Source organism: Medicago sativa, chromosome 7 (assembly GCF_051527215.1).
Source record: "Medicago sativa cultivar Bolivia chromosome 7, Bolivia_mono, whole genome shotgun sequence".
Lineage (NCBI taxonomy): Eukaryota > Viridiplantae > Streptophyta > Magnoliopsida > Fabales > Fabaceae > Medicago > Medicago sativa.
Genome location: NC_140755.1, coordinates 56700925 through 56766771, shown reverse-complemented (window position 1 = coordinate 56766771; position 65847 = coordinate 56700925). Strand labels below are relative to the sequence as shown.

At 32.7% G+C, this 65847-nt stretch overlaps 6 protein-coding genes across 8 annotated transcripts; 5 read left to right on the top strand and 1 right to left on the bottom strand.

Annotated features, from left to right (window-relative positions):
• The first annotated feature begins 5253 nt into the window (after window positions 1–5253).
• On the top strand, window positions 5254–10027 carry LOC146906979 (beta-amyrin 24-hydroxylase-like). The gene is made up of 2 exons (XM_085727577.1): window positions 5254–6269; window positions 9190–10027. The coding sequence occupies exons 1-2, from the start codon at window positions 5364–5366 to the stop codon at window positions 9835–9837; spliced, it is 1554 nt and encodes a 517-aa protein (XP_085583703.1). The 5' UTR covers window positions 5254–5363; the 3' UTR covers window positions 9838–10027.
• An 8318-nt stretch (window positions 10028–18345) lies between these two features.
• On the bottom strand, window positions 18346–21887 carry LOC146906978 (putative E3 ubiquitin-protein ligase RING1a). The gene is made up of 6 exons (XM_085729011.1): window positions 21879–21887; window positions 21669–21739; window positions 20030–20090; window positions 19210–19317; window positions 18934–19122; window positions 18346–18396 (listed from the first exon to the last, which is right to left on the bottom strand). Exons 1-6 carry the CDS (start codon window positions 21885–21887, stop codon window positions 18346–18348), a joined length of 489 nt encoding a protein of 162 aa, XP_085585137.1.
• An 8203-nt stretch (window positions 21888–30090) lies between these two features.
• On the top strand, window positions 30091–34326 carry LOC146906977 (xyloglucan endotransglucosylase/hydrolase protein 2-like). The gene is made up of 5 exons (XM_085727576.1): window positions 30091–30160; window positions 30559–30719; window positions 32649–32749; window positions 32995–33200; window positions 33811–34326. Exons 1-5 carry the CDS (start codon window positions 30135–30137, stop codon window positions 34181–34183), a joined length of 867 nt encoding a protein of 288 aa, XP_085583702.1. The 5' UTR covers window positions 30091–30134; the 3' UTR covers window positions 34184–34326.
• Window positions 34327–37741: 3415 nt separating this feature from the next.
• LOC146906976 (acyltransferase GLAUCE-like) lies at window positions 37742–39800 on the top strand. Its single transcript, XM_085725353.1, has 2 exons — window positions 37742–38352; window positions 38788–39800. Exons 1-2 carry the CDS (start codon window positions 37924–37926, stop codon window positions 39673–39675), a joined length of 1317 nt encoding a protein of 438 aa, XP_085581479.1. The 5' UTR covers window positions 37742–37923; the 3' UTR covers window positions 39676–39800.
• A 4296-nt stretch (window positions 39801–44096) lies between these two features.
• LOC146906975 (acyltransferase GLAUCE-like) lies at window positions 44097–44558 on the top strand. Its single transcript, XM_085729010.1, has one exon. It carries the CDS (start codon window positions 44097–44099, stop codon window positions 44556–44558), a length of 462 nt encoding a protein of 153 aa, XP_085585136.1.
• A 1281-nt stretch (window positions 44559–45839) lies between these two features.
• Window positions 45840–52262, top strand: LOC146906974 (basic helix loop helix DNA-binding superfamily protein). Of its 3 annotated transcripts, none has more exons than XM_085724521.1 (4): window positions 45840–47959; window positions 48311–48477; window positions 51428–51568; window positions 52047–52262. In XM_085724521.1, the coding sequence occupies exon 1, from the start codon at window positions 46126–46128 to the stop codon at window positions 47827–47829; it is 1704 nt and encodes a 567-aa protein (XP_085580647.1). In that variant the 5' UTR covers window positions 45840–46125; the 3' UTR covers window positions 47830–47959; window positions 48311–48477; window positions 51428–51568; window positions 52047–52262. The 3 variants fall into 3 exon arrangements, with proteins under 3 accessions (XP_085580647.1, XP_085580648.1, XP_085580649.1); XM_085724523.1 differs by having other exon boundaries at window positions 45909–47959; window positions 48330–48477; XM_085724522.1 differs by lacking the exon at window positions 52047–52262 and having other exon boundaries at window positions 45845–47959; window positions 48330–48477; window positions 51428–51751.
• The last annotated feature ends 13585 nt before the right edge of the window (window positions 52263–65847 follow it).

Sequence of the window (65847 nt, the reverse complement as noted above, 5' to 3'; positions counted from 1 at the left end):
GTAGAAAGGAAACATCAACATATACTTAATGTAGGTAGAGCTCTGTTATTTCAATCAAAACTCCCACCTTCTTTTTGGTCATATGCCATTCTTCATGCTGTGTTTATCATTAATAGAGTCTCTACTTCTGTCCTTAATAATCAATCACCATATTTTGTCTTGCATAGCAAGCTACCTGATCTCAATTTATTCAAAGTTTTTGGTTGCTTGTGTTATGCATCCACTCTTCAATCTCACAGAACTAAATTGCATCCTAGAGCCCGTAAATCCATCTTCTTAGGTTATAAATCAGGCTTTAAGGGTTTTACTCTCTATGATCTTCAATCTAGAGAGATATTTGTCTCTAGACATGTCACATTTCATGAAAATTTTCTCCCTTATCCTCATTCATCTCTTTCTACAACTCCTGATTGGGAATATTTTTCATCTACTACTGATTCTGCCACTCCCAATCAATCTCCTACCATTCGTTCACCTGCCATCATAGATGACATTTTACCTTCTTCACTTCCTACTAACCCTCCTGCTTCACCACCTATACCTAATATTCATCCTGTTTCCAGACATTCCACCAGACCAATCATTACTCCTTCTTACTTACAAGACTATGTTTGCAATAATATTCATACTTCACCTTACCCTATTACTAATTACATTTCACATCACAATTTATCTAACAGTTATTCTTCCTTTGTTATGTCTCTTCACACCAACACTGAGCCCAAATCATATGCTGAAGCAAGCAAGCATGACTGTTGGAAACAAGCCATGCAAGTTGAACTGCAAGCTCTTGAGAAAACTGGTACCTGGCAACTTGTTGATCTACCACCTAATATCAAACCTATTGACTGCAGATGGATTTATAAAGTCAAGCATCATGCTGATGGTTCCATTGAAAGATACAAGGCCAGATTGGTTGCCAAAGGTTACAATCAGATTGAGGGACTTGATTATTTTGATACTTACTCTCCTGTTGCTAAACTCACTACAATCAGGCTTGTCATTGCTCTTTCTTCAATACACAATTGGCATTTACATCAACTTGATGTTAACAATGCCTTTCTTCATGGTGATTTACAAGAAGATGTGTATATGATTCTCCCTCCTGGTGTAAACTCTAACAAGCCTAATCAAGTATGCAAGCTCAAAAAGTCCCTTTATGGTTTGAAACAGGCTGGTAGGAAATGGTATGAAAAACTGACATCTGTGTTGTCCCATCATCATTATATTCAGGCTTCTTCTGACCATTCACTTTTTGTCAAGAAGACATCTTCCTCATTCACTATTTTGTTAGTGTATGTGGATGATATTATTCTAGCTGGTGACTCTCTTAATGAGTTTTCTCACATAAAGTCTGTTCTGGATGATTCATTCAAGATCAAAGATTTGGGCCAGCTCAAATATTTTCTTGGTATTGAGGTTGCACACTCCAAGCTTGGAATCTCTCTTTGTCAGAGAAAGTATTGTCTAGATTTGCTTTAAGATTCAGGAACTATAGACTCCAAACCTGTTTCAACTCCCTCTGATTCCTCCATCAAGCTTCACCATGACTCTAGTCCTTCATATGATGACACCCCTTCTTATAGAAGGCTAGTAGGCAGATTGCTTTATCTCAATACCACTAGACCTGATATCACATTCATCACACAGCAACTTAGTCAGTTTTTGTCTCATCCTACACAAACACATCATGCAGCTGCTTTAAGGGTTCTTAGATATCTCAAAGGGTGTCCAGGTAGAGGTTTGTTCTTTCCTAGAAACTCCTCTATCAATTTACAAGGATTCTCTGATGCAAATTGGGCAGGATGCCTTGACACCAGAAGATCTATTTCTGGTCAGTGCTTTTTCTTGGGCCACTCTCTGATTTCATGGAGGACAAATAAACAAATTACTGTTTCCAGATCTTCTTCAGAGGCAGAATACAGAGCTCTGGCATCTGCCACATGTGAGCTCCAATGGATTCTTTATTTGCTTCAGGACCTACACATTTCATGCCCTAAGCTTCCTGTTCTTTCCTGTGACAATCAGAGTGCCCTTCATATAGCTGCCAATCCTGTTTTCCATGAACGTACGAAACATTTGGAAATCGATTGCCATATTGTCAGAGAGAAGTTACAAGCAGGCACTCTCAAGTTGCTCCCAGTCACTTCTCAGGATCAACTGGCTGACTTTTTCACTAAGGCATTGCTTCCTAAGCCATTCAGTATTCTCTTGTCCAAGATGGGACTGATAAACATTTACCAGTCTCCATCTTGTGGGGGGCTATTGCATCATGAAGAGTGTATAGAAGATCCTACATTGCATACTAAAGAAACTTGTAACTCAAGTAACATGTAGTAGCTAGTTATTCTCTAAGATTCATATACATTAGTTTATCCTGCAGCTTCAATAGATGTATATATAGTTTCTGTAACAACTTTTCTATCAATGAGAATTCAATTTTCACTATTCTAGTGTGTTCCGTAATACTATTAAGTCATCGTGATCTTCTCGAGACACTGCTTTTCGCTTGATTAAGCATTTCCCATTTTCTAAAATCAGAAAATTAGGTAATTAAGTGCTACGAAGTGGAAAATCAAAGATTTGCATTCACATCAGAATATCTGTACTGATGCTTTTGCAATTATGAATTGCGATCATGGTCATACTTTATTACTCTCTCCGTTTTATAATGAGTGTCATTTTAGTTAAAAAGAAATTGTTTCAAAATATATTTTCGATACAACTTTAATTTTTTTTCTTCTAACTCTACCCTCAATACTTCAACTTTTCTCTCACACAATTTTTAATGCAACTTTAAATTTGTATTTTTCTTATAAAGTAAGGACAGTTTAGTAAAAGTGTTGTATCTAATGATTATTTCATTCAATTTCTTAATCTGTGTGTCAAAACATTAAACGACACTCATCGTGAAACGTAGGGAGTATAGTTTTATGATTAATGTCTTGCTCGCATTAATTCTATTCTTATGATATCTGATTTGTTGGAGATTACCATCCCTAGGATGATTATTGTTTAGTTTCTGCTTTTCAGCTTGGGTCATTTTTGTTGAAAAAAAAAGTTTTCGCTCAATATAAGTAGGGATCTGAATCCACATAAAATGCACATTGTTACGTGTATTTAATTTGTCGATCTCAACCATCGTTTTTGTCTCACATTACACCTTCATTGAACCATCCTTATTATATTTCAGATTACACGGTCAATATTAGTAGTAAGTGTAAGGCGCAATTGCTCTTTTTTTTTTTGGTAAAGGATGCAAGTGCATCATTTCATTTCAAAATAAAAAGAGTACAAGAAAGAAGGGGATGAAACCAAAACCTTTTCATCAGGTTGAAAATCTAAAGTTGGACATGACCAACCTATTCCTAATGTACTCTCCCCTAATAAAATCAGGGATATCATTACTCCAAAAAAGATCAAAATTAGACAAGGAAAGACCAAAGTTTGCTAAACCATCGGCACAGACGTTGCCTTCCCTGTAAATATGAGTTACTAAAAATCTAATGTTGTTAGTGAAAGCAATACAGTTCATCCACCTATTCCTTAAGTTCCAAGGCACAATCGAATTTGACTTAAAAGCTTGCAAAACCAGTTGTGAATCATAAGGCGCAATTACTCAAACCACAACTTTTTCGATAGCATGAGGCGTCAATAATTGTTCCAAGCTTGAAGATATTTTTTAGGAAATTTTTTTTCAATTTCTTTTCCAAATAATGTTACAATTATTGACAAAATCGTAATCCCCGCGAGCTTAGCTCAGTTGGTAGGAATAATTAATGCATAATATATGCAAGGTCTGAGGTTTGAATCCCAGACACCACAAAAAAAAATTCATAATGTAACGACCGACCGAGTAACCGAAAGCTAGGAAAATGATATCATTTTTTGTCAGAATTTATCTGAATTTGAACATACATAATTTTCGTATTTATTTTTCTTTTCATTTCTTTATCAGGAATACTAAAGAAAGGATTTAACTACCGTGGTTAATAAAATTTAATTATTTTTCAAGTCTTTTGAAGTTTGAACAACTCAGAATCTGACAGATTAATGAGCATACTAACTGTAAACTGTGCAAATTAATTTTTCATTCATATCTAACTGATTTTTTTTTTTTTATGTCATAATATCAATTTTAAAACATAACTATAAAAGCCAAGTAATACAACAAAATAATATGTCATTGTAGACAAGTTTTCTTTTTTCCAACCCACCATACAACAAAATATCCTACAACTTTAATCATTTAAACTCAGCCATAAAACTAGTCATCGAGTCGACAACGGGACATCAAATTTTTAGATAAATTTTCAATGCAACTTGCAACTTACAAGTCAAATTTATCATAAAACTAGTGGTGAGAAGAAACACACGTTAAATACTCCAGTCGTTTTATAATGAGTGTCACTTTAGCTAGAAAAATTTGTTTTAAAATGAATGTCACTTTACATTTTCAATACAACTTTAATATTTTTTCTTCCAACTTTACCCTCAATAAATACTCCAATTTTTCTCTTACACAATTTTCAATGCAACTTTAAGTTTGTATTTTTCTTATAAAGTAAGGACAGTTTAGTAAAAATGTTATGTCTAATGATTATTTCTTTTCATTTCTTAATTTATGTGGCAAAACCTTAAACGACACTCATTGTGAAACAAAGGGGGTATGAAAAAGTGGAAAATTCTAAATTCGAAGTCGAGATCAAACACTTGCACTTACCATCGCGAGATCATGCTAACAAGTGTCATAAATGCATTGCATAAAGAATACATGGAAAAAAAATTTATCTTAAAAATACAAGTCAAAGATATGTTAAAGTCATAATTATATCATTTTTATGCAAACGTTACTTCTTTTGAATTCTTAAACAATATCCTTAGAAGATTTGTTAGCATTTCTCATATTAAAAATGTATTTTTAAAATAACTAAACAATACCGTGTATTTTGTGAGTGTGTAAATTAACATTGGGGATTATACGTATTCTCAACCATTTATTTATCAAAACAAAACAAAATCTCAACAATTTACCATATATAAACATAAGAAACACGTATCAATCACATACCGTTAGCTGACAAACAACGTCAGCAACCATGAAATTATTTTATGTACCACGAGGGACACATAACAACATTCTTAATAAAATATTCGACCACGAGGATCGCAAAAATTAATAACTTAACTTCACTGAACAGTACAAGTCAACATTGCTCTTCTATATTTATGTTCCATCATAGTTCAAGATTTAGATTCATCTTAAGCATAGAGGTTGAGTTCCATTATATTTGAGTTTGGTATTTCGCATTGACAACATTATCCTTTTTAGTCACACCAATTACCAACTCAAATACTCAACCATGCTTGAAATCCAAGGCTACGTAGTATTATTTCTATTATGGTTCATTTCAACTATTTTCATTAGGTCACTTTTCAAAAAATCCGTGTGTTACAAATTACCACCTGGACCACCAATTTCATTTCCAATCTTAGGACATGCACCATATCTTAGATCACTCCTTCATAAATCACTTTACAAACTTTCAAATCGTTATGGACCTTTAATGCATATTATGCTTGGCTCACAACATGTAGTAGTTGCATCAACTGCTGAAAGTGCTAAGCAAATTTTAAAGACTTGTGAAGAGTCATTTACCAATAGACCTATTATGATTGCAAGTGAGAATTTAACATATGGTGCTGCTGATTATTTTTTCATACCTTATGGAAATTATTGGAGGTTCCTTAAGAAGCTTTGTATGACTGAGCTTCTTAGTGGGAAAACTCTTGAACACTTTGTTCACATACGTGAAGATGAAATTAAGTGTTTTATGGGGACCCTTTTGGAAATATCTAAAAATGGTAAACCAATTGAAATGAGGCATGAACTTATTAGGCATACTAATAACATCATTTCTAGAATGACTATGGGAAAAAAGAGTGGTGGGATGAATGATGAAGTTGGTCAATTGAGAAAAGTTGTTAGGGAAATTGGTGAACTTCTTGGTGCTTTTAATTTAGGTGATATTATTGGGTTTATGAGGCCTTTAGATCTACAAGGATTTGGGAAGAGGAACAAAGATACACATCATAAGATGGATTTAATGATGGAGAAAGTGTTGAAGGAGCATGAAGAAGCTAGAGCTAAAGAAGGTGCTGGTAGTGATAGGAAGAAGGATCTGTTTGATATTTTGTTGAACTTGATTGAAGCTGATGATGGAGCTGAAAGTAAACTCACTAGACAAAGTGCTAAAGCTTTTGCTCTGGTATGAACTTTTTGATCCCTCATTTTTTTTTTTTTTTTATAAATATTTTGTTTGTTATATAATGTTTTTTACTATTTCATTCATTTGGTAAACTTTGTGAACTTATCTAGAGTCTTTCATGTGATCTTATAACATTGTTAAATAAGAAATGATATAGTTAATTTATTGAATATGCCTTTAATTATATGATAGCTTTCAAGGTAGATCTCAATATAAATCTTTTGAAATATGAGGTAGCATGGCCTATATAATTAGTAACAAAACATCAATCATTTTTTTAGGAAAATAACAACTGAGGTTATTATATTGTTTAAAGAATTAAAAAAGGTAACTTTGTATAAAAAATGATATATTTATTACTTTGGAAGTATTTAAGTTTCCTTTCTAAAACAGAATTTCCATTATGGATTTACTAACATGACTTGTAAGTTTTCAAGTTTATCTTGTACAATACTAAATATGGACTTTGGATTGGGATCTAGATCCGCTGCTGTTAAGTGTTTTCATGCGGTTCCATGTTGAAACTGATCTTGACCGTTGATTTAAGATCGAATGGTTCATATTTTAACTCAGTTTTTACCAAAAATATGATCTCGGCTGTCTATTTCTATTTTGATCGGATGGCTGGTAGTTGTAACTAATGCATACAGTTATAATAAGAAATCCAAATTGTTTGTAGATGGTAATATGTGCATTCGCCTACCTAATTGATAAAAGAGAAATGATATTTTGACAACCATTTTTTGACAACTTTTGGACAACTTTCTCTCTCACACTCACATGATATTGTTATTCTCTCTCTTCCTTTTTCTCTCTCCATTGTTTTTGATCAATAAGAAGTGAGAAAAACAAGATTGTCAACAAAGTTGTCACCAAATGGATGTCAAAATATCATTACTCTTGATAAAATTAACACCATTCAGGTGTTTTTTTTTTTTTTTGTGTGGGGACCATACACAAATTTGTATCAACTTGGTATCAATGGTGAATATTACAACTGTGTTCAACGATTAAGAGCGTTAGTTTCTATGAGTTGTTAGATGAAATTCTCTACTCCATCCGTTTCAAAATGAGTGTCGTTTTAGGTGTTTGCACACATATTAAAAAATGCAATGATTAAGAGAAAGAGAATGGTTATTTTACCAAATTATCCTTATTAACTATTGGTTAGTTTTAAAAGTAATACTTTGGAAGTAGTGTGCATGGTATTAATTGGAGGATACAATTGAAAAGAAAAAGTTATTATTGCATTGGAAACTGAAAGCGACACTCATTTTGAAACAAATTTTTTTAGCTAAAGCGACACTCATTTTAAAACGGAGGGAGTATTATATTTAATTGGCTTTGTAGGTATTGGAGCATGTAAGGATCTAGATCCAAAAAAGTAACCAAGCATTTTAGACTAATGTGCAACTCAATTTTTATTAAGGCAAAAATATTTCTCTATATAGGCCTAATATTTTATAGGGTTAATTAAGTAAATGGTCTCTGTAAATATTCAGAATTTTGTTTTTAGTCCTTATAAAATAAAATCACAATTTTTAGTCCCTATAAAATTTTCCATCAGCATTTTTGGTCCCTATAAAATTTTTCCATCAACATTTTTAGTCCCTGTCAAAAATTTCCATCAACATTTTGGTCCCTAAAATGCTTAAGGAAAATGCCACAGAGACTAAAAAGTGTGATTTTATTTTGTAGGGACTAAAAACAAAACTGTGAATATTTATAGGGACTAAAAACTTAATTATCCCTACTTTGTATAATGGTTTTGGTCAAAAAAAAATATATTTTATATAATGGTTCATTATTATAGTAAAGGTTGAAGCAAGGTTTCAAAAAATGGACCGGTACCGGGATTGCGGCCGTTACAAATCGGTATCGGCAGCCACCGTGACCGTTTTTGGACGTTTTTACGTTGAGAATGAAAATCACAGAAAAATTGCCGTTACGGCCGCGAAACTCCATTACAGACTTGAACATACAGAAATTTGAACAGGAGAAGAAGGAATCGAATCTCAGATTAAGAAAAAAAGCACAAGAATACTTCTGGTGTTGTGTGATTCTTTGATCCTTCCTGCTTGCGATTTGCTATTTGCGATTCTTTGTTCATTCTCTTGTTGTTACTCTTCTGGTGTTGTCGTTTCTTGTTTCTCCATACGTGTGCGTTTGCAATTTCTTTAGTTCCTGCTTGCCGTTTTTTCTCCATACGTGTTCAGGTTTGTTGTGTTTTTGTTTTGTTTCAGTGGATAAGGTTTGTGATCACTTGGTTACCAATACACACACGTATGCTTCACTCTTCATTCAATAATAATAATAATAAATTAATAATAATTACTTTTAGTTTAGATGGTTGATTTTGTGTAGATTCAAAGAGAGTTATTTTAAACCATTGATTTTGTTTATTTGTTTTTTCATATATTTATTTATTAAACTCAAAAAAAAAAGTGTACATTCATCTCTTATTTATTAAGTTTAAGGTAATTTTAAATTGACACTCTTAACATTCTATCTTTTCAAAATGTAGTTTATTTTTATATGCTATGAAAGTAGTTATTTATTAGTTAATTTCTTTTTAATCTGTCAAACATTCTATCTTTACTAAATGTAGTCTATTTTTATTATTATATTTACTTTAAACATGTTATAATTATGGGAAAAAGTATTAATCTAAGTTATTATACATATTATATGATAATATAAATAGTTTTAATAAGTTTTGTGAAACGTTTTGATTAATTCACACCGCAACGACCGTTATTTGTATCGCAGCGTCCGTTACAGCCGAAATCGTGACAACCTTAACGCGACCGCGATCGCTACCGCGACCGTTATTTAGAACCTTGGGTTGAAGTAGACATAACAATATGAAGAGATGCAATCAAATCTGAATTTAACATTGCTTAATGTGTTTGTTCAACAGGACATGTTCATTGCAGGAACAAATGGACCAGCAAGTGTGTTAGAATGGGCACTAGCAGAACTAATAAGAAATCCACATGTTTTCAAGAAAGCAAGAGAAGAGATTGACTCTATTGTTGGCAAAGAAAGGCTTTTCAAAGAATCTGATATACCAAATTTACCTTATCTTCAAGCAGTAGTTAAGGAAACTCTAAGAATGCACCCCCCAACTCCAATATTTGCTAGAGAAGCTACAAGAAGTTGTCAAGTTGATGGATATGATGTTCCAGCATTTTCCAAGATTTTCATCAATGCATGGGCTATTGGTAGAGACCCTAACTATTGGGACAATCCATTAGTCTTCAACCCTGAAAGATTCTTACAAAGTGATGATCCTAGCAAGAGTAAAATTGATGTAAGAGGACAATATTATCAACTTTTGCCATTTGGTAGTGGGAGAAGAAGTTGCCCTGGTTCTTCACTTGCTTTGCTTGTTATCCAAGCAACACTTGCAAGTTTGATACAATGCTTTGATTGGGTTGTTAATGATGGTAAGAGTCATGATATTGATATGTCTGAAGTAGGAAGGGTTACTGTGTTTTTGGCTAAACCATTGAAGTGCAAGCCTGTTCCACATTTAAGGAATTTGGATGGAATGGTGGTCCAGTGAAGAAGAATCAAATTCATTTCTCAAGTTATTATTATTATTGTTATCTTATTTTTATTGTGTTTTTATGTTATGGGGAAGTGTATGTGAAAACTTCATGGCAGGATAAAAATAAGTGATTAGGTAATCCAATTCTTCTCTGTCTTTTAATGTTAGCACAAAAAAATTTAATGGAGTTTCTTAATTGTAACAAGTGTTCACTCTTCTCGGAAACTCTTTAACATTACTCCATCCGTTTAAGTGATCTATTTGTAAAAAATATTTGTCCTAAAATGAATGATCCATTTCACTTTTCAAATCAAGATTAATTACCTTTTTCAACTATACACCTTAATTAATATTAATTTCATCATCACTCACAATTCAATATCTTTTTTATATACAAGGTTTTGTTCCTCTAATATTTTTGAGCAATTTTGACCACTCATGCTTTCATATTTTATCACGAAGACTAGGGGTATTTGCGAGGCGATTTGGTTCAATTTTGAGTAAATTTGTTGTTCAATCCGATCAAAGGGGTATTTGCGAGGCGATTTGGTTCAATTTTGAGTAAATTTGTTGTTCAATCCGATCAAAGGGGTATTTGCGAGGCGATTTGGTTCAATTTTGAGTAAATTTGTTGTTCAATCCGATCAAAAGAACACAAATTGGTTTATGTTGGATTTACATGTTTTTGGGATAAAGCCCAAACTGAACCAAAGTGATAAACAAGAGGTTTGTTTGGGTCGGATTGTTCAGATACACTAAAAAATAAAAGTATAAAAATATTTGAGAACTTTGTTAAATATAAAAAGTTAAATTAAATTAAAACATTTCAATAACCAAAGTCTCACATCAAGTTAAAAAATAAAAAGAGAGTGTACAACTAAGTTTCATGCACCCATGATACAAAGAGCCAAAATATTAATACTTCCAAACTAAAACACTTAAAAAGTGTGTTCGTATTTCTCTGTTTCTCAATTTGTGAATTTGCAAACAAAAAACATAGCTTAGCATGTTTCTAATTTGACTTGATTTATATATTTAGGTATAGGTAAGCATTAATACAAAATATAGCATGTTAGTGACCGGGTAGGAATCTTGAAATCTGATGCCTAACAGGCTTGCTATATGTCCCGAAACAAACCTTCCCGAATTTGTCCCGAAACACTAGCACCGTTGGATGTAAAAAAAGCTGCCTTCACACAATACATGGGGTAGGTGAGTAAAAAAAGCTGCCTTCACACAATACATGTCGGGCTGTATCGGGACACCGCTTTTCGATATAAATCGCTTTTTCCGATGCCTAAAGCGAACATGATTGAATTTAAGCGGGTTGGTTCGGTTTGTGCCGGATATAAAAATTGTCCAACCCAAACACTTTGGATTGGTTTGAATTGTGGTTGGGTTTGATTTTACCAAAACTGATGAACACCCCTAATAAATAGATCTCTAATATTTTCTTCCCATGTCTCTCTTTTATCGGGATAATACAACTTTTATCTCCACTTTGATCTCTCGAATAATGTAATTGTGTCCAACTTAAAAATCTATGTGAGAGGAGAATTTGGAAAGTTAGGTTTATATTTTAATATATATTTGAGGTTTTAACAAAATTGAAAGAATAACATGGTATATGAATATGGAGGTAGGATCAATTGACAACACAACGTCAAACTAAATAATATGACATCTTTGACAATTCTTTCCACACAACTGTATTACAAAATCACGGTTGCTTAATTTATAAAAAAGAAAAAAGTAAGTCTTTCCTTTCTCTCTCCTCTAAAACTTCCTCCTAAATAGAACTTATAAGTGGAAGACCAAAGTTGTACAATATAATCATAATACTTGGAGAAATGATACTTGGAGAAATGATATTTGTATAACCATTTTTTGATAACTTTTGTGACAATCTTCTTTCTCATATTCACATTATATTTTTAATTTCTCTCTCAATTGCTTTGATTTTTCTGTCAATACCTCAATTTCTTTGTAAATCAATGGTTGTCCCATAAGTTGTCATTAAAATGGTTATTCAAATAATACAACTCTAATAGTTGAGACACTAAAACGTGGATAGAAATGGGAAAAATATAAGAAACATCTCCATTGTTAAAAATGGTCCAACTTATAAGTTAGATATCCAAATTTTACAATCAAGAAACTTGAAACACTAATAATTTGTTTAAAAGATGAGAAAATGGAAAATAAAAGAAAGAGGCACTAAAGCCCCATATCCATATGCTTTTTACCTTAAATTTAAACCAACCACACATTTTTTTGGGGTAATCTATGTTATCGCTGTAGCATATACTCCCTCCGGTCCTTATTGCTGTAGCATATACTCCCTCCGGTCCTTATTATAAGAAACAATTAAATTTTTTGGTTCATTGTGTAAATGATGTATCTAGCTTGTATTTTCAATAAGATACATTAATTATTTTATGAACCTAAAAAGTCAACTTTTTCTTATAATAAGGACCGGAGGGAGTATTATATATTGTGTTCTGAATTGGACATAAGGTCATGTTGGACACTCACGAGGTCCAATACTTCTTTGGCTCAAGAATCCTCTACATATACCCATTCATTTCACTCCACGCAAAATCCCTTTCACTCTCATTCTCATAAAATCATCGCCATTCATATTTTCTCCTCTCATTCTCTAGCTCAAAAACTGAAAAAACTCTCAATCTCACTCATCTTCACCATCATCAATCATTCTCAATCTCACTTACTTTTGTCACTCGTCTTCACCCAAAAACCCTGTTTACACCTTAAAATAGTTATCCTATTGGGCAAATTCGGTAAATAGGTGATTAAACTATTAGGCGAGGACGCCTCTCAGTCGAGTGAAGGATATGAAATGTTAGAGAAATTGGGAGAGGGAACCGATTCTTTCTAAAGGAAACTAACTAAGAATGTGGGTCATAAAAGGCTCAGAGCTGAGTCAAAGCATAGTGGGACTACACGATGACGTGGCAAATCCACGATCTCTACTCTCAACAACACTAACCTCTTTTGATGAATGAGGAAAAATACATGATTTCTAGTGGCATTACACACCAAGGACGTTGTGCTCGGATCATGTCGAGGAAAAGAGATTGAAGCCTAAAGTGGGGTTGAAAAATACTATTTGAGAATTGAAATCAATGATATTGGTTCTTAACTGTCCATTGAGCTTCTTCTTTAAAGTAAAAATTCGTTTGTTCAAACGTTTTTTCACAACCCACTTGTCTCTTCCAAACCTTTTCAACCTTTAGCTTTTAGGAAAAGGAAAAAACAAATCTCTCATTCTTCAATGAACCTTCATCTTTCTAAACGATCATCATCTTAAATTGTATGTTCATGGAGGCTCCTAGTTTCTTACCAAACATTAGTAATTTCATTGACATGTCTTATGTTCAAAAAAATCTAAACTAGTCACCTTTGGATTCTACAATAAACCAGATAAGTAATACAAGGAGTCTCCATTTTAGTCAAAATGATAAGAATCTCTGGAAGATCATGTCAATATGATAAGAACATCAAGATATTAGTTTGGAAGTGTCTCTCTGAATCAAAGTCATATTTACATGTCATATAGGAAACTTGGTTCGGTTAGAATATATCGAGCTTCCTCTATTCATAAGTTTTCTTTACATATTAACTTACAAAAAAGATCATCACTTAATGTTTCGTGAAGTACCATGAACATTAATGAAGTAAATTAAGGCGAACATAATTTGTCATAACAACTCAAAAAGATAACAAATAAAAACTTGAAATCATCAATTGATAGTAAAAAGTGGGGACATATTCCTTGTTTTTTACACATAGGATATTCATGATAAGTTGAAGTGTTCTCTATAAGACAAGTGAAGTGAAAGAAAAACTAAAACAATCCATTATTGTGGCAGCAAAGTGTAGAGGAAAATCATAAAATCCTTCTTATGTTGATATTTTAATGATGACAAACTTCATTGAAGTAAAGAGATCAATATGTTTCTGATCGGTGTTATGATCTAACAAGTTTCTTTTGAGTATTTTCTAGAACAAGATATTACAAATGCATTGATATCAAAAAAAAATAAATAAATCTTAACAACACCAAGTGCTAAAAAGAACTTCAGAATGGTCAGAAGCACTTTAGAATGAGATCAGAAACATTCCACGGGCACTACAAAATTGTAGAACAAGATTGACAAAGGAAATATGATATTAGAAGTTTATCTATGTCAATATTATGAACCAAATACTTCATTAGAGAAAAACATCAGAATAGTATTAGAGATATATAGTTTAGTTACTAGTATTAGTCCTATTAGTATATATAGTTGTAACCTCCCCATAAGTGGGTTAACTTTCTCATTTTGTAATATTACATTTCACTATCAATAGAATAATTCCATAAGTTTTTCTCTCCTTCATCAATGGATGCCATGTTTACTAACATGGTATCAGAGCAAACTTGGTATCCACCTTGAAGGATATTTTCCGCTGCAATTTCTCGAGAAAATCTAATTTTCTCTCTTTCACTTTCTTTCTCTTGTTTCATTTTCCTTCATTTTCTTTTCTTCTTCGATCGTTTTCATCGATTTCTTCATTTTTCTTCTTGATTCTGTTATAATCTCAACATTGAGATTCAGTTTTCTTTCTTTTCATCTTTGTCCTGTACTCAAAACCAGTTCCTGTTATTGATTTGTTCGATCGATTCTTGTTCGATTCATAATTCCTTCGTGATTCCGATTTGTCTTTAATTGAATTTTCGTTTTCACAATTTTCCCCAAATCCTAGGGTTTCACAATTTCTTGTTCGATCTCTTTTTCCATTTTTTTTTCCTCTGTTCGTTCTACTTTGTTCTGGTAGTTTTGGTTCATTTTCATGCGTGATTCAAAAGTCTTGATCGAATTATTACTCGATCGCAATTTCGAGTTTCGATTCAAATTCATGATTCGAATTCGTTTTGCGACTCATCTTTATCATAATTTTCGATTCAAGTCGGAGTCGTTTTCGCATCGATTCTCTGCATCGTTGATATTCCATCTTCTTCCTGTTTTTTTACTGTTGTGTCGCATTGACTATTCAGTCTTCAGAAACGTGTTGTGTCGATATTGCAGTATGTGCCTTTTGTGCTCACCATGTGTTTGTGGAAAGTCCTCACTTAATACCTGTTGGTTCTTGGTTCATGATTCTGTTATATGGGATTAACTCATGTTTTTTGATGGAGTTTTGAGATATTGTTTATGGTTTCTCAATCTGTATTGTTGCTAGTGAAAATTTTCTGAACTTTGGAGATTATTGTTTTGGTCTGCTTGGAGCATCCTTTGATTGTTGCTGCCCTCATCAGTTGGAACTTGTTATTGGCAGTTTGTGTGTTCGTTGACTTCTTGTTGGTAGTTCATGAAGCTGGGCACACATAGCAACTTCTACTCTCTAGTATTTGGTTTATCTTGGTGGGTTGGTCTTCCTCATGTATAGACTACCTTTTGTTGAGTGCATGATGTTTGGTGCTCTGATATTAGCAACCGGTCCAGTCACTGTTTTGTCCATATTCCAAGAACTGGGCACAGATGTCAATCTATATGCCTTGGTTTTTGGAGAATCTGTTTTGAATGATGCAATGGCAATTTCTTTGTACAGGACAATGTCATTGGTTACAAATAATCCATCTGGACAAAATTTCTACATTGATAGCTTTGTGGCTGCTCAATTGTGAAGCTTCTGGTTTGGTGTTACGAAGTTTCCTTATTGCTACTCAGTTTGGCAGATTAAAGTTTCTACAAATCATGCTCTATGAAGATTTTTTTTGCATTGGGGCTGCAGAACTGTCACGCCCAATATTGATTACTAAGTTTGGTTTAATTGTGAATTGCCTTATGTTTTAATTCCTGGATCGTTTGTGACGTAATTTTGGCAAGGAATCATATATTGTTGGATAGTGTTGGTGTCCCTTGAGCCTAGCTGCTATCTTGTTACCTTCTGCTTTTGGTTCACTTATGTTGGTATTGGAAGTTCTGCATCTGCTGAATGGTTTGTGTACTTTGGGCTGCAGAATTGTTCCGATATTGACTATATGTGAGTTGTCTTGGCTTACGGTACAGATCAGTTTGGTGTTGTTTTTTGTTGTTGAGTAGCCTTCATTATCACCCTGGTTGAAGAGGACTTGCTGATGTGCATATTGGCTTCTGTCAATGGTTGCTAGCGTTGTGTTTGACACTAAGTGGTTATTGAAAGTTTTTTTCTTTGCTTGCTGTTCTGTTTGGAGCATATTCTCTTTGCAGGGATGTATTGGAAGCTAGCATCCAGTCAGTAATTTTCTTCTTTCTCTCTGTTGTTAGCCTATGATGGCTTTGATTCTTGTTTTTGGGCTTCTGTCCATGATGGTTAAGCCTTGTTGTGCTTCTGTCATGGATGGTTAAGCGTTGTTGTTGTGCTTCTGTCCATGATGGTTAAGCTTTGTTGTGCTTCTGTCAAGGATGGTTAAGCGTCGTCGTGCTTCTGTCCAAGGATGGTTAAGCGTCGTTTTCTTCTTCTTGTGCTTCTATCTTGAGTGATTGAACACTCTTGATGGTTAAGCGTTGTGCCTTAATTGGCTTTGTTGACATTGGCTTCTACCGGATGGTGGTTAAGCGTTGCTTTGATGCTCCTTCCTTCAATTGGTTCAACCTTGAGTTGTGGTTGCTTCTTGTTGGATGAGCACTTGTTTGATATTTTTCTTAGCCGATGTATTTCCGGCATCTTTCCTTGTATTTTCTCATTTCAAGTTGGATGTGTTTTTGAACACCTTCCAACTTGAGGGGGACTATTAGAGATATATAGTTTAGTTACTAGTATTAGTCCTATTAGTATATATAGTTGTAACCTCCCCATAAGTGGGTTAACTTTCTCATTTTGTAATATTACATTTCACTATCAATAGAATAATTCCATAAGTTTTTCTCTCCTTCATCAATGGATGCCATGTTTACTAACAAATAGACATCAAAAGCACTTCAGATTGCAGATTAGGCAAATCAGAAAGCACTTTAGATTAGCTAAACAAGAAAATTTAACATTGGTTCTCTTCATTGATTCTCATCTCAAAAGTTAGGATCAAAGTTTTTGAAGAAAGGAATGAAGATCAACTGAACTTGAGGTTGCAGGTCAGGTGGATCAGAATTACAAGTCAAGGGATACATGAGATTGAAACTCCGAAGAACAAAAGCAGACCAGAAAGGGCATCAGAATGAGAAATAAAGAAGACACCAAAAGGAATGATGACAGAAATATATCCGAAGATGCACAAGAAGATCAGAAGCAAAGATGTATTGCACAATGACTAGTTTAAAGTTTTTCTTTGTATACAAGGCAAATGACAAAAGGAAAAATAGTAGTTATGTTTCTAATGTCTAGTTCCATGCTTGCTCTCCAAGAACGAAGCTCTATAAAGAGAAACATTATTCAAATGAGAACACTATTCTCAACAACACAATCTCTCATCAAAAACCTTTTTTGTCAAGAATCACAGGATCTGAAAAAGATCAGAAGTACAAAAGTACATATTACTTGAAAGAGATCAGATTTATCTTTCAACTTGAGATTCATTTCTTAAACATTAGATAGAAATCACAAATACACTCAAGCCTCCATTATATCTTAGTAATATTTTTTATAGTGTATTTGAAAAGATTGGATTCACTTGTGTTTGATTGTATTGAACTTAGAAAAACAAAAGTTCAGATTCACCTTAGTGTGATCAGTTTGAACTTAGAGAGATAGAATTAGAGAAGGATATAAGTCATTGTGAGATCAAATTGATAAATTGCAAGACCAAGATCACAAGATAAATTGATCCATCAGATGTAAAACTTCATTAATCCTCTTTAGGGTATAAATTTGGATGTGTGATAGTTAAAGCTTCATCTTCCTTTCTTACGTAGATTTCATTTTTCAATTTTTTTATATGTGATTATTTATTTTGAATGGCAAATAGATCATAGATAGATATATAAGAAAGAAGGGTCAAATGTACAAAGAGAAAAAGAACACACGAGATACCCAAAAAACACCCCAACCAAAACTCAAGAAAGAACACCTACAACACCACCAAAAAACACAGAGACTAAAAACAACACGAAAACAATGGCAAAAAAACCACCCGCAACCTCCAATGACCAAAATCAAAAGCAGGAAACAAACAAAAAACCCCGCTCAAAAACACCCAAATAGTTTTGGAAGACAATTCTAATATTGAAAAAAGAAAAAATTTATAAGATGAGAAAAATAATACGATTTGATCTTATAACAAAAGAGATAGTTGAATTCTTCATAAAAATCCACATATAATATATTATGAAATATTACAAGAAAGAGAATTCATATGTTGATGAGATGATATGATTAATAAATCAAAATACTTGTCTAACACCCATAATTAATTTTGCGGAAGAATAATGTACAGTTTACCAATTTCCCAATTGTCTTCTTTTTGTTTAACAAAAAGATTAAATAAACATGCAACATAGTTCTCATGATAAAGCCATGTTCAAGTCCCACACCTTCTTGAAGTCAACATAAAGCCACGTTCAAGTCCCACACTTTCTTCTTATAAGCTATGACCTAAAAACAATACACATACATATACAAATATTAGCAAATATAAATGATAGTAGATATACAAGAAGAATTTATCTTTGGAAAATGCTACTTCTCAAGAAAAATAGCTTCAAGAATTTTTCAAGACACAGTTGGCAAATTTTAATTGGATGATTTATTTGTCCACTTCCTATTTTTCAGCCACATCTCCTTGAATTGTGGCAAATAGTGCATTGTGATTGGCTATTCTTTATTCTTGAAGAATTCTTGATGTTATTTTTCTAGAGATATAGCATTGCTCTTTATCTTTTAATTTATAAACCATAGTTCAAAATAGCAATACTCAACAGACTAAATTTCAAATTTTTTTTGAGGTTGCCATATAAAGTTTTTTTTTTTCTTTCTAATTTTTATATATTTTTTTAGTGGTGGCCGGGGTTTGAACCCCGAACCTTGCATATTTTATGCATTGTCCATACTAACTGAGCTATACTCACGAGGACATTTTGTAATTTTTATATAATATATACATGATCAATTTATGAAAATTTAATAAATTACCAAATAGCCACGAATGAGATTATCAGGAATGATTTCAGCGAAAGAAGTTTCTTCCTCTCTTGTCAGGAACTCAAACTTCATGTTACTTGGATCGAGATTGGCATCACCAAATATAATGTTAGGGTTACACTCCTTTACCACGAACAATTCAATCTCTTCAGTTTGCAATGAGGTTTCAAAGGCAATGTACTGTAAATTGAAAAACTATTATTATAATTTAGAAATGACACTAAATTGAAATTTCTTGTATAATGATGTTAGGGAATGAAAAAAAACCTGATACAATTGACTGATTAATGTTGCAGGCTTACAAGTAAGGAATGGCCTCTCCAAATTTGGGACCTTTACCTTTTCCAAAGAGAGAAGCTTGATAAAAATGTCCGACTGAAGAATAATGAAAACAAAATGTTTACTAAACAAAAGTGATAAATAATGAATACTAATGAGAAGAATAAATAATAATTTGAATAATATAAAAAATGGAACACTGTTCTCTTTCAATAAAAAATGTTGGATATACATGTGAGAGGCCCATATACCTAAAACCTTAAGATTTTGGATAAAAATGTGGGGTCAAAGGATCGTGAATGTTTAGCTCATTGCTATTTCTCGGACTCCTAACACCATGTTAGCCTCATATCAAGGCATAAAATTTACCATGGTTTATAGAGATTTCAAGTCTATCTCACTATATCCATTCACAACTCAAGAGTCAAATATGCCTAGTTGCCTACTATATGCCTACTCTTAGAGAATCATGGCCTTGATGTTTTGAGTGACATTAGCTTCCGGTGACATTGATAACATTGCTCTTAGCTTTCTCTTAATCAATCATTCTTTTTAATTTAAATAATATATTTTAATCATTCATCCATCATTTCTCTACTCTAAAATATATTAATGTTACTAATGTCACCAAAAATTATGTCACTCAAGTGAAACCTTTGAAATACATCATACATCCTAAAACTGTAGTTATGTTTTGATCGTGACAACATAAAAAATCATTTTGTTATAGCTTAGATTCCAATCATACATCCTACATAATTAAACCCCAAATATGACAGACATGTTACATTATGAAAAAATAATTTACCTCATTTTCATCTTTTGCAGAGTTTTTGAGATGCTCAATTAGTAGGGAGAGGCGATTATTTCTATCAGCAAGTGTAGAAGATGAGATAATTAATAACAAGATGCATCAAGGTCTCCAGAGAACTAATAGCATGATATATGGGAATACTTTAAATATATACAACTCATTATAAAACAAAACTAAGGAAATACATTTTTTTTTTGTTTTTTTTTTTTTTACCTTTTTACTCATACTTACACATGAACCAAGGAAATACATTATAAACATTTAATATACAAAATCTAATACCCAAATTTTAAAAAATAAATATCAACAATTAATAATATATTATCCATAACATAGCAGAAGAAGATATTATCACATATTATTATGATATATATAAGTTTGGTGCCATCATTGTTCCTTAGGTTTTGTCAAAAAAAAAAAAAAAATCATTAACTGTTCCTTAGGTGTTCGATGACTTCCTCTTGTCGAGTCGCAAAAATTTTTTGGGGTCATTCTACGAATGTTAAAATAGATCTACAAAGATATACATGAACAAAATACAAAAATATGTTCAAAATTCAAAGTAAAATATTGTATTCAAATGTTTGTAAAATATATTTAAATTTCACCAAAAATATATGAAAAACTTATTCATGAAAACCACGTCATTTGTACATAAAGTAACTGTGTATCCATGAGCAAAAGAGAAAAGACTCAACAAGAGAACCTTGTCCATGAAGTCATCACACCATGACATATGAAAGTCATTCCACGAAGACCAGGATAAAATTAACCTACCGCAAAACTCCAAAGATGGTATAACATAGTCGAAAAATACATAGGTTTCAATCCACTTTTGGAGTATCTATTTTTTCTTATTCATGATTTATGTCCCCAATTTGTTAATTCAAAAGTTTAGTCCCCAATTTTAAAAGATTTAGAAATTTTCTTCCCCACTAAGTTTAGAACTTTTGTTTTTATTGATATGTCTAGTTGAATAATAATTTGACAAGGGAGAAGCTAATGTAACAATGCATATGTTGATAAAACCTTCTTAATTCAATTTCAATATCATTATATTATTACTTCAAGTTAAAAATTAAAATAAATAAAAAATGAAAAAACTTAAAAATATCTTATTTGTAAAAAATTATTTAGTTTCACAGCACCCATTTATAAATGGTAAGCTTATTATTCAACATAACACACAAGAATAAGCCATGAATTCAATAGTGGAGAAAATTTCTCAAATTTTAAAAATGGGAAATGCTAACCGGTGCCCTCAGGGCACTGGTTAAGAATATGAAAAAGGAAATTATATAGTAGTTAATGCATTGAAATTGTGTAATTAATTTATAATAAAGTCAAAAACAATTTCCTTTTATGATAATAATTCTCTTTTATGGTATGCTTAACCAGTGCCCCGGAGGCACCGGTTAGCCGGACCCTTTAAAAATTTAGTACTATACAATCAGATCTAAAAATTGAGGACCAATATTATGAAGTTACAAAATAGGGCAACTAAAACTACATTTAAGCATGTTAAATAAATTATTAATAGCAAACTACTAGAGTGAGATTTAATGCATTACTAATGAAGGTGGAATTGAGCAAATGGGGCATAAATAAATAAATGATAGTGTATGTAACATACTTTTTGCTAGATTCATCCATGCCAGATGATTTTTCTCCATCCTCCCTTTGAAGATAGCATAGATGCCTCAGCTAACCATAAGATAGAAAAAAATAACCAAGATCGTTAGTAATATGAAATTTGATATAAGAATGAATGAGAAAAAAAATAACCAACATAGAAGAAACAGATCTCATGGTATTTATGAAAACTGAGAATGATAATACATACCAAAATCATTGTTGTCAACATATTTCTCAATTTCCAAGTTCAAGAGCCTATGTGGTAGCATTTCTCTGATCAACAAGAAAGTAAGATATCTAGGGTTCTCAGAATGAAAAAGTCATCAAGAAAATGTAGAGAACAAAGAAATGTATTGACACATTGAGACTAAAACTCTCTCTATATATCAAATAAATTTTTTGTCAACTCAAGTTTCAATTTCCAATGAAACGTAATCACACAATGTTATAAAGAGTATTTTTTTTAATTACAATCAAAATATGAATTGTTTGATCTTATTCTAACTATTGAAAATTTCCACAATTTAAAAATATCATATTTGACTAATTAATTGTTACTGAGAATGCAAATACTAACATTTGGAGATCACACCTGTTGAATGAAAATTATACAATCTTTCTTGATGGTGTATTAAATCCTACTCCATCCGTTTAAAAATATAAGAAAAAAAAATCTCACTTTCTGTGTCTCAAGCAAAAAAGACAAACTTTTATCTTATTTAATTTTTTTAAAACTATCTTTTCCAAGAAAAACTTTTACTTATTCGCATGAAATTAAATGTAAATTATATTCAATTTTCTTTCTCTTCCATTTTCTCCATAACCAATAGCTAATGAAAATTGTTTCTACATATTCCCATAAAACTTATTCCAAAAAAGAAAAACACAAAAAGTTATACTTCAAATTCTTATATTTTAGTTTTCTTAATAAAGTGTGATTTGAATTTTTTTACTTATAATTTAGGGCGGAGAAAGTCCTACTAAAGTTTAAATATGAACAACTAATCTAAATCCAATGGATGGAACCCATTAATTGCATTGATGGCAATATTTGAATAGTAATTAAGAGAATTCAAGTAATTTATTATTGACCAAAGACATGCATTTAATATTCCTTATTTATTGATTTCTTAATTACATTTGGATTTTGTGACTTTATTTTTATGAAATGATAACGTGTATCCTGTGACACTCTTTAAGATCTTAAATAGTCAATTTTCCGTCCCTAAATATATGACCCTTTTATCAACATAACGGGAATTAAGAAAATTGGTATTAATATTAAATTTGCTTATAATTTACTATTGTTTATACAATTTTATCCTTAAGAGAGAGAGAGAGAGAGAGAGAGAGAGAGAGAGAGAGAGAGAGAGAGAGAGAGAGAGAGAGAGAGAGAGAGAGAGAGAGAGATAGAGAGAGAGAGAGAGAGAGTTACATTTTAGATAAGAGTGAATGATAGATAAAAGATTAAAATATACTCTCTCCGGTCATATTTATAAGAAAAAATTAATTTTTTAGATTCATTGTGTAATTAATGTATCCTGTCTAGAATATAGACCAAATACATTATTTATGCAATGAATCAAAAAAGTTAAATGTTTCTTATAAATAGAACCGATGGAGTATTTTTAACATAGTATTAATTGTTGATTTAAGAAAAAGATGCAAAATAAATAGGGGTATCTTGGTAAAGAAATAATTAATGTAATTGAAAATAACAAAGGGGTTTTATAAAAAAGGACAATTTTTTTCTCAAAAAAATCTTATAATTAGGGACGGAGGTAGTAAAAATTTGTCTATTAATTACATTGAAATTTGAGGTATTTGATTTTTTTTTTCAAAATAATTTCTTAATTTAAAATTCTTGAAGAATACCTTCAAAGACATTCTTTAGCAAGACTTTTTTTTTTTTTTTCTATTTGTATTAGCATGTTCTAATTTGTACGGGGAAGCAATCGCCGACATCTCATTCTTGAAACCTAAGTTTTTTTGTTGACAAGAATATAGTTTCGATGTTGCCATTTGATTGGTGTGAAGTTGATTAATATTCAGCGAAAAACTCGTGAGATACATAAGTTGGATTCTCCCATCACAATTGACCTTTACCATTTAAACTAATCCATTATTGACGAGAAACCTAAATAACTAATCCTAAATATCGTATAAATACACAAATAAATTTAAAATTTAAATCCTAACTCATACATCAAAAGATACACAAATACTTGTGTGTGTCTCTACCAAGGTGCCAAATAATCCTATTGAAGAAAAATATATCCATAGCAAACTACAATCAACATGGCAACAAAACAGAAGTAGCATTCATCCAACATACAAATTGGTCTAATCAATAACGCACGTAGAGATGTGTTGTAACTAGGATTGCCTTCTCACTTAACCTCTTTGGACCTTTTTAGATTGACTTATTTTCCAATTTATGAAAAATTGTTTATGTATTTAAATAAGCTTTTAATTCATAAGTTCTTACTAATGAAAATTGTATCTTTATAAACTATTTTTTTTTCATAAATTACATTGAAAAACTTATGAATAACAAATAAAAAAATTATTTATTTGTATAAGTTGTTTTGTATAAGCTCAAAAAGAAGTCAATTCAAACATGCCGAAAGTGTTGTACTAGTATATCTAGGGATGGCAATACGGGCCAGCCCGCTCCGTTTAGGCCCAGCTCGCTATTAGCCCGCCAAAAACAGGGTGGGGCGGGGTGGGCCAACTTGAGGGGGTGGGCTCAAACTCGCACCCCGCCCTGCCTAAAGGCGGACTAGCGGGTTGGCGGGTTGGCCCGTCTATTTTTAAAAATATTTTTTTGTCGATTGTTATTAACAAATACGCTGCTATTATAAAAACAATAAATTCAATATAACTCTAACATTAAATAAATCCAACATAATACAAATTACAAAATAAATTTAACAACATGAAATTAAGGATATTTAAATAGAAACTTTTGTTTTTAGAAATTAAGACAAGAAAGAAACTAATATAACATGTCATGGCTTTAGAAAAGAAGAAAGGAAGAAATTAAAAGATCAACGCAAACATAAGTTCACTTAATACAAACAACAACTAAGATAAATGAGCTACAAAGCTTACCTTAAACCCAAGTGAATCAGAGCAAATCAGACGGAGAGTAGAGCGAGAGAGAGAGAGAGAGAGAGGGGACAAGTTTGAGTTTGGGATTAAAGTTTTATAATGCAGTGGTGAATCAGTTATCACTTATCATAGAGAGTGAGACAATTTGAGGTTAATAAGCCTGCAGGCCAGCCCGCCCCAGCCCGCTATGACCCGCCTTTTCAGCGGGCTTAACAGGGGTGAGCCAACAAGAGAGATGAGCTCAAAATCTCACCCCAGCCCGCCTAAAATGGAGGGTTAAACGGGCTGCTAGAAAAGCTAAGAGACAAAAATGTAATTGTTGATGAGGCAAGAATCATTTCCTCGCGCTGTTGTGGCGTTCATGTTGTTACCAACTTATGAACTTCCTTAACCTATAAAAGATAATAATTCACTTATTTTAACTCCAAAGAGCTTTACTTGTGAAATAAAGAGTACTGGAGATATATGAAGTTCCCACATAAAAATACTTTATCCGTCTTAAATTACAAGTCATTTTGACAATTTCACGCATATTAAGAAATACTTCCTCCGTTTCAAAATACATGTCCAAGTCAACAACTTCACATATGCTAATGCACAATTTTGACCGTTAATATCTTTAATTATATAAAGTAAAAATTATAAAAATTTAATATTTTGAAAATATTTGTCGAGACAAATCAAACAACATCTTACATGCTAATATTTGTATTTATACATTAGTTAAAAAGTATGGTCAAAGTAAGTCAAGTGAATAGTGCATATTGCGATAATTGGACATGTATTTTGAAACAATTTTGTATTGGAAAGAAATATTACAAGTTGTTTTACAAAATTGTCCTTATTAAATTGTATGAGAAAAATAAAATAAAGAATTGAAAAAAGGGAGTATAATAGGAAATGTAACATTAATGCTTCATTGGTACTGTGAAACGACTCATAATTTAGGACAATTGTTTTCCCAAAGCGACTTATAATTTGGGATGGAAGGAGTATATATTAAGCAGAAGTGTAAATTAAAGTAGTACCCTTCTATTTATGTTGTTAAAAAGAAAGATTTGATTTTTATTTGTCAAAATCAAGTGGGAGCATGCTTGTTAGCTCATTTTTTTTTTTGGGTGGGAGTAAGTTAGCAGCCCCATCATCAAAGACGTGAAGAGGATTCTCCACAACGACGTCGTTCTTATCACATATGAGGTTCGTTCACAAGGAGGATAACAAATTTTCCCATACCACGTGCCTTGGAGAAGCCACTGAAGTTGGAATTCTATGATGGAACAGGTAATCCCGACGAGCACGTGGAGCATATTGATATTGTCCTAAATTACAACCAGGGGCAAGAAGCGGTAAACTGTAAGCTCTTCGTTCTCTCTTTGAAAGGTGAAACAATGACCTGGTTCTAGAGCCTTGAGGACGACTCTATTGATTCTTGGAAGGATCTTTATGATGAGTTCACTTCTAGGAGAAGGAATGTGAACTCGATGGCAGCGTTGAACACAGTCATCTAGGGGAAAAAGGAGACTCTCGGGGAATACGTAGAAAGGTTCACTAGCGAGAGCGTTGAAGTATGAAGCGTGAACGATAAGTTGAAGTGCTTCATCTTTGAAAACAACATGTGTGATAAATGTAATTTCAAAGAAGAGTTGGGACTTAATGAGGCTAGAGACATGAATGAACTTTTGATCCGCGCATAACCTTACATTAATTATGTGGAGAACCGTTTAGCAGCTGAAGTTAGGAAGAATAAGTAGCTGAAGTTAGGAAGAATAAGTAGCTTCGAAAAGGAAGTGACAACGAACGTTAAGACGATGGCTAGAAGACAAAGGGGGTACCATTCTCATTTCTCTGAGTACACTATGTTAAATACATCGTGAGAACGATTCTTTCAGGAATTCGCGGATGCATATTTCAAAGACGCTATGGTCAATAATGCTACACCGTTGAAGGAAACATTGTGCATAGACAAATCCAAATACTAGAGGTTCCACAGGTGCGCAAGCCATGACCTAACAATTGCTTTCAGCCGAAGGATGCAATCAAAAAGTTAATAAAAAAGAGGAAGCATAAACACTTCACCAATGATGACTACCACAAAGGTTGCAAAAAGAAGTACAAAGACTCTCCGCGGAATTCCTCTCGCCGTAGTGAATACCTGAAGAGGAAACACTTTCCTTCTCGAGAAGAAACTTCACGAAGATAGGAAATCAACAACGTGGATGGAAGAGAGAAAGAGAAGGAAAAGGATGACAAAGATAAAAAGAAGGGAGACCGCATTTTGCTATGCGCCATCATGGAAGGGTTTCAACGCTTAGGAAAATGTTCAAGGGAACGATGAAAAGGAAAATTGCTTAAATGCTAGATTTCAATGACACCAAACTGCCTAGGTCGACAAGAAGCCTTGGAAAGAAAAAGCTCATCCTTAAACTCACTAATGATGACAAGATATAAGGTGCTTCTACCAAAATCTTCCCGTTAGTCATGGTGGCTACAATTTGCGATCACGACTTGTCAAGATGTTTAGTCGACAAAAGGATCTCATGAGACATCATGTACGATGAAACCTTTGAGAAATTGATTTAAATAAATAATACTTGATGTCGTAATACTTGACGTCGTACAACACTGTCTCCCAAGGATTCAACAAAAACTATAACCTGTCCTTATGGGTATGTCGAATTCAAGTTCTCTTTTGGTGAGGGCGACAATAAATGTAGTGTTGAATCCTTGTTCATGGTAGTCCTATGCAAATCTATTTACAATTGCATATTGGGGAGACCAATGATAGCATCCCTGTACGTTGTCACCTCCACTGTCCACCTTAAGATGAGGTATCACAACGATAAGGGAGAAGTCGTAACCATTCATGGGGACCTGGGCGGAGCAAACATATGCCACAAGGTGCTGCAATAGATGTTTGATGCATCTGCAATACATCAGAGGGAAGCTGTGAAGAGTGTTGACACTCCTATGATGCTACCTTTTGATTGCAACGTTACGAACTTTAACGTGCGACAAGACGAAGGAAATCCAAAAGAGGAGGAAGGTTGCGAGATACCAATTCCCCTAAAAGCAAAACTTTACTTTGAGAGTCCCACACTAGATGGAAATTTCAAAATCATGCAGCTAGACGACACTGCTGTGCAAAAAGTTAAGATTGGAGAAATCTTTCTTTTTCCCATGGAGGAAGGCCACATTAAGTGCCTGAAGGGAAATGCAGATCTATTTGCCTGCTCAACAAAGGAAATGCCAGGGATAGAACCAAGTGTAGCATGTCACAAGCTTAAAGTGAATCCTTCAGCCGAGTACATAAGCTAGTATACGCGCCATCAGTTCCTTGAAAAGTCTCAAGCAACAAAGGAGATTGTGAGCGGCCTCCTTCAAGCAAGTTTCATTTTAGAGATCAATTATACAATGAATGGTCGTCGAATGTCGTGCTGGTGAAAAAATCTAGTGGCAAGTGGCACATGTGCGTTGACTACACAAACATAACTAAATCATGCTCGAAGGATGCTTATCCTCTCTCCATCATTAATAAGTTGGTGGACAATTCATCTAGCTATAACCTTCTGTCATTCATGGATGCTTACTTAGGCTACAACCAGATTTCAATGGACAAGGTCGACAGAAACATGACAACTTTCATGACTGATGGCACAAACTATATGTATAATGTCCTGCCTTTTGGCATGAAAAACGTAGATCATATGTATCAAAGAATTATGAACAAAGTCTCCAAAAGGGAACATGTTGGAGGTATATATGGATGACATAGTCATTAAATCCGTAAGGGAACACTAACATGAGACCCACTCGGAAGACATTTTTGCTCGTGAGCAACAATATAACATGTCCTTTAACCCAAAGAAGTGTACCTTCGGGGTGAAGGCAAGAATTTTTTAGGGATTCTACCTCACTAAAAGAGGAATTGAGGCCAACCCTGGCAAATGCAATGCAATCCTCAAGATAGAAACACCTATAATCGAAGAGTGTATTATGAAGTTGAACACAATGCTCAATGCTCTAAATAGGTTTATCTCTAAATCTGCTCAACACTGCCATTTTATAAGTTGTTGAGAAATGAGGAAACCTTTGAATGGACTAAGGGGTGGGGAGAAGCTTTCATGAAGCTCAAGAATGTTCTGGCTCAACCTCTAGTGATGTCCAAGCCTATGGAAGGTGAAACCCTATTCGTCTAGCTCTCTATCTCTTCGGAGGTCGTAAGCGTCGCCCTCGTGAGGGAGGCACAGACGAATAAAAATCATGTGTAATTTTGTTCGAAGGCACTAACTGGACCTAAGACTCATTATTAGAAGATTGAAAAGATCGCCTTGGTGTTGATAGTGGCGTTCAAGAAGCTAAGAAGATACTTCTTAGTGCATCCAATTGTGGTTCGCACAGATTAACCACTCAAGCAAGTCATGTTCATGCCATATTTAACATAAAGAATGACCAAATGATATGTTAGACTGTTAGAGTTTGACATATAGTTTGATATGTGCAAGAAATCAAGATGCGTGTATTTGCAGACTTCCTCGCCGAACTCACTCCACCAACAAGTGAATCGTGCACAAGATGGACCGTGTTCACAGACATATCTTCTAATACGAGAGGAAGTGGAGAAGGTCTCATACTCGAGAACAACAAAGGCCTCGTTGTCGAAATGTCTCTATGAAGCCTTTATCGCCGGCCTCAATCTTTGCCCTCGTGAGGGAGGAGGCGAGAAAAACTAAGATGATTTTAAGTACCAAGTCAACACTTCTATCAATTTTTTAGATTATTATTGCGATTCACTATTTCACTTTTTTTTTGTGTGTGTGTGTGTGTATCTCTATGTGAATTTAAGCCTAGAAAACTATATACTCGTAACAAAATAATAACTTGAAAATTAATGATAGTTTATCAACACGAGAACTTTGTTTATTAGTAGAAGATACACCTAAAAAGTAAAACAAAATGTCAAAGTCAAATAACCTTGAGTTATGATAACTGTTGTGAAAATTAATGAACAGAAGTTGATTGAGTACATATCTATGTACATTACATGTACACACTCGGTAGATGTTACTAACAAGGAAGGGCCTTTCATAAAGGGCAAGAGTAACGTGACAATTATCACAAGGAACTTAATACGACATTCACATGCTTATAAGTCAACTCTCATTGTGTGCTGCTTTAGTGAAAATAAAAGTTACTTTGCACTTCTTATATTTCATCAAAAAGTTTCTTTGACGTAGAAATGTAGTTGAGATTCATTGTCAATGATACAATGTATAATCCATAACCATTTCTATATAATTAGCATGATCACAAAAAAGTTTCCAACAAATTGAACTGTTTTTTTCTTATTGCCATGGCTGGTCTGCTCAAACAACAAAGGTCGGTATTTCACGAATAAGTATCTTAGTCAAGATATCTCGACGGTTGAATAAATATCAAAAACTGATTTCATATATATAGTCAAGATGTCTCGACAGTTGAATATAGTATTTTATATGAAAAACCACACGAAAAACACAAAAAATACACTTAAGTTTTGTACTATTTTAAATTGACTCTACAAAAAAAAAAAGTTTTAAAATAGTAGTCATGTGATATCTTTATCAATGTTTGTATGATTCCATAGAATCCAAGTGATTAGTGTATGCATGAGTACATTTGTGTGGCCCAGATTTAATATCACGGTGACATTATGTCACCCAAGTATTTTCCGTGTATGCATGTACTTCTATTTGCTTTATTAGTGATTATTTATGAACTAATCAATTGTTGTGCAGCTTTTTGTTTGTCCCTCTCTTCGTTGCACTAGCCTTGATATGTGCTAGCAAAGCTGTTGAGGTAAGCTTCCAACAGAACTACAAGGTTACATGGGGAAAAAATCACGTCTTCTTTGTGGACAACGGTAGAGAAGTTCAACTCTCATTTGATAAGATTTCAGGTTTGAATATTGAATTTGATCATAATACAAAAATATATTTTTAGTAATTCTTGAGAAATAATTTAATTTTAAGTCAAATTTATGTTTACTTCCTTTAGGTTTATGTTTGACCATTTTTTTTGGATTCATCTCTAATTTTATTTTATTTTTCTAATTATTCTTTATGTTACCAATATGTATGCACCATTTGCTTTTTAACGCGTTCTATTAAAAAAAAAAAAAATACATGTGTGATATTTTAATAATGAAATAATTTAGATAGACATGTCAAATTTGTTATTTTCTTTTCTTCATTGACATCTTTTTAAATCTAAACATCTTGAACAAGGTAACCTAACTTTTTGCAACATTATCTTACATTTTTGTGACCGTGCGAATCACAATTTTTGTTCAACAACGAAATACAAGTGTTCTTTCACGACGAGATGAATTGTCCATTGTTCTGGGTTCAAAAATTCGAACCATATATATTTTATCCCAAAGAATATTAGCTTTTCATATGTACAAAATCAATAAAGTTTAGGGTAAATAAAATGAGCTTCTACCGTAGATTATGCAATTCGACATGTATCTTGGTCTTTAAATTAATAGTTAAATATTTTTTTTTTAAAAAAATATAATAACTAAATATTATTTACCATAAGTGCAATGAACTAGATTTTTTTTTAAAAAAAATTTATTACTCAAAATAGTGATTATTAATTATTTTTTTATGATTTTTTTTTATAAACAATGAAATGATGTTTTTTAGTATGCAATGATCATTCATAAAATACAAAACTCAACAAATAGCTCTTTGATTCATGAAAATATCATTAACTTAGGAAAAAAAAAATGTGTCAAAACACTTTGATTTGTCAATGTAAGATAAAATAGTTTAAGCATCTCTTATATTTCCTCTACATATATACACTTTCTCTGTCTCAAAAATATAAGCATCAACATGAACAAATGTATTTGGTTTAAATTTTGCACTAAATATAATAATTTTTGCTGACCTACTTTTACTTATATTTTGAGACTGACCAGAACACTAGAAAAGAGACGTGTTTAATCAAAGGAGATCATGGTTTTTAACTAATAAAAAGGTCTATGTGTCATTTAAACATACTAAAACTAATGTAAGTGCAATCCCACCTTATAAGTTGATGAGTAAAACTGCAAGTGCACGGTTCTACCGAAGTAGTAATAAGAGTATCGTTCCGACAGGGAGTTATGAATTCAATTAACTTTCAACAATGATTAGAAAAGAGTTTTGGGTTATAAAGTTTGGATTTTTAATTAAAAGAAAATAATAAAAATAAAAGCGTCTTGGGATTATTGGTTCATCTAGATGACAAATCCTTCACAAACCAAACCCTAAACCAGAACTTCATATTGGACCCTTTTTCTAAAGACAAGTTTCTCTTAAGCGTATCAAAGTTTCTCCATATTATGGGCTCTAGGTCAAAAATACTAAAATAGGCAGCTTTGTCAAAGAAGCAAAAGCAGTAAAAGGGTAATATGGGGCACGCCACTTGTTATATTTTTGCACAAGATGATCAAGATCTTCAAATTCTTTGCACAAGATATTTTTGTATGAGTCATATCTTTGGCATGAATCCTTGCACAAGATATTTTTGTATGAGATCTTCATGAATCAGCTCCAATTCTCCTTTCTTTTGCTCCAAGACTCCATCTTTCAAATATTTGTTCCTAAAATAAAATAACTTGCAATTGAAGTAAAATACTTCTAGAAGGAAATAAAAACATATTAAATTTAATTAAAATAAACTTAAATATTAAATAAAAGACACTAATTAACGACTCATTATTGACTCATCATAAGTTTATCATGGCACTACGTGATATTGGTACAACTATGATAACAGAGTGACTCCATATTATAGTTTAATTTCTCAAATTTATTTACTTTTCTCTAATGTGTAGGAGCTGGGTTCAGATCAAAATTGGAATATTCTTCTGGGTTCTTTCGGATGAGAATTAAGATACCCTGCAAGGACTCACTAGGAGTTGTTACGGCTTTCTATGTACGAAATTTATTTTATAGTTTTAAATTGCAGTTGTGATTGTGGCTATGCCACAAACTTTTATATTGCGATAAAATGCTGAAAAATATGCTCGATGCGACTACAATGGATGTTTTAGTGTCGTTGCATTAAAAATCTTTGTATTGCAATTTGCAAATGCAATTGGTACCAAGCATCAATATTTAACTATGTTCTTTTGATTAGCTAATGAGTACATTTCTTTTTCTTTTTGTTAATAATTGAAGCTTACTTCAAAGGCATTTGCACACTTGGGAGGGAAACATGATGAGATTGACTTTGAATTTTTGGGCAACAAAGGAAGGCCATATACGTTGCAAACAAACGTGTTTGCGAGTGATGAAGGGGGGAGAGAACAAAGGCATAGCCTCTGGTTTGATCCAACAATCGATTTTCATACATATGGAATCCTTTGGAACCAACACCAAATAGTGTAAGTGCATCCTTTCTCTTACGGTCAAGATTCTATATGCATCCATGCATTTAAGACATCGGTGGTCGTTCGATCTTGATCGAATGATCCAGATTCAAGTTCCATATTTTCAATTATAAAATAAAAATTTGTATTTTTTGGCTTTCACAATCAAAATCGGGAGGTCATCAATATCTCGAATGTGTAAGCAAAAGGGAATTCAATTTCCTCCGGTGAGCATTCAAAATGAAAGAATTAACGTTTAGCGGTCACTAATCTCTGTCAGAGAACCTATGAGACACACAAACTAGGTTCTCCCCACTCAACTAGATTGTTTTCATATGCATGAGTCAGAAATCAAACCGCTGACCACATGTTTAAGGACACAAAGTCCTTACCACTTGAACCAGTTCATCGTTGGTTCTTCCCTTCATGTAACCAATTCAAATAGTTACCATTTGAAATCTAATAGAGAGACAAAAATTGAAAAAAAATTGTCCTCGGCCAGTATATACTTCATTTTTAATAGCCATAGTCCAAAATAAAAATGTCCAACTTTATCAAAATAAAATGTCCATTTTTTTATCAAAATAAATTATTGATGTGGATGAAACATTATTAAAATTTTCAGGTTTTATGTGGATGAAACACCCATTAGGATATTCAAGAACAGGTCAAACATGGGAGTGAGTTTTCCTTCACAACAAATGCATGTTACAGTTAGCATATGGAATGGGGAACCATGGGCATCTAATGGTAAGAAAATTGACTGGAAGCAAGCACCTTTCTTGGCTCAATTCCAAATGTTCAACATTCATGGCTGCCAATCAAATAATCCAGGAAAATATGACTGCTATTCTCCCCATTTATGGTGGAATGGTAAGAAATATTGGGAACTAAACCCACAACAACAAAGAGAATATGAAGATGTGAGGAGGATGCATTTGTTGTATGACTACTGTTCTGACAGAGGACAACTACATAAAGAATGTCAAATTAGGTGACTCATATGAAATCAATTCATAGTTGTATGAAAATAAATACTTCCAATTATGAATGTCAGATTTATAGAAAATTGTTCAAAAATAAATGTCACTTTCAAATTTTAATCTAATATTAATTACTCCATCCATCCCTATTTATAAGATGGGAAATGTTAACGAGTGCCTCCGGGGCACTCTTTAAGGGTTACAAATAGTAACTTTTTATAAAAATTTGTGTATTCAAGGCTTTGGAAATTGAACCATTTCACTTTTTTAAAGAATAATTTTCTGATTTAGAATGCTTAAAGAGTGCTCTGGGAACACTCGTTAACAAGACCCTTATAAGATTGTAGGATACGACCTTTTTTGAGAAAATCTTAACGCATATTAAGAAAAGTTGGTTGTATATAAATAATCTATCAAATTCATGTATGATTATTATACTATTTTTTCCTTGAAAGGGATTACTCCATCCATCCCTATATATAAGCTCTTATTTTGTATTTTTTACATTTTTAAGAAAATTTGTTAGTGTAATTAATGCGTCTATTTTGTGTGTTAGTATTACTAAATTGTTTTTTGTTTGTATGTGTATTAAATCAGACTTTTCATATTTCAAAACAAGTTAGTAATATTAATTAGGGATATGTTTATGAAAAAAATAATAAATACATCTAGTAATTTGAAAATAAATTTATATTTAGGGACAAACTTTTAATCAAATGATTGCTTACATATAGGGATAGATGAAGTATTATATTATTGTCCTTTGAACATGTTTGGTGCATATAATAGGATAATGAGTCGGATAAACATATATGACATTGATAGGATATACATATATCCTATCACATATTCCTAATGTCAAGAATATGACAACCAACAGTTTGAAGAGTGGTCTTAAACATGGGGTCTATCGCTATTTTGGCTATATATCACATGTTTTAGTGCACACATTATAAAAAAATATAATATCATTATTTTATATTTTATGTGTTTGTTACATACATTTGATAACGACATAATAAATATATTATATTCAAATCGTACATTACCCTGTGAAACAATTACATATATTATTTAAATAGTTTTAGATAAATTTACAAGAAATGCATTTAAGCAACTATATAAACCATTTCAATCTTTTTTTTTTAGCCATGGCCCCCCTCCTTTTACTAGGAAAAAAACAACAGTAAAGTGTGTTAATAAATATTGAAAACGTATGTGATTATACAATGTAAATTAACATAAGCTTCTTTCTCTACGAACACTGCACGCGCGCCCCTTATTTGTTGTTGTAAAGAAAAAGAATTGTCACTAAACGCTTGCTTCATTCTCTCTTAATTCTCTCAGTTAAAAACTGAAGTTTTTTTTTTTTTTTGAACCTGAAATAAAAAACATATTAAAAAAACTTCAAAATAAATATTGAAAAAAGAAGATAAAATGTTTGCCTCTTAGACTACCGAATTTTTTGGCGGGCACCAACTCTTGATGAAGAAACAAGGTTAGAGCATATTCTTTGGTCTCCTACTTCTTGTTTTGATTGGTACAAAAAATATGGTGTTGTATTTGATACTACATACAATGTCACTTCTTATGAAATGCCACTTGAGATTTTTGTTGGTATGAATGGTCATGGAAAGACTATACTTTTTGGATGTGTACTCTTACGGAATGAAACAATATCTACAACATTTTGTTGGTTGATGAAAGTAATTTCTTTATTTTTTTTCTCTATATAACTTGATAACTTGATGCTTTTTTAGTTGATAAAACAAATGTGAATGGTTCCAATTTTTTTTAGACATTTATATCTTTGATGAAGAAGTTACCGAAGACTATATTAACTTATCAAGATCTATGGATGAAAGAAGCAATTTCGAAAAACTTGCCATCAACATAACATAATTTTTGCATATGACACATAACTTTTAAGTTTAGTTCTTGGTTTAATGCTATACTTCAAGAAAAAGAAGAATAACAACAAGAAGAAGAAAGCCTGTGAAGTTGCAAATTTAAACCCGATTGTTCTTTCAAAAGTTTAAGTGCATATTTTGTATTCATTTTATTTATTTTTTGAATTATTTATACTAGTTACTAATTAAAATTAATTTGTATTTCTATTTCCACGATGTATTACGAAGATTGTTCATGTTAAAAATGTCTTAGAAAAAATATTTTTTGAGATTGCTTCTTTCATCCATGGATCTTGATCAGTTAATATTGTCTTTAATGACTTCTTCATCAAAGATATAAATGTCTAAAAAAAAAAAAATTGGAAGCATTCATATATGTTTTATTAATTAAAAAAAATCAAGTTATCAAGTTATATAAAGGAAAAATAAAGAATCCCTCAACGAAAAAAAGGAAAAATAAAGAAATTATATAAAGAAATTACCTTCATCAACCAACGAGATGTATATATTGTTTCATTCCATAAGAGTGCACATCGAAAAAGTATAGTCTTTTCATAACCATTCATACCAACAAAAATCTCAAATGACATTTCATAAGAATTGGCCTTGTATGTAGTATCAAATACAACAACATCACCATATTTTTGGTACCGATCAAAACAAGAAGAAGGAGATTAAAAAATACGCTCTAACCTTCTTTCTTCATCAAGAGTTGGTGCTCGCCAAAAAATTCGGTAGTCTAAGAGGCAAACATTTTATCTTCTTTTTTCAATATTTATTTTTAAAAAAATTTCATAGTTTTTTTATTTCAGTTTTAAAAAAAGTAAAAAAAACCTTGAGAATTACGGGAGAATGAATCTAGCGTATACAATGACAATTATTTTTCTTTACAACAAATAATAAGGGGCACACACGGACTGTTGGTAGAGGAGGAATCTTATGTTAATCTATATTGTATAATCACACACGTTTTCAATCTTAATATACGACGGACAAACGAAATTATATACAAACCTAGTCACTCATTGTGACTTTTTACAAGATACAGTTACAAGTACATTCATTCATCTTTTATTCTTTTTTTTTTTTTTTTTTGGTTAACATTCATCTTTTATTCAAACCACCACAAAATTAATAAGGAGAGTAATGACACGACACAACACACTTGAATTGTTAGCAGAATCCTCATTAATTCATAAAAAACCATACAGTGATGGTTACACCATAACTTTTACTAGCCAATAAATAAATCAATTTAATTTTTTTTATGAGTTTCCTCACTAGATTCTTTTTTTTTTTTTGGCTTTCGCACTGGTTTCTGACCCACCAAAGGTGGGCGACTAATCCGGCTCGTGCGTAGAGGCATGCGCACTGGCCAAGCGTTGTTCCCCCTGGGAATCGAACCCGGTATTCCCCAAGTACGTCCTTGGAAGAAGCTCCTTGACACTGGAATCCAAGCAACTTGGTTAGATTCTTTAGAACACAAAAAATTAAATCTATTTTTGTTTGTAAAAGTATTATCCGTAACATCATCAGGGAGTAATTCATTAAAAAAATTAGGGAATAACAATTTTTCATTATAACGTATGTACTCCTTTTTCATTATAACATATGCACTCATTAAAACAATATAACATCTTTGTACCAAAAAAATAAAAACAATATAACATCCCTCTTCATAACTTCAGAGTAATGTTAGGAAACTGGCCCAGTCATGAATTTGCATAATAAATTTAGCCAACACCTTTAAAAAAACATATATTATATATATTGATGGTTGAAAAATCTTGGATAATTGTGTATTAGAACTAGTTCAATAAAAAGAGGAAAATAATTGTAAGCGAAATGGAAAAGATTGAACTAGTTGAAAAAGTTGTGATTGTTCCTGAGCAACCAACACCACGTAAGAGAATGTTCTTGTCAAACATCGATCTGTCGCTCGTTGTTTACCAAGATTCTTCCTCTTTCTTTGATCCTCCAAGCAACCAAATGAGTTTCTCTCAGATTTGTAGCAAGTTATACGGTGCACTCGGTAAAATGCTTGTACATTATGATTTTATGGCTGGCCGGCTTGTGCCAAGTTTGGAAGAGAATAATCGATTTGAAATTGATTGTAATGATACCGGTATTGTTGTTGCGGCTGCAAAAACTGATAGAAAGTTGTCTGAATTTGGTGTTATTTCAGCACCTAATCCAGAGTTAAGGGAATTGGTTGTTTTCTTGCATGGTGATGAAGATACTGACCTGAAAGAAAAACCCCTTGCTTCCTTACAGGTTAATGTTCTCTTGAGTTCTTTTAATTTGCATAATACTTCAAGTTTTCTTATTGATGTTACAAACATTTAAATTCCAACCATATTCGCAAGGGTCTAACGTTATTCACACAATACATTCACTTTGTCATATCTATGGTTAAATTATAACAAGGTCGTAAACATATAGATTTCGATTAAAACTGTTGTCATGTATGTTGAAAAGAATAGAAAAATATAACAGAGTCGCGGACTAAATCATTCTCTTTAAAACGTTTTGTGACTCTAGAAATTGTGCATGCATACAAAATCAGCTCCTATGCTTTTTTTTTTTCTTCAAGAAATAATGCTTCATTTCTTTTCTTTCTTACATTCTTCTAAAAGAGATATCATGTTAATAATGTTGTAACATATATATTTTCTCTTATTATTACATAATTTTTTTCTTTTATGACAGCTGACCCAATTTGGATGTGGAAGTTTGGCACTAGCATCTCATTATAACCACTGCATACTAGATGGAATAGCCGTAAGAGAATTTGAGGCGAATTTGGCATCCCTAACACGCGGCAACGACCTCATCGTGGTACCTAATGCAGACCGAACATTACTGAGAGCAAGAAACCCTCCAAAGATAAGTCATCCACATTTTGAATACTCAAAATCTACGAACATAGAAAATTTGTTTACAATACGCGGCACAACTAGCACCAATGTTAAAAATTCCGCTGCTGAGAATCAAATTCACGTGCTTCATTTATCACCACAAAAAATTGCAAGCTTAAAAAAGAAAGCACAAGAGAACAAAACCTTAAAAAACATCACAACATTTCAAGTTGCTGCTGCAAAAATATGGAAAGCAAGAACCATAGCGACAGAGATGGACGATGATAAAGTATCAACAATGTTGTTTCCGGTTGATGTTAGAAAAATGGTTGTCCCTGAACTTCCAAATGGGTTTGCAGGCAATGCATTGGTTCCCGGTTTCGCAAGAGCGACTGTGAAGGAGTTGATTGAACTAGAAGATGGTTTTCTTATAAGGAAAGTGCAAGAAGGGATTGAAAGATTGAATGATGAGTATATTAAATCAGGTATAGATTGGTTAGAAGTGAATAGAGGAGTGCCTTGTAAGGAAGATGGTTTTTCTTTGGTGGCATGGTGGAGATTGGGGTTAGAGAATGAAGTTTTTGCTTGGGGTACATTGAAATGTGCTACTCCACTTATAGTTAAGCCTGGTTTGGTTATCATGTTGCCAGGGACAAAAGATGAAGGGGGTATTAATATATGTCTAAGTTTACCTCAAGATCAATTGCAAGAGTTTTGTAAGATAATGCTAGAAACTTAGAACTTGTTTTGTATTTCAATAACTTGGTATTGTAGCCAGGGCCGTTCTTTAGGGAGTGCAAAGAGCTCAATCGAGACTGGGCCTCCCAAAGTGATGGGTATCAAGAAAAAAATTATTGTTCAATATCTCACCCCCACTCAAAAATAAATAAATAAACATGTTTCATGTTTCAATTTCTAAGTAAAAAATCATGTTCCATGTTTCTATTTCTAAGTTAAAATACACGTCTTTAGTAAAAATAATTGCTAATTTTGATTTCGGTGGCTAATAATCATTTTACGAGTGTTATTTTCAATTTAAATAGAAGATTAATCTTTTAAAAAAATTGTACGTTTTTTTATTAGAAGCCTATTTTTACTATGAGAGTCGAGCCTCCAGTTTCATAGGGACGGCCTTGATTGTAGCCAATGCCTTGAATAATATTTATCCATGTCCCATTTCATACTTTGGCATTTGCATCAATGTGAATCGTTAGCGTTATATTTATCATCATCTCATCTCTTTTTAAATTAATTCAACTGAAGTCAAAATTTGAGTGAAATCACCATTTTGATTATTTAAAGTGTAAAGTTGGACAACTTAGTGTCCTATTAAATTTATGAAATGGTTATAATTAAAAGTTTAAATGAGTTTAAATGGATTATGAGGTTCATCAGGATTAGAGCAAGTCTTAAGACTAATAGAGCGTTGACAAGGTGTTTACAGAATACCCATCAACGAAGTTTGTATGCTGGATGCGAGAGTTAAACACACGTCATTGCAGGATATAAGTCAACTTCTTACTAATTGAATCGACATACGTTATATAATGACTATAGACTATTTATGTAAACTAATTTTATTCTGACACTCAATAATACATAATAAATCACTAATTTTGTATGTCATCATCATTTTTAAGATACGCTTGCAAAATTTGTAAAAAATAAAATAAAAATACTCTTACAAAAGTAAAACGATGTAGCGAAATATTATAAGTTCATTTGATTTCCAGCTTAAGTTTTTGTTTGTAAAATTGATTTCATATTCATATATTAAAAACGATTATAAAAAAAATTGATCCTTTCGAATCAGTATTTGATGGTCTTTGAACTTGAAGAAGTTGGAAGATAGAGATTTCCACCGTAAGTCCATCATGAGTCCCTCTTCATCGAAGGAGGATAATGTAATTGTACTTGTTCTAATGCTCAAGTCATTAAGAGATAAAGATACTGAGACAATTTAAGGGTAAAATGTGACACACCTGACCCTAACACTATGTATTAGTATTTATACGAGATATGTACGATTTTTGGGCGTTAGGCCTTTATCTAGATAGATGTCCTTTAGAGATACATGTAATGATCTGAATGAAGCTACATCATTGAATCAGGACTGAACGATTTAGATTAATGATTTGATTTAGTGGAAATTAGGGTGTGGCCATGATATGATCGCCTAGTGCAAGTTTCTTAGTGACGTTGTGAAGTAATTGACTATTGAAAGAAATTGATTTGACTGTCAATATTTGGGCTGGGAAGGACTCTTTGGCATTGGAATAGAAAATGATGAGTATTAGGCAAATCTAGATTCTAAAGGTTGGTAATGTACAAACGCATTGCATCTTGAGCTTATATAGGTTGCATAACCATTTTTTTTCTCATCATCCAAATCTCCCTAGATAATTGTTTGTTTCATCTCAAATTTATCTTTTTCTAACCCATTTAGCTTTCTTTTTAGTATCGCAGTAGTTGGGTTTATAAGACCGTTTTAAAAACTCAACCGAAGATTAAACTGACGAGACCTTTGGATCACCGTTGATCAATTAATCTCATGATTAACTGACATAAAAATAATCTCTTTTTCTTCTTCTTAAACTCATGATTTGTGCGATGATCCTCAAGTAATTCTTACTAAGATGCGAGTAGAATAATCTGAGCTATTTAAGTGGAAGTTAACACTTTCAAAAAAAAAAGGTGGAAGTTAACAAGATCCCTTGTATAGGTTTAGTTTTCAAAAAATTACTTTGAATCTCACTTCATACTTTATTAAAACATCATATTCAATGGATCTTATTGGTTTTTTGTATTCGATCGTATTGAAAATTAGTTTTTTATTTTCGTTTGTATAGTTTCTTAAGATGCAAGTTCATTTTTTTTATAGGATGTTATTTTTTTATTTTTTTTGAAGGAGTTATAGGATGTTATTGTATAGCTGTATTTTGAATTAATTAATATCTCACAAGTTTTTTACGGTTTGTATGACATTGGAGAAATTTATGGTGTGAAATGGCAGTTACGTTGTTCAAAAGAATGTATGGTGTGTACTATAAACATGATATGATAAATGATACGATAATATCATGTTTTTTATATTGTGTGCATCAAACACATAATAATTGTTCATCTTATCTATATATCATATCATATACGTAAGTTAATTAAATCAAAATTTGTAGCAAAAAAAAAAAAAGTTAATTCTATTAAAATTAGTTTTCGCCACCACACACTTAATATGCCCAGAGTGTTTGATTTGTCTCTTAACTGTTTTGAAAACACAATCCTAAATATTATTTTATTTTTTAAAAAAAAGGGTGTTAAACTGGCCAATTACTAAAGGGCTCTTTATGGATGCTATGCTTTAACTTTCCCAATTCCTTAAATATATACTACCTCTTGTCCCAATTATAAGCAAATTTTCATTTTTTAGATTCATTAAATAAACATGTATGTGTTATATAACCAATTCCTTAAATATATACTACCTCTTGTCCCAATTATAAGCAAATTTTCATTTTTTAGATTCATTAAATAAACATGTATGTGTTATATAATATAGACTATATACATCATTTATTTAAAATGAACCTAAAAAATAAAAATTTGCTTATAATTGAGACTGAAGGAAGTATAACCAAAGTAAAAGAAAAATGTCATTAAAAAAGAAAAATCTCAGGGAAAAAAAAATCCTACTAGTAACAACCTGATTCATTCATTTCCTTTGTTCTTCATCCTCTCTTGTGTGAAACTTCGATTTCAATCACAAAGCATATCATAAGCACTTTACCACTTTGCGAAAAACATTCTTTCCTAAAGTGGAAGTTTCTTTCGATATAAATTTCCTTTTCAAACTTGAGTCTTAGAATTAAAGACAAAATTATTTCGATATAATTCTCATTTCAAACTTTAGTGTTAGAGTTAAAGACAAAATTACCAACTTTTGTTTTATCGAATTCGTAAACGTTGTTTTGCTCTCGTGAGACTCTCTGCCCTATACTTTCCACCTTAATGTTCATAATGATCATATTAGCCAACAACATATCAATTTTCCTATTCTCATTTTTTTTTTCTTTCAAATGGATCAAATTTGAGTTCCAGTATTTTGTACCTTGATATATTTTTATGGGCTACTAGGTGCCTAAATTTTTAGCTAATAACCGTTGTCGTTCTTGATATTTTTTATTTTTATTTTTGTTTCCTTTAACTTCCCTGCCTTAGATCACTTCATATGTAAGTTATAATTTTTCCAAAACATAAAAAATTATGTTGGTTTTAGCTACTTGCCCTGTTTTTGACAATTTGTACATATTTGGTCTACGATGATTCCATTATGAGGTTTTGGGGAGAAATTGGCCACACATTCAAATAGAAGTGTTGATGCTACAAGCTAATATCATCTTTCTTATTATCTGTCTTAAATGGAAGCATCCACAAATTTCATAGCATGGTCAAATTCAAGTCATGGCCTTCATAACAAGTGGTTAATTCAATTTATTTTACAATTATATATAAGGTCTGAATTTCAATCGGGTTGGTAGTGTTACCTCCATTGTTGCCACTTTTGGAGGGAGTAGTGGTCTTCTTTTCCTTGCATAGAATGTTTCTTATGCATCTTCAAAGAATAAAAACAACAATTAGAATTAGAGTCACGAAGTTAAAGCCAGAATCACCAAATCAACACATGCATCTTCAAAGGACAAAACAAACGAAAATATTTTGCTTAAGTAATATAAATGGATCAAGTGTGGATTCAACGTATTTTCACTTTCCATTGATATCACTTCACAATGTATGGAAACTATGTAGTTCAATTTGTAAACTTTTAATCCTTTGATTATATATGAAAAGCTAAACAAATATCCGTTCGTTCGAAAGGATAGCATGAGTTTATTATAAATATCATTTTTATGTTAAATTCGATTAAAGTGTGAAATGCAAAATATATTTAATTAATTATATAAACATAATATACTTTTCAATTAAACATTCCGCTTCTGAGAATCAAATTTTGCTTTTGAGAATCAAATTCATCTGCTTCATTTATCACCACAAAAAATTGCAAGCTTAAAAAAGAAAGCACAAGAGAATAAAACCTTCAAAAACATCACAACATTTCAAGTTGTTGCTGCAAAAATATGGAAAGGAAGAACTATAGCGACGAAGATGGAAGAGGAAAAAGTATCAACAATGTTGTTTCCGGTTGATGTTAGAAAAATGGTTGTTCATGAACTTCCAAATGGGTTTGCAGGCAATGCATTGGTTCCCGGTTTCGCAAGAGCGACTGTGAAGGAGTTGATTGAACTAGAAGATGGTTTTCTTATCAGGAGAGTGCAAGAGATTGAAAGATTGAACGATGAGTATATTAAATTAGGTATAGATCGGTTAGAAGTGAATAGAGGAGTGCCTTGTAAGGAAGATGGTTTTTCTTTGGTGGCATGGCGGAGATTGGGGTTAGAGAATGAAGTTTTTGCTTGGGGTACATTGAAATGTGCTACTCCACTTATAGTTAAGCCTGGTTTGGTTATCATATTGCCAGGGACAAAAGATGAAGGGGGTATTAATATTTGTCTAAGTTTGCCTCAAGATCAATTGCAAGAGTTTTGTTGGATAATGCTAGAAACTTAGATCTTGTTTTGTATTTCTATAACTAGGTATCGTAGACAATATGCCCTGAATAATATTTATCCATGACCCATTTTATACTTTGGCATTTACATCAAGATCAAGACGAACTCTTATCATCTCTGAAACATAGGTATTTGTAAAACGGTGAAGTACTTGTATCAGATACATATGCAACATTGCTTATCAATATATTTATCACCATCTCATCTACTCTTTTTTTTCTTCTTCATCTCCAACCAAATTGGAATCGTGGTTGTTAAAGTTTAAAATTAATTCAGATGAAGTCGGTATGAAGTTATAGAATAAGTAAGGTACGAATATGTTAATAAAATCATAAATTTTGTTATAGAATATAACATGAAAGAGTTAAATTCTTCAATTCACAACAAAAGAAATCACATAAAAAATTTAAAAAGTTAAATTTTAGAGTTGGTTACAACAACAAAGAAACTAAAACTTACAAATAACATTACATTATCATATTAATGTACGGGAGAAAACCATAAATTTCACTCAGAATACAATAATGAGCAAAAATAGGGTACATGAGTACCATATGTGTACCTGATACATGTACTTTACCATTTTACAAATACCCATGCTTCAGAACTGGGCTCATAAGAACCAGAGCAAGTCTTAAGATTCATAGAATGTCAACAAAGGTACTTGCAGAGTACCCATTGATGAGATCTATACGTAGAACATGGAAGTTAAACTTACGTTTTACCGAATATAAGTCAACTTCTTATAAGATGGACTAAAATACGTATTATAATGACTATAGATTCTTGACTATTCAGTAATAAATGACTAATTTCGTATATACTCATCGTTCAATCTTTCGTAAAATTAGTTCAGGATAAGCACAATCAAAACACTTGCATAGATTTCGTATATACTCTTCGTTCAATCTTTCAATCCCTTCCTGCACTCTCTTTTGAAAGATTGAACGACGAGTATATACGAAATAGATTCTTGACAACGTCAAAAAAAAAAAAAAAAGATTCTTGACTATTCTTGGCATTCAGCAAAAAATGACTAATTTTATTCTTGACTATTTAAGCAATACGAAATGAGAAATGATATTTGTACATCCACTTTTTGACAACTTTTTGACAACTTTCTCTCTCATACTCATATTATATTCTTATTCCCTCTCTTCCTTTTTCTCTCTCCATTGTTTTGGACCAATAAAAAGAGAGAAAATAAAAGTTGTATTTAAAGTTGTCCAAAATGGTTGTTCATGTATCACTACTCATACGAAATCTATGCAAGTGTTTTGATTGTGCTTTTTTCAAGACAGCACAAGTAGGGTAGTGCTAACAATTACACCCAGAAAAGATAAAATACAAAGAAAGAATACACCTCAGTCACTACATAGTAAACAAAAATCCCGATCTCATTTTCATTCCAGCGACATAATCCACAAATCCCTTCTGAAACATAACTGAAACATTCATTTTTTTTTTTCTGTTATGAAAATATGAGGATTTCTACAATAATCATTGCTCTTTACCATAAACTGCAAACTCATACTTCATTTGTTTATAAAATGTTTGTCTGAAAAATGCTTGTAACCACATTCCAAAACAATCTCAAAGACACAATCCTTTTCCACATAAAACAATGCTCCAATTTAAAAACACTAGAATCAATCTACGCAACAATGTTCAAAACTAATTTCAACCAAGATTGTTTCCTTATGAACCAATTTATTACCGCTTCATCTTCATTATCTTCTTTTAACATAAACTTCGCAACTTCCACTTTCACACAAATCATTAAACCAAACACTCTCGTTTACAATGCACTCATTAAAGCCTGCGTTCATTCTCATTCATCAAACCAAGCATTACTACATTACATCCATATGCTCCGAAACGGTGTCATACCGTCGAGTTATTCATTTTCGTCATTGATTAAGGCTTGCACTCTGTTAACAGATTCTGTTAACGGTAAAACACTTCACGGACACGTGTGGAAATACGGTTTTGATTCGCATGTCTTTGTTCAAACAACTCTGGTTGAGTTTTATTCGAATTTAGGTTATGTGTGTGACGCGAGAAAGGTGTTTGATGAAATGTCTGAGAGAGATGTTTATGCTTGGACGACGATGATTTCAGCGTATGTGAGGAATAATGACGTGGAATCTGCGGCGAAACTGTTTGATGATATGCCTGAAGGAAAAAACACTGCCACGTGGAATGCGGTGATTGATGGGTATGCGAAATTGGGGAATGTTGAGCGTGTTGAGTTTTTGTTTAAAGAAATTCCTTTGAAGGATATAATTTCGTGGACAACTTTGATGAGTTGTTATTCCAAGAACAAGAGATATGGTGAAGTGGTGAAGCTTTTTCGTGAAATGGTGAATGAGGGAAGGGTGGTTCCTGATGAAGTTGCTATAACAACCGTGATTTCGGCTTGTGCTCATTTAGGTGCACTTGGGTTTGGGAAAGAGGTGCATTTTTATTTGATGGTGAATGGGTTTGGTATTGATGTTTATATTGGATCGTCATTGATCGACATGTATGCCAAATGTGGAAGTTTAGAAAGGTCGCTTTTGGTGTTTTATAAATTGAAAGAGAAGAATCTTTTTTGTTGGAATTCAATGATTGATGGACTTGCTGCACATGGCTATGCGAATGAGGCGTTAAGGATGTTTGCGGAAATGGAGAGGGACGGAATAAGGCCAAATAGAGTCACGTTTGTTAGTGTTTTAACTGCTTGTACTCATGCAGGGTTTATACAAGAGGGTCGTCGTTTGTTTGTGAGTATGATAGAGGATTATTGTATTAGTCCTCAAGTTGAACATTATGGATGCATGGTTGATTTATTGAGCAAAGGTGGTTTGCTTGAGGATGCTTTGGAGATGATTAGAGGAATGGAGTTTGAGCCGAACAGTTTCATTTGGGGGGCCTTGTTGAATGGGTGTAAGGTTCATAGAAACTTGGAAATTGCTCGCGTCGCAGTTCGGAATCTGATGGTTCTGGAGCCAAATAATAGCGGGCATTATAGTCTCCTTGTTAATATGTATGCTGAAGTGAATAGGTGGAGTGACGTTGCGAAGATCCGGACTGAGATGAAGGATTTGGGTGTAGAGAAGAGATGTCCGGGGTCTAGCTGGATTGAAATCAACAAGGAAATTCATGTTTTTGCGGCTTCTGATAAATATCACCCATCTTTTGGTCAGGTTCACTTGTTGCTTGTTGAACTGGATGAACAGCTGAGGCTAGCTGGCTTTGTACCTGAAATGTGGTCTGTTCTTTACTGACTCTGTCTCTTGAAATTGGAGTGTCGTTAGAAGGATGATCGTGTTTGTTAAACTAGTGTTAAACTTATGATGTAAATTATGCTGTACATAGCTGAACAGTCGAAGGCAAACCTTGATAAGCCCTTGCAAGGTATGACTCAAAAGGTTTCTTTGACTCCTTTTTACCTAGTCAATTTTTTATGTCATTTGACTGCTGAACCAGCAAGTTAAATTATATGTTTGGTAAGGTTTTTTTAGATACATTTTTTTCTTCGTTTATATCTTTGGTTATTGTGTTTCATAGTGAGTCACTGGCTTGGTGTTTTTAGCTATTATCCTCCCTAGTTTATCTTTGGTTTTGTGCCTTTGATTATTGGTCTCTTCCTAATGGTAAACCTGTGGCTTTGTCACTCTTTGGAGCAATGACATGCCAATAGATTGTAGAATCTATTTTTCAACATTGTTTTTCAAAGCATGCTGAACTTCTCGTTTTTATTTACAGCTTTTATGTTGCTGAACAGGAATTTGAGAAGTCATGTATCTAGGAAGGTACTTTGACTATTGAAAGAAATTGATCCGACTCTCAATAATCTCAACATTTGGGTTGAGAAGTACTCTTTGGCATTGGAACAGAAAAGAAAGAGTATTTGGAAGATCTAGATTCTAAAGGTTGGTGATGTACAAATGTATTGCATCTTGAGCTTATCAATATAGGTTGCAGAAACATTTTTTTTCTTCTCATCATCCGAATCTATCAGAAAATTCATAATTGTTTGTTTCATCTCAGATTTAGCTAATTCTAACCTATTTAGCTTTCTTTTTAATATCAGAGTAGTTGGGTTCATTATCACTTGGTGCATTTCAAGAGAACCATAATAAATTGGCTAAAATGCACTTTTGACCCCCTATGTTTGTCATGGTAGCAATTTTGGCCCCCTATTAAAAAAAACCACTTTCCAGCCCCCTAACTTCACCCCCTTTTGCAACTTTGAGGCCCGTTAATTTTGACCCGGTCAACACCTATGTGACCACTCAATGGACGCCGCGTGTAATTTTCGAATTAAAAAATAAATTAAAATGCTATAGGTCATTAATAGTGAAATAAAATAATTTAAAAAGAAAAAAAAAAAAAAGAGGAAATTAATAGTGCAATTTACAAGATCTAAATGTTTGAATTCAATTTTTGTAATTTCTGGGTTTGTTACTATGAAATCTTCATGGCTGATTTGGCTGCATATTCCGACGCTGAAAAAGCACCATCACCACCTTCTTCTGCGCTGCTGTTGCTATCAATATTTTGGTGGTGGTTATGGTGGAACAAAGGTGTTGTTGTATTTGGTTATGGAACAGAGGCGTTGTTGTTTAATTTTACAAATGATTTGTGATTCTAATTTAATTGCAAATTTTCTGAGTTTGTAAAATGATGGATGATGAATATAATATAAAAAGATAATGAACATGATGATGAATATGATGGTGCAGGGACCTTAGGGATGAGCTTCATGCGTAAGGGATGAATATGATATGAAGATATGAATTTTCTGGATTTTTTCCCTTTATTGTTTTTCCTTTTTAATTTTTTAATTCTTCATATACACATGTGGTTTTTCTATTTAAATTTAATTGAATAATAACCCATGTGGCGTCCATTGAGTGGTTACATGGGTGTTGACCGGGTCAAAATTAAGGGGGGGCCTCAAAGTTGCAAAACGGGGTGAAATTAGGGGGCTGGAAAGTGGTTTTTTTTAATAGGGGACCAAAATTGCTACCATGGCAAACATAGGGGGCCAAAAGTGCATTTTAGCCTAATAAATTTAGTTTATAGGGCTCCCTAACGCAATAACCATGGTTCTTTCATCGTTGAGTACACGGTGCTCTATAACTGTATTTTTTTCTTTTCTTTCTTATCACTTTGTACATGTTATAGGCATAAGTTATATCTTCTTTCTCATTTTATATAGAGGTGTCAATGTTAGGGGACCTTAAAAATTTGAGCCCCAGTCCAGATTTTAAGGGGGTTTAAAAAACCATTTGGTGCATTTCAAGAGAACCATAATAAGTTATAATTAGAGACGTATTCTAACTACATCCAATGACATAAGGTATACTTTCTAAAACACGCAACAATGATGAAGCTATGGTATTTGTGTGATATAATATTATTTTAAACATCTTTATTGAAATTTAATTGAATAAAAAAGACTTGCACTTAGTTTTCATTGATTTGGAGAAGGCGTATGATAGAGTACCTAGAGAGATTTTGTGGAAAGCCCTGGAGAAGAAAGGGGTGAGGATTGCCTATATTAGAGCTATCCAGGATATGTATGAGGGGGCTTCGACTAGTGTGAGGACGCAGGATGGGGATACCAGAGATTTTCCCATAACAATAGGACTGCACCAAGGGTCAACCCTAAGTCCTTATCTTTTTACTTTAGTTTTGGATGTACTGACGGAACACATCCAAGAGTTAACACCGAGATGTATGCTTTTTGCAGATGATGTAGTCTTGCTTGGTGAGTCGAGGGAGGAGTTAAACGGGAGGCTAGAGACTTGGAGGCAAGCCTTAGAAGCGTACGGTTTCCACCTGAGTAGAAACAAGACGGAATATATGGAATGTAACTTCAGTAAAAGGAGAAGTGGGTCTACCTTAGAGGTGAAAGTTGGAGATCATATCATACCCCAAGTTACACGGTTTAGATATCTTGGGTCCATAGTACAAAATGACGGAGAAATAGAAGCTGATGTACATCATCGTATTCAAGCTGGGTGGTTGAAATGGAGAAGAGCCTCAGGTGTTTTGTGCGATAAGAAAGTACCACTTAAGCTGAAAGGAAAGTTCTATCGGACAGCAGTCAGACCGGCAATGTTGTATGGTACGGAGTGTTGGGCGGTTAAGAACCAACACGAGAGTAAAGTAAGCGTAGCGGAGATGAGGATGTTGCGTTGGATGAGTGGTAAGACTAGACATGATAGGATTAGGAATGACATCATTAGAGAGAGAGTGGGGGTAGCACCTATAGTAGAAAAGTTGGTAGAAAATAGGCTTAGATGGTTTGGACATGTAGAGAGAAGACCCGTAGACGCCGTGGTAAGAAGAGTAGATCAAATGGAGGAGAGTCAGGTTAAAAGAGGTAGAGGAAGACCTAAGAAAACTATTAGAGAAACCATTAGAAAAGATTTAGAGGTCAATGAGTTGGATCCAAATATGGTCTTTGATAGAACATTATGGCGGCATTTGATCCATGTAGCCGACCCCACTTAGTGGGATAAGGCGTTGTTGTTGTATTGAAAAATATATTATTTCAAACATCGATTTCTCTTCTTTTACACATTTTCTTTGGTCTCCCGACCTTCCTAGCACTCTGATTCTTTTAATTTCTATAGTTGAGTCTATTTTTTTTGGAGGGGAGAGCTTTTGCATTGTGATATTTATGTCTAACAAGCTGGATTGAGTTATGTTACATGAGACTCAAGTTAAAATTTTTATTATCCCACAAGTCATAGGATGCATACACTTAATATTGTAACAGGTTTTTCACTTGTCAGAGTTCCCATATTATATATTCATACATTAGTTTGTCTACCTAAATTTCACTAGTTTTCTCTTTCAATGTGATAGTTCCCTAAGCAGAGAAATCCGTGAAGGATGAATATGTAGCATGAGCGGAGAAAGAGTCACGCAAAAGACGAAGGCATCTTGTGAGCAGAGAAAAGCAAGGCAAAGATTTGGGAACTTGGATATAGAGAAGAAGCTAGCTAGGTAAGGCAACTCTAAAGAAAACATATGTACATAGAACAAAGGTCTTGTACCGAGGGAGTAATTAAAAGAGTTTGCATTAGCGGTTGCTTAAAACAACTTCTACTCTACAGTTTTTACCCTTGAAAAAGCAATCTCAAGATATTGAGTGTTATTAAAACGAAGGTTATGACCTTTAAAAACTTACTCCTCTGTTCCTTATTATAACATCTTTTGGGAACATTTTTTTGTCCCTAAATATAAGACCTTTGCAAATTTCTAAATAAACTTACTTTATTTGTTTTCCAATATAAGATCTTCTAATTTTGGGATTGGCTCTCTAGTCAACATAATTGGGTAGGCACCATAAATTTTCTAGAATAGCATTTGCAAACATATTAAGCCAATTTTCACTTGCTAAGGTACGATCTAATATTTCTTCTACAATTCATATTGTGCCAAGACTTTTAAACCAAGTAAACCGATAACCTTCTATATGCAGATTTGTTAATCTTGATTCGACAACGGCTGATTTGAACCATTGATGAGCAGCAAAGCTCTTTCAGATCTGCCTTTCATGTCAATAGCAGACAAAATGTTTTATTGGTTCCATGAGTCTCGTCTCCTATCACTTCTCAAAAATCTATAAAAATCGGTTAAATGCCAATTTCCATGAATATTATCTTCCACTTCAATATTAATATGATTTGTAGAAAAATTAGTGATCTACTTATATATATAAGAAAGGAAATGCCCATTGAATTTACCAATTTGCCCCTATGAGGGGCATTTTGGTAATTCAATTATTGGAGGGTTTTTTTTTTTTTTTAAGGTTTGACCTATGAATTTCCATTTTTGCCCCTAACCAATTTTTTTTAATTATTTTCTTATTTTTATATTTTTAATAACATTTAATTATTTTCCAATTTTTATATTTTTAACTATTTTTTCAATTTTTCCTCCCAAATTCAATTGCTTCTACATTGCCGTTGTGAGAGATTAAGGTATCGTTTGACCCGACTTTTTTTCAAACTTCTCTACATTTTTAAGGAGAAGTTAGGCCGAATACAATATCAATTAAGTACTTACTAAAAAAAGTACTTTTTTTGAACGCATAAAATTGAATGGAATGAGCTTTGACCAAAAGCTGTTGAATGTTACTTTAAAAAACTACTTCTCGACAATTTATTTCACAAGCACCTCTTTTCAACTCACGCCGGAAACTTTTTCTTTATTTTTCAATATTATATTTCAATATGTTTTTTTCTTCCATTTAACTTTATTTTTTTTTAACCGTTCCATTAATTTTTTAAGGAGATTCCATTTAATTTTATTACTTTTTTTCAAAGGAATTTTATTATCTTTTTATCACTTATATATTTAATTTCAATATCGTTTAATCATCACAATGTCACAAATATTTTTATTCACGCTGTCATTTAATGATCCCAAATATTTTTATCTCCTTTCTTCAACCTCGCGAATATATACACACATTAACGTTTAGAGTAATATTTTATGTCCGTCTGTCTGTTTTTTTGTTACGCTAATGCATATAATTTTTTTAGTGTTGCTTGGTTGAGTGCTACCTCACCAATTTTTTTAAATATTTTCCAATTTTTATATTTTTAAAAACTTTTAACTATTTTACAATTTTTTTATTTTTAACTATTTAAAACTAAGTTGATGGTTCATGGTTTTTAAGGTTTATATTTTGACATATTACAATGATTCACAATTATCCGTCATTTTACCATCTATCCTTTCAATGTAATCTTCCAGACTGAATATTACTAAGCATATGTGAAGAGACTGAATATTGCTCTGTTGATATTACTTTTTTGACGTCAAAGAGATTTTTTATTTTTTAACGGTCAAAATATTAATACAAGTTCCTACACAAGACGCTAAAGAGTTTAATGTGTTTCTTTCGTTCATTTTGTGTCATATAAATATTGGTGTTAATCCCTTTTTGGTAACTCTATGACAGTAGCGCTCACTTTTATAATTTTAACTATTATGTAATTTATGATGTTTTCCTGCTCTTGATAAAGCTTTCATAAATATTTTGATAAAGTTTCTTGATTTTTGTGCAATATTCATTAATTTGTTCATTTTTCCTTCGGAACAATTTTTTTACAAAATACGTTACTGAACCCCATGCCTTAAACCATGCATCACAAATATTTGGATTATGCGAACTTCATTCTCAAATTTACTAAGAATGGTAATATTCCGTAATTTGAACATCTCTCCTTTAAAACAAGTTTTTAAAAGTGCGTATAATTCACATGAAAGGACTCGATACTAAATTGCAGTTAATATCTGCCTTTGCTGTAGATCATGTGAAATGATTTATATACGTTGAAACTGAAAGGCAAAATGATATAAATCAAGTAGAGAGGCATTCAACTATCTGTCTGATTCAGAAGTTTGTTCACCTGAAAGGAATGTATACTAAATTACAGTTACTATCTACCTTTGTTGTAGATCATGTGAAAGGATTTATATACGTGGTACTAAATTGCATTTAATATCTGCCTTTGCTAGGGGTGGCAAAAATACCCATGCCCACGGGTACCCGTGGGTAAAATCCGTCACGGGTATGGAGCGGGTAGCTAAACTGGTATCCACGGGTATAATAAACGGGTATTTGACTACCCATTATTATCTGGACACAGACACGGATTGGATTGTATCCATACCTATGGGTACCCATACCCGATAATAAATTAAGTAAATTACTAATATATCTTTATATATCATATCTTATTACTTAAAGTTGGTACCTTATTGAAGAAAATTTTACCCCCCACCTAAAAATCCTCAATAATAACCTATTTTTATTTTAAATTTTTTTAATTCATCTTATTAAGTTCACCGTTTCCACTTCATTCACATCATAAAACATATAGATTATATAAGAATCATGAATTTTCTATGAATTATGTATGATTTATGAAATTTTGAGTGGATTATGTATGAATGTTTAAAAGTTGAAGTTTTTTGGTAATTAAAAAAAGTTATTATTTGTACCAAAAAATAAATAAATTCAAAACTCCATGGGTACCCATGGATACCTCAATACCCACGGGTACCCGTATAGTGAGTACCCACGAGGATACGGGGCGGGCACGGGTATCATACTTATCCAACGGGGCGGGGACGGGTATCATATTATCCGTACCCATGGGTATCCATTGACATCCCTAGCCTTTGCTGTAGATAATGTGAAAAGATTTATATACGTTGAAGCTAAAAACACAAAATGATATAAATTAGGTAGAGAGGCTTTCAGCTATCTATCTGATGCAGAAGTTTGTTCGCCTGAAAGAACTAGATACTAAATTGCAGTTAATATCTGTCTTTGCTGTAGATCATGTGAAATGATTTATATATGTTGAAGCTGAAAGTCAAAATGATATAAATCAGGCAGCTTTGGTAATAGGGTTTTCATTGGTTTATAGATAGATATCAATTATTACTGGAAAAGTGTTTCTACAGCTGACAAAATATGTTTTCATTTGTTACTTGTGATCAAACCATTTTAAAGATTTAATTTTGTAATCCGTAATGTAAGAGTACTCTAAATATTGTATTATGGTTTATAATTATCTGTCATTTCACAATCTATCCTTCCAATATAATATTTTGTCAAATACGTTACTGAACCCCCGTGCGAAGCACGGGTTTGTATCTAGTAAAATAATAAAAGGGTGCTCACCACCACTATAACCGACACAATCAAGAAAAAAAAAGTCATAACCAACAAATAATGTAACTCTTCCAAAAAAGAGTGAAATGTATTTTGTTCTTTTCTTTTGTCCATCATATATTTGTACATTATTAAACCAAGTTTATTTCCTCAAAATCTCATATTTTATGGATCTTATGGTTTGTATGACATTGGAGTAAGTTATGGAGTTCAAAAGAATGTATGGTGTGTGACATCATAGTATGTATTAATGTGAATGTATAATTACTAACAGTAGGTTTTAGGTAATATAGTATAGTATAGTATTAGAATTTGATATGAATGTTCTCATTCAGTGGGTCAATATAATTGGTTTAGAATGTACCACTTAGGTCTCTGTCTAAATATTTTTTTTTGTTTTGATTTTGGAGTGGTGAAGAAACTTGTGATATTGAATTTGAATTGGCTGCAGAACAATAGTGATTGAAATCTGATGAGAAGTAATTTTGATAACTACTTCTGCATCATTGGTATAAACTACATAGTTAGATTAGCTTATAAGTTAGGTTCTAATGTGGAATGTTGTAGACTAGACTGCAGTTGACGTCATTCCTATTTTCAGTTGATATTAATTTAATATTAATCATTTTACTATCAACATTTCATATATTTAAGTCATTCCTTACAAAAAATTTCAATCCTCAAACAACGACACAGTGGTACGCCGACAAGGACGACGTGTGCTCACGCCGGTGACCCTTTTGTCATGACGAGAGAGATGTAGAGAGAGCCGCCATGATCCGGTAGTGGAAGGTTAGGAGTGTCGACGTGACTTTGTATTCTATACGTCGCCGGAATTGGTGGTGGAAGGGTTGACATGAGAAGAATAACGTGGAAGGAGAAATGAAGAAGAATGGTTCACGTGAGAAAAAGGATGAAGGTGTATGTTATAATCTCATAGGTCTCATTTAATCTGATGGCTCCTATTCATTCCTATCATTCTCACATAAAATATCCATTATCACTATATACTATGAGAATGACTATTTTATATGAGAATGATGAGAATAATTATCAACCATTAGATTAATAATAGATGGTCTAGATTAAAAAGCCATATTTTAAAATACATGTACCTCTCCATATTCTCTCAATTTTCATAAACTCATTCTCTCATCTTCTCTGATCCACCATTTCTGATGCTGTTCATCTTCGTGATTCCGTAACAACATCCAATTAAAAACAATGACTTCTACTTCCATTTAAATTAGCAATGCAAATAGTTGCCCTTGCCCCTTGTTTTTTCATTCTTCGTGTTTTTTCATTCTTCCATTAACAATTTCTTTCATTCTTGCATTTATGTTGCCCCTTGTTTTCATTTCTCAACGATGCATGTATCATGAGATTTGTGTTACCTTTAATATTTAATTTTTTGATTGATTTACTTATTCAAATTAAGGCCTGTAGAATATTAAAAATCCCCAATTCATGAAATTGGATTTAACCTAAATACATTGCGATAATGGAAAAGAAGAAATTAATTTCAATCCAATACACAAACAGAAGGAGAAACATAGATTGACCCATTGAATATTATTATGGCGTAATGAACAGGAAGATAAAGCGGTTGTGATGGGTATGGCAAAAGTTTTGTTGAAGAGAAGGGCGAGAAAGAGAGTGTGGCATGGTGTTTATTTGGTATTTAAATCTGAGCCCTTGATGGCCAATCTAATGGTTGATAATTATTCTCATCATTCTCATATAAAATAGTCATTCTCATAATATATGTCCTCTCTCTCTCTCTCTCTCTATATATATATATATATATATATATATATATATATATATATATATAGGGTCAGGATCAAATGACACCATGGTGTCAAAATTTGTTTGACACCAAATCTCATCCATTCATTTCATTTAATCCAAAAGTTTAAAACTATCACCAAATTAATTAACATACACCATATACTCTCTATCACCTAATTAAAAAACATATCTATCATCATTAATTCATAATCAAACAATCTCTTCTTGTTTTTGATAGATTCAAACCCTTTTTATTTCCCCCCTAAATTTTTTCTTTCGGCCACAAGGCACAAACTCAAACTTTTTAATTTTTATAAAATCATGATGATAAATCTTAATTTAGTTAAACGTGAGACACGATGAGTCCTGTAAAAAAATAGACATATGAGTGACAAAATAATCTAATTAGCATGAAAAATTCAAGAATCATTTGGGTGGTTTGATGATATCTGCTATTGATAATTTATTCGAGCTTGTTGGTTTTTTAATACAATTTACTTCTTCTTTTTTTGACAAAAATACAATTTACTTAATTATTAAGAAAAATGAGTATATGAGATAAAGGCAAAGAAATATCATCGATGGTGATGATGACTCAAATAACCATAAGTATGAGTTTTACCATTCATTTTATAAAAAAGTTTAGAAAAGAAGTTTGAGTATTTTTTTTGAAGGAGGTTTGGGTATGATTATAGGAATATGGGAAAATAAATAAATCTGGGGAAATAAAAAAAGGGAATAAATAAATCTGGGAAAATAAAAATGGAATGCTTGATTATAAATTAATGATGATAGATATGTTTCTTAATTAGGTGATAGAGAGTATTTGGTGTATGTTAATTAATTTGGTGATAGTTTTAAGCCTTTTGATTAAATGAAATGAATGGATGAGATATGGTGTCAAACTAATTTTGACACCATGGTGTCATTTGATCCTGACCCATATATATATATTTTGGTACATTCTTATTTATATTTTTTACCAATGCAATTTTTGCATATCAAATAAAACACCTTGCATTGTTGTTATTGTTACTAGTTGATTTTAGCGAGAAACCATGCTTTGCAAATTAATTTTAAATTGATTAGACGTACATTTAAGAAACAAAAAGTTTATTTTTTCTAATTGATTTCATTTTAACAAGTTGTTTGGTACATATTCCAGCTGAATTGTTTTAAATATTTCATATTTAGCTTTCATACTTTCACCTTTCTCCAAATTAACTCCTTCAACTACCGTTGCATTTTTATTAAGGTTCTCAAATATTTCCCTAATCTTCAAAGGCTTGCCCATTATGAGATTTCTCATATTTGAACACTTCACTAGCGTGTTAATATGCTCACCTGAGATGAGATTCTACATTTGCAGTTAATATTTTAGACCTTAATGTTCATTATGATTATAATAGTCAACAACATCAATATTCTCATTCCCAGTTTTTCCTAACGAATCAACTTTATGTTACAGTGTGGTGTTCAATAACTTAATCTATTTGTTGGCTTTCTCATATACCTAAATTTCCCAATACCATTTTAAACCGGGAATTTTTTTTTGTTTAGTATCTTGATCTTCCTTTTAACTTCACTTTCTCAAATCCCTTCATTTACCATTTATAATTTTCTTAAAAGATCAAGATATTATGAAGACATAATGAGTATACATAAAGTATAGAATATAATCAATCCATAATTAAAGAAAAAATAATAAGGATTATTAATAATAAAAAAAATCTAAAAGCAATAAATATTTTATTAAAGATAGGGAATGTCGAATAAAATATATAAATATCTAGAGCCACAATGAATTTTTCATAATAGTATACGTTAATAGTTAGAGACTTACAGTTTTTTTACCGATGTATTTGTAAAATTGTTTTTTATTTTTACAATATGTGAAAAAAAAAAGAAAGGAAAAGAAGAAAATATAAATGAATAGATTTTTTTGTTAAGGGAATACAAATACAAATGAAAAGAAAAAGATAAAGAAATACGAAATAAATAACTAACGTTGTTAATGTTCCTCTTTTAATTTCAAAGTGGTAACTGATATAATTTATAAGTTATCCATAAATTATATGAGATTATTTTAAAAAAAAATCAGATATTTGATAGCTAATAGATACATAATACATAAACCTATTAGGGGGGTTAAAATTTACAATTTTTCTTTTTACAAGATTTACAGTCACTTTGCTAAAAAGAAAAGATTTGCAATTACTTCTTATTACTAATATATATATATATATATATATATATATATATATATATATATATATATATATATATATATATATAATAATCTTTCTCACATGACATTCATGAGTTTAAAAATCATATTTAATACACGAAGAATGAGAGATATATGCATTTTCGCAAGATATATTTGTGTTTCAGGCATATAGTTGAGTTTGTTGTTTGTGACTCCAATTAATACATGAAGAATGAGGAAGATATGCATTTTTGCAAGATATATTTATGTTTCGTGCATATAATTGGATTTGTTGTTTGTGATTCAAATGCATATGTTTAATTCATGAGAATGAGAACAATTCAATTTTGCGTGATTTATCTAACATTCAAACTTGATTTTTTTAAATCAAAATAATAATCTAATAATTGTTTTTTTTTTTTCATCTTTTCTTTCAACAATAAAGCATGCATTCATCAAGATCTGATAGGTTTTTAAAATTATTTTCTTTGTCAATTTATTCAATAAATTTATAAATCAATTCAAAACAACATTAAATATTGCAATGACTATTGGTTAGTTTCTTAGCAAGATTTAAGTTGTTTACATTTTAGATCATTCCATATCATGAAAAAAAATTAGTGGTGTTATCTTGTATTGTTTGTTATTTTTTTAGATTTATTTGTTTGATATGCAATGAATTCTATTTTTATTTTGTCTAATTGTACATTCAACCCTAGTTATGCTATTATAAATTAGGCTTATTAGATGGTTTGGTCCCTTAATTAATTTCATGTTTTCATTTTGGTCCCACAATTAATAAAAATGGCGTTTTAGTCCCTCACATTTTCCTCTGTTTGCCAAATAAATCCTGACAGTTAATTTTAACCACAATGATGTCTATGGTGGACCAACCTTAACCTTAAGAGTGGTCCACCATAGATCTAACAAACATAGGAACAAGTTAAAAAATCACCACTCCTAAGAGGGAATTCATACCCGGACAAATCTTAAAACCAATCAAAATCATAAAAACTAACAAACACTCATGGAAGAAGCATCAAAGGTGACAACATCTAGCGCCAAACACAAAAAAAAAGTCCATCCTTAACAACCATATAAACCTCTATAAATGACTCCAGGAGAAAAAAGGTTCCACTCACCACTCAAAATGGGTAAAGGAATTACCTTAAAGCTCTTAGAAAAAATTTCAAGAGGAGAATTACTCTCTAACTGTGGTTATACATTCATTATCTTCCCGAAAAAGATCAGCTCATTTCAGAACTTACAGATGGACCATTGATAAGTGCCAAAATACTGTTATTTTCCATTGCACTTATTGACTTGTTTTGCAAGTAATTCAATATAAAAAACCCCAATTGTATATAAAAGTCATTTAGGATGTGAAAGTATGCTAGAAAGAGGTGCATTTTTATTTGATGCTGAATGGGTTTGGTATTGATGTTTACATTGGATCTGCGTTGATCGATATGTATGCAAAATGTATAAGTGTAGAAAGGTCGCTTTTGGTGTTTTATAAATTGCAAGAGAAGAATTTGTTTTGTTGGAATTCAATGATTGATGGAGTTGCTGCACATGGCTACACAAAAGAAGCGTTAAGGATGTTAGCGGAAATGGAGAGGGAAGGAATAAGGCCAAATAGAGTCATATTTGTTAGTGTTTTAACTGCTTGTACTCATGCAGGGTTTATCCAAGAGGGTCGCAGCTTGTTTGTGAGTATGATTGATGATTAATGTATTAGTTCTCAAGTTGAACATTACGGATGCATGGTTGATCTATTGAGCAAAGGTGGTTTGCTTGAGGATGCTTTAGAGATGATTAGAGGAATGGAGTTTAATTCGTACAGTTTCATTTGTGGGGCCTTGTTGAATGGGTGTAAGGTTCATAGAAACTTAGAAATTGCTCGTGCCGCAGTTCAGAATCTGATTGTTCTGAAGCCAATTAACAACGGGCATTATAGTCTCCTTGTTAATATGTATGCTGAAGTGAATAGGTGGAGTGACGTTGCGAAGATCCGGACTGAGATGCAGGATTTGGGTGTGGAGAAGAGATGTCCGGGCTCTAGCTGGATTGAAATCAACAAGGAAATTCATCTTCTGGTCAGGGTCACTTCCTGTTAGTTGAACTGGACGACCAGCTGAGGCTAGCTGGCTTTGTACCTGAAATGGGGTTTGTTCTTTATTGACTTTGTCTCTTCAAATTGGAGTGTTGTTAGAAGGATGATCGTGTTTATTAAAGTAGTGTTGAACTTATGTAAATTATGCTGCACATAGCTGAACAGTCAAAGACAAACCTTGATAAGCTCTTGCAAGGTATGACTCAAATGGTTTCTTTGACTTCTTTCTACCTAGTCAATTTTTAATGTTATTTAACTGATGAACCAGTAAGTTAAATTAGATGTTTGGTAATGATCTATGTACAAGGAAAATAAGGTTCTCTTTTGATATTTTTTTTTTTTTTTTTCCTCTTTATATCTTTGTCTATTGTGTTTCAAAGTGAGTTACTGACTTGGTATTTTTAGCTATTAGCCTCCCTAGTTTATCATTGATTTTGTTTCTTTGATTATTGGTCTCTTCCTAATGGCAAACCTGTGGCTTTGTCACTCTTTGGAGCAATGACATGCCAATAGATTGTAGAATCTATTTTACAACATTGTCTTTTAAAGCATGCTGAACTTGTTTTTATGTACAGGTTTTATGTTGCTGAACAGGAATTTGAGAAGTAATGCATCTAGGAAGGTACATTGACTATTGAAAGAAATTGATCTGACTCTCAGTAATGTCATTATATGGGCTGAGAAGTACTCTTTGGCATTGGAACAGAAATGGAAGAGTATTTGGAAGATCTAGATTCTAAAATCTAAAGGTTGGTGATGTACAAATGCATTGCATCTTAAGCTTATCAATATAGGTTGCAGAAACAATTTTTTCTCATCATCTAAATCTCTTAGAAAATTCATAATTGTTTTTTTCATTTCAGATTTAGCTTGCTTTTTAATATCACAGTAGTTGGGTTTATAATCATTTGGTGATACGAGCAAGGATATGAGCTACATTGAAGTAGGATTGGAGATTGAGTCCAATAAAATAGGGAGGTCCAAAAGGATCATATTATACCTAAGAAGTGGAATGACTATGATGTCATTTAGTAGTGAGTCATTAGTTCTAGAAGATTGATGACTCACTAGTTTAGGAAGGTTCTAGAATAACTTTGCCTATATAATATCTTGTATTTTCTCTATTACAATCATGAATGAAATTAATCAAATCTCTTCTTTATCTGTAAATTCTAAGGAGTGTGATCCCTACTCGAATTGGGTCGTATCATTTGGTGCTTTCATTTTGATCTCATTCCCGCTGATTGAAGTCAATAATGGAGTTTTCTATCTTTGATGGAGAAGACGACCCATATTGGTGGATCCTTTGTACTGAAAAATACTTCAGGGAAAGAGGAACATCAGGTGCGTCGAAGATGATTGTGGCAGCTTTGGCCATGCGAGGTCATGCTCTCAAGTGGTGGTTATGGTGGTCTCACCGTCATCCAAAGGCGAGTTGGGACCTGTTTACCACCTCACTGTTATGGCGGTTCAAGCCTGAATGGCGGCATCTTTTGCCGGTATTAGATGAGGAACCAGAGGAAGCTTGTGAATCAACGAATTCGGCGGTGAAGCTTTCCCGAGTTGATGATTGTGTTGTTGATCTCGTAACTGACGTTGCGGGTGAGCACGATCTAAATTCGCCACCGTGTTCAAAGCTTGTTGAGAAGTCTGCAATCACTCTCGATTCGGTTGATTCGGTTGCTACCACCATTGCCGATGAACAAAATCTGGATTTCCCACTACAATCGAAAGTGCAGATTGTACAGCTTGAAATTGCAGACTCCATTAGTCGCATACAACAAAGTAGTGTCATCGTCCCGCCGGGAGACAAGAAATTTAGCAATCCTTCTCTCGGTCCACAATCCCCAAAACCACCGGAAGAACCACCACCGGAATCAAAATTGCAACTCACACAAAATCCAACCGCGTTCATCACTTCTAATGAGAAATCAATGAGTATCAACAACTCGGTCGGAGAAGAAAACCACACAGATTCACCTCCCACGCCGTCAGCCCCACCATCACATTATCAACCTCCACCTCCGATCACACTTCCACCACCAAAACCTCCAGATCCATGTTTCACGACGATCTCGCCGGAACCACCAAACACGGTCACATATCTACCTTTGCCATCACCAAAATCAGTTTCAATCACGGAGAACGTTCAACCGTCGACGGAGCATACTCTTTCTCTTAAAACATTTCCCCCACCTCGAGTTCTGCCGCCGAGGTCACTTGGCACCATTGCTATTTCATTGCCACAACTCTCCACTATGGGATTGTTCTTCCCACGCTCATCTTCGATGTTTGATCTTCCACCACCTAAGCCGTCGGATTTGACCAGTCCTGTTTTTGCAAAACAGCCACCGTCGATTGGTCTCATTAGTGTAACAATGGTGAAAAGGGTTAGTACAGGTCTGCCTATCGATGAAGCAATCTCAACTCTCGTAATTGCCATGGTTTCTGACTCTCTACATCATCAATTCAATCATATAGTTGTTCTGCATATGAATCCTCCACCGCCACCTGAGCCACCGGATTGGCGGTGCTGCATCATGGCTGCTGAAGTGATCTCAATTCCTGAGTTTGCAATGGAAGTGCGTAATTATTCAGAAATTTTGACTTCTATGATTGATTGTTTTGCTGAAATTGGACGTCATGTCAAGGGTCTTAGTAGGATTGGAGATTGAGTCCAATAAAATAGGGAGGCCCAAAAGGATCATATTATACCTAAGAAGTGGAATGACTATGATGTCATTTAGTAGTGAGTCATTAGTTCTAGAAGATTGATGACTCACTAGTTTAGGAAGGTTCTAGAATAACTTTGCCTATATAATATCTTGTATTTTCTCTATTACAATCACGAATGAAATTAATCAAATCTCTTCTTTATCTCTAAATTCTAAGGAGTGTGATCCCTACTCGAATTGGGTCGTATCATTTGGTGAATTTAAAGAGAACAATAATAAATTTAGTTTATAGGGCTCCTTAAGACCTTAACGCAATAACCATGGTTCTTTCATTGTTGCGTACATGGTGCTCTATAACTGTATTCTTTTTTTCTTTCTTATCACTCTGTAGATGTTGTAGGCATAAGTTATATCTTCTTTCTCATTGTATCTAGAGGTGTCAATGTAGGGGACCTTAAAAATTTGTGCCCCAGTCCAGATTTTAAGGGGGTCTAAAATACCATTTGGTGCATTTCAAGAGAACCATAGTAAGTTATAATCATCATTAGAGTTAACTACATCCAATGACACAAGGTATACTTTCTAAAACACGCAACAATGATGAAGCCATGGTATTTGTGTGGTATCATATTATTTTAAACATCTTTATTGAAAATAATATTTAAAGATCGATTTCTCTTCTTTTATACACTTTGTTTGGTCTCTCCACCTTCCTTTTGCACTCTGACTCTTTTAATGTCTATAGTTGAGCCTATTTTTTTTTTTTTTTGGAGGGGAGAGCTTTTGCATTGTGATTGTTCCCTAAACGGAGAAATCCATGAAGGATGAACTTGTATGGACAGAGGCATGAGTGGAGAAAGAGTCACGCAAAAGTCGAGGCCATCTTGTGAGCAGAGAAAAGTGAGGCAAAGATTTGGGATCTTGGAAATAGAGAAGAAGCTAGGTAAGGCAACTCAAAAGAAAACATATGTACATAGAACAAAGATCTGTACCGAGGGAGTAATTAAAACAGTTTGCATCATTAGCGGTTCCTTAAAACAACTTCTACTCAACCATAATTCTCGGAATCCTATCAGGACTCCACATTTAAGCATTCTTGAGAGATAGTTATATTAGAATGGGGTGATCTTCTGAAAAATCCTTGCGTTGCACCTCATCCCACATCTTTTACACTAGGCGAACCTACATTAACACATTAAGTAGGCTAATCTCTATATTGTAAATTAAGATGCAGCATGTAACTTCCTCATCACCTCTTCTAATTTTGGGCTAGGCTCTCTAGTCAACATAATTGGGTAGTGATCTAAAGCAGACACCACACAGTTTCTAGAATAGCATTTGGAAACATATTTATTAAGCCAATATTCACTTGCTAAGGTACAATATAATTTTTCTTCTACAGTTCATATTGTGGCAAGACTTTTAATCCAAGTAAACCAATAACCTTCTATATGCACATTTGTTAATCTTGATTCGACAACGGCTGATTTGAACCATTGATGAGCAACCAATAACCTTTCATGTAAATAGCGGACAAATTTTTTTATTGGTTCCACGAGTCTCGTCTCCTACAACTTCCCGAAAATCTATAAAAATCGGTTAAATACCAATTTCCATGAATATTATCTTCCACTTCAACATTAATATGATTTGTATAAAAATTAGTAGCAAAATTAAAAAAGGGTGCTCACCACCACTATGACCGACACAATTAAGAAAAACAAGAGTCATAAACCAACAAATAATGTAACTCTTCCAAAAAAAAAGGGTGAAATGTATTTTGTTCTTTTCTTTTGT

Coding starts and splice junctions, on each gene's coding strand:
- LOC146906979 (XM_085727577.1), top strand. CDS start 5,364: ATGCTTGAAATCCAAGGCTACGTAGTATTATTTCTATTATGGTTCATT. Junction 6,270..9,189: donor GTGCTAAAGCTTTTGCTCTG/GTATGAACTTTT, acceptor TTTGTTCAACAG/GACATGTTCATTGCAGGAAC.
- LOC146906978 (XM_085729011.1), bottom strand. Junction 19,123..19,209: donor TAATCAGTCAATTGTATCAG/GTTTTTTTTCAT, acceptor TTCAATTTACAG/TACATTGCCTTTGAAACCTC. Junction 18,397..18,933: donor ATCTCATTCGTGGCTATTTG/GTAATTTATTAA, acceptor TATTGTTTTTAG/GTCATAGCTTATAAGAAGAA.
- LOC146906977 (XM_085727576.1), top strand. CDS start 30,135: ATGGCTGGTCTGCTCAAACAACAAAG. Junction 30,161..30,558: donor GGTCTGCTCAAACAACAAAG/GTCGGTATTTCA, acceptor ATTGTTGTGCAG/CTTTTTGTTTGTCCCTCTCT. Junction 30,720..32,648: donor CTCATTTGATAAGATTTCAG/GTTTGAATATTG, acceptor TCTAATGTGTAG/GAGCTGGGTTCAGATCAAAA.
- LOC146906976 (XM_085725353.1), top strand. CDS start 37,924: ATGGAAAAGATTGAACTAGTTGAAAAAGTTGTGATTGTTCCTGAGCAA. Junction 38,353..38,787: donor AACCCCTTGCTTCCTTACAG/GTTAATGTTCTC, acceptor CTTTTATGACAG/CTGACCCAATTTGGATGTGG.
- LOC146906975 (XM_085729010.1), top strand. CDS start 44,097: ATGGAAGAGGAAAAAGTATCAACAATGTTGTTTCCGGTTGATGTTAGA.
- LOC146906974 (XM_085724521.1), top strand. CDS start 46,126: ATGCTTGTAACCACATTCCAAAACAATCTCAAAGACACAATCCTTTTC.